At 31.9% G+C, this 72,089-nt stretch overlaps 6 protein-coding genes and 1 pseudogene across 9 annotated transcripts; 4 read left to right on the forward strand and 3 right to left on the reverse strand.

Moving 5' to 3' along the window:
* The first annotated feature begins 5,786 nt into the window (after positions 1–5,786).
* On the forward strand, positions 5,787–8,769 carry LOC114382023 (annotated as a pseudogene).
* Positions 8,770–11,366: 2,597 nt separating this feature from the next.
* Positions 11,367–16,736, forward strand: LOC114382733 ((DL)-glycerol-3-phosphatase 2-like). Of its 2 annotated transcripts, none has more exons than XM_028342320.1 (6): positions 11,367–11,769; positions 11,847–12,071; positions 14,750–14,810; positions 14,983–15,130; positions 15,314–15,393; positions 16,365–16,736. In XM_028342320.1, the coding sequence occupies exons 1-6, from the start codon at positions 11,691–11,693 to the stop codon at positions 16,495–16,497; spliced, it is 726 nt and encodes a 241-aa protein (XP_028198121.1). In that variant the 5' UTR covers positions 11,367–11,690; the 3' UTR covers positions 16,498–16,736. The 2 variants fall into 2 exon arrangements, with proteins under 2 accessions (XP_028198121.1, XP_028198122.1); XM_028342321.1 differs by having other exon boundaries at positions 15,354–15,393.
* Positions 16,737–18,398: 1,662 nt separating this feature from the next.
* On the reverse strand, positions 18,399–22,355 carry LOC114381699 (protein MAINTENANCE OF MERISTEMS-like). The gene is made up of 5 exons (XM_028340926.1): positions 21,512–22,355; positions 21,343–21,427; positions 20,853–21,257; positions 20,260–20,771; positions 18,399–18,474 (listed from the first exon to the last, which is right to left on the reverse strand). Exons 1-5 carry the CDS (start codon positions 21,649–21,651, stop codon positions 18,399–18,401), a joined length of 1,218 nt encoding a protein of 405 aa, XP_028196727.1. The 5' UTR covers positions 21,652–22,355.
* Positions 22,356–29,363: 7,008 nt separating this feature from the next.
* On the reverse strand, positions 29,364–34,914 carry LOC114381461 (NADPH--cytochrome P450 reductase-like). Its single transcript, XM_028340723.1, has 18 exons — positions 34,570–34,914; positions 34,408–34,467; positions 34,237–34,313; positions 34,083–34,140; positions 33,907–33,993; positions 33,777–33,813; positions 32,915–32,984; positions 32,623–32,814; positions 32,447–32,539; positions 32,127–32,352; positions 31,936–32,019; positions 31,690–31,841; positions 31,173–31,269; positions 30,766–30,915; positions 30,598–30,675; positions 30,361–30,483; positions 30,162–30,275; positions 29,364–29,812 (listed from the first exon to the last, which is right to left on the reverse strand). Exons 1-18 carry the CDS (start codon positions 34,912–34,914, stop codon positions 29,732–29,734), a joined length of 2,124 nt encoding a protein of 707 aa, XP_028196524.1. The 3' UTR covers positions 29,364–29,731.
* A 10,222-nt stretch (positions 34,915–45,136) lies between these two features.
* Positions 45,137–50,522, forward strand: LOC114380804 (afadin- and alpha-actinin-binding protein-like). Its single transcript, XM_028339856.1, has 16 exons — positions 45,137–45,290; positions 45,369–45,397; positions 45,482–45,593; positions 45,701–45,798; positions 45,889–45,985; positions 46,154–46,243; positions 46,353–46,415; positions 46,561–46,635; positions 46,720–46,785; positions 46,879–46,956; positions 47,544–47,654; positions 47,735–47,812; positions 47,921–48,040; positions 48,825–48,868; positions 48,952–48,979; positions 50,182–50,522. Exons 1-16 carry the CDS (start codon positions 45,258–45,260, stop codon positions 50,194–50,196), a joined length of 1,137 nt encoding a protein of 378 aa, XP_028195657.1. The 5' UTR covers positions 45,137–45,257; the 3' UTR covers positions 50,197–50,522.
* A 2,432-nt stretch (positions 50,523–52,954) lies between these two features.
* LOC114380723 lies at positions 52,955–53,789 on the reverse strand. The gene has a single exon (XM_028339735.1). The coding sequence runs from the start codon at positions 53,756–53,758 to the stop codon at positions 53,204–53,206; it is 555 nt and encodes a 184-aa protein (XP_028195536.1). The 5' UTR covers positions 53,759–53,789; the 3' UTR covers positions 52,955–53,203.
* Positions 53,790–62,904: 9,115 nt separating this feature from the next.
* On the forward strand, positions 62,905–69,715 carry LOC114381008 (replication protein A 32 kDa subunit B-like). 3 transcript variants are annotated; one of them, XM_028340170.1, is made up of 11 exons: positions 62,905–63,063; positions 63,501–63,617; positions 63,782–63,892; positions 63,971–64,068; positions 64,183–64,224; positions 64,881–64,958; positions 65,144–65,222; positions 65,340–65,423; positions 65,504–65,586; positions 69,140–69,208; positions 69,282–69,715. In XM_028340170.1, the coding sequence occupies exons 2-11, from the start codon at positions 63,510–63,512 to the stop codon at positions 69,361–69,363; spliced, it is 834 nt and encodes a 277-aa protein (XP_028195971.1). In that variant the 5' UTR covers positions 62,905–63,063; positions 63,501–63,509; the 3' UTR covers positions 69,364–69,715. The 3 variants fall into 3 exon arrangements, with proteins under 3 accessions (XP_028195971.1, XP_028195970.1, XP_028195972.1); XM_028340169.1 differs by having other exon boundaries at positions 63,506–63,617; XM_028340171.1 differs by lacking the exon at positions 62,905–63,063 and adding an exon at positions 63,110–63,301.
* The last annotated feature ends 2,374 nt before the right edge of the window (positions 69,716–72,089 follow it).

A 72,089-nucleotide genomic window follows, 5' to 3' on the forward strand; every position in this document is an offset into this window, starting at 1 on the left:
GAAAAATGAATAGCTACAGTTCTTGAGTTTATTTGGTGAGTAGTTTATACTTTATAAGTTTCATTAACTGGCTTTTAACTAGCTTAAAAGCTAGTTTGACGAAAATTCAAAGTAGTAATTAAAGGTCCACAAAAAGTAAATAAAGAACCCATTTGGAGTTCTACCACTGGAGATACTATTCTTATATAATAAAATAAATCTTTTTTCAAGTAACCTTAATAACTTATCTACATCATATAAGGAGTGTCGTTACTTATTACTCTAGTTAAATTTAAAAATAATACATCATTTTTAAAAATAAAAATATGTATTCACTTTGTTTTATTATAAATAAATATCTTATCAATAGTTAACAATCATTACTGAACATCTTGGAAACATTTTTACTATTTCTAGAACTGTGTTACTAACAACTAATTTTAAATAATATATTATTAATTTTAGGACTTTTAAAGAAGAAATAGAAAGTAAGTACTTATTTTATCAACTTTAGAATTCCACTCAAATTTTTTATTCATCGTCTAAAATCCCAAAGTTGATCATAATAATGTAGAGTTTTCTGTCAATAATTTGAAAATGAATTATAGCAGGAGATAAAGCTTTGAAAAACGCATTTACATCAAAGTGAATTATAATATAATGCGTATTCATTTTTAAGGAAAGATAAGTATAATTTTTAAAAAATAAAGAAAAAACAATAGCAAGCATTTCTCAGAAAAAAGCGGAAAATTTATTGTTTTCTTAATCAACACAAAGCTCTTGAGAAAACTTGGATTTCATGGGTTTAATTAAAAATAAACAACAATTTTCTCATATTCATCATTCGATTTATTTTATGAACAGATAGCTTAACACCAATTCTTTTTATATATACAAGTTTAATCACTATAAATGTATGCGTAATGCCTGTAAATATTATTTTAAAAATATACAAACGCAATTATTTTTATTAGGAAGAAGGAACCTTTCTAAACCATTGTCACAACTCACAAATCTATGGTGTATGTGGCAGCGAATTTTCTTCATCCTAACAACAACATACTATATTCTTCACTTAGCGGGCAAGAATAAATTGACTGATTAAATTTAAGGAGAAAAATTCCAAACTGTTGAATGCTCATATTTTACTTTCTTGTTCAATTTTCAAAGATGAAAAAGCTCAGTTGTCCAGATTCATTGTCAAAGATTGATACCTTATATATACTAATAATAAATTCTACTCTTATCTAATAATAAATTATTATATATGATGATATTATCATTTTTTATAATAATTATTTAAAAAGTAGTGTTTAGATTAATTCATAATTGGGTCACAAGCTAGCCAGGTAGAATTTTTTTTTATATTAATTAAAAGTGTATGAAAAAAATATTTTCATCCCCAAAAGACCTTAACCTCTTCTTGTTCCTCCTCTATTTCATTTTATTTTCCACATTTCAAAACAGAAAAAGTTGTGCCAAATATACAGAAATACACAAGGAAAAACAATGACATATATGCCTGTTTATGCAGCCTGAAATTTTCCCAGTAATTGGAATTAATTATTGAGTGCAACTGATCATTGGTTTTCGTTTGAAAACAAAATTACACTACTACAAAGTACTTTAAAAACAGCAATAACACGTGCAACACTTTTCACGTACGGTGAAGAAAACACGTTCACACGCATACAAGTAAAACACATATATTATATAGAGGTAGCACAATACTTTTGCCGCTGTCGATTGCTAATGAATGAAATAACATTACAAACAAAACAAGGACGCTGCGCTGCGCTGCGCTAACAAGTCCTTTTTGCTTTTACTCACTCTCTCTCTCTTTCTCAGCGTCTTTGTATCATTTTCTTGCTTGGAGATCAATGCAAAGATTTTTATTCTAATGGTTCCCCATTGAGCCATATAAGATGCCCCACCAAAACCAAGTAGAATGGATGTGATATGATTTTGGCTTTTTTTGCTAACCCAACAAAATTGTCCTACCATTTTGCCGTACCTTTCTTCCCTTCCATTCAATACAAAAAGTCCGAATAATTTCAACCGATCCAACTTATTTACATACAACAAGAATGTCAATGTTACTTTTTAGATAGGATTAAGATTAAGATTTTAGCTGAATCTTGGACCAAATAATGCAATCCGTGAATTTTGAATAATGTTACAATGTTGAATTATTTTGTTCTGTTTTCCTACGAGATTAATAAATGAGGGCCATTATTCTTCATCTAACTCGTTTAAACCGGTATATGCTACATTCTTCTTCTATTTATTTGGCTTAAAAGAAATGGTGGCCACTAACTCCATGTAGATCATCAAATTAAGTGACTAGAATCAAAATACTTGATTCCATCAAACTCCACAGAATCAGAACAAGTGAGGATCCTTACTTGCTTGTTTTACTATCGCTCACCGTACATGAGGGTGGAATTCATTTTTCATTGCAACCGTTGGATGGATTTATCGCTTTCGTTCCTAGTACAAAGAATCAGATACCCATAATCTACTCTTGGGAACCATGCATGAATTGAACGGTGAACATTAATTTTGTTCAATGATAAAAGTATAAATGAAATTTTGAATGGAAAAAGATACGGAAAATGAACGATGCATGGTTGGCATTTACAAATAATGGCAAGCTGCCAAAAGAAAGGATTCTTCAGCTAAAAGAACTGGAAGTTTTGGCGTGTATGTAGCTTGCCATATGACTTCTGGAAATAATCTATGATCCTGACTTTAATATAATAAAATTTATAGAAGGCATACTCAATAAATAAGCATTATCTCCTTCACATATAATAAAATTTATTGAATTTTCTTCAATTACTAACAAACTTTAGAACTTCTCAATTAGCGTATTCTCTCTCTCTCTCTCTTTTAAATTAGTGTATTCTCTTATGTGTAAAGTTTCTAAACGATTCTTATCTAAAATATTATATCCATTTTTTAGCCAAAAAGAAGCCCTCCTCCGCGTTCAGAAAGGGTCCCAGGATTTGGGAAAAGGGTGCCGTATATATGGATTCGACAATATATAGAACCTTTGAATTTGAAAGATGGAAACACAATTTTTATTTTTTTTTGAGGGAGAAACACAATTTCTTTTATTCCATGTCTACCTTGACCCGAGGGAAATAAAGACTAAGAATAAACTGCAACAGTATAACGAGTTTGGTTGCTTACGAAGCGTATTCCACATTCCATAATCCATATGCATGTTGTATAATTTTTGAAGTTGAATCCGATATTACTTCTCATTTGAATCCTATATACAGAGGCGTGTATATTTAAGCTTAAAACGAATTTCAAAGTGGGACTTTTTAAAATTAATACAAAATTATTACCATTATTTTCTTATTTTAAATTTATCTTTGTTTATAAATATATTTTTTTTATTAAATTCATGTAATTAATTTTTAAATATTTTTAACTGATGGTAAAAGAATTAATTTATTTTTCTTTATACATCATTATTGATCTTAGATATATGATTTTATTAATTTTATAGTTTTAAAAAACTTATTTTCACTAAAGAGTTGACAATATTTTTTGTTAAAATGAGAAGTCAGACAAAAATACTTTGTACTAAAGCAAAAATAGACCTTTTTAGTTAAGGGGAAAAAAAGCTACCACAAAAAGTAAAAATAGAGACGCTTTCTTTCTTCTATTTCAAACTTTTTATAACGCTATGATGTTGCCATTAGAATTACCATCGCCTTCCAATCTTTCTTAGACCACCATTTTAGGGTGGTCTAGTTTTGCATCATGAACGTCTCGACCATGAAACCGTTGCACTGAACACATGACACACGGTTCGAACACCTCCACCACTAGAATTAGTGAATTACCATCACCCCATGTAGAGAACAGCTCCACAAGCTTCACTAAGGTGGTGGTGTTGGGCCCAGAGAAAGGAGCATAGAGATGGTTGTTTTCATCGTACTTGATTCCTAGCTAGTACTAGTATTATATTAGTTCTAAATTGAAAACAACTTAAAATGGACAAAGGCAATAAAGTTCAAAGGCATAATGATGTTGCCATGTGTGGATCAGAAACAAAACTCTTAATAAAATTCTAAATCTTTGTTGGCACCTGAAATTCGCCATGAAATTAAAGTTATATAAGAATCACTTGCTGTTAGACTTATAATTATTCATTTTAAATTTTAATATTTAAAAGTTATATTAATTCAAATATTTATTAGAAAATTATATTATAAGTGTGAAATGTTTACTAAATTTGTTGATGATTAATATTTATTGGACAATATGAATTATGACATTTAGTGAGTCCCTCCTTAATTAAGTGAGGGAATCATTCTAACTACTTTTTTATCTATAATATTTAAATTTGGAATCTTATTTAAAAAAATTAAAATTAATTCCAGTTTGACTAATATAATGTTCATATATTACCTAGAATTACATTCATAATCTCATTATAAAACTACAAAATAACTTATTGAAATCCATTGAAATTGACAATCAACACCTTAACAATTATTAACTCCCTAAAAGAAAAAAAAAAATGTTTCTGTAAAACGATAGGGACACGTTCTAAAAGCAGGAGGGTTTGATCCGTATGAAAAAAAGACATGTCCCTACAGCTTCTTCAAAAGACATTTATCAGCTCATGTTGTAATCTGTCTCTTCATCTTTGTCATAAAAACGCTCATCTTAACTTGTCTCTAATTTTAATCCTCAGTTGTTCTATAGTAACCGATGCAATTTTCATCAAATAAGTACGAAAATCAATGATATAATTGCGTGTACTTATTTAATTATTGTCATTATTATAGTTATTTCTATCGTCACTTCCATAGCGGTGCAACAAAAATATAATAGTGCAAGAAGTGCCTCCTCAAAATGACCCAGCAAAAGATGGGCTACTAGACAGGCCCATCAGCCCGTGAACATAACGGATCAATGTTTGCTAAGATTATTGTTGAGGGGTTTTCTTCTGGTGCTGCGGCCCCATCTTAAACTACTGTGATCTGACTTATCCAACGATCAGTATTGAAAACGTATGATAGTATCTGCATAACCGTTGGATCAAAAAAATTTTGAAGACGCGAGGGTAAAGCTCCGAACTGGCTACATTTTGTGCTTCACTTGTCACTTGCTCTTGCTCTTTTTTTGCCGCTCAAATTCCCTCTTACTCTTTTTGTTGGGAAAACGACAAAGTGAGCCTCGCACTGTTCTCAGAAGCAACCTCAATTTCTTTTGGAGCCCGTGTTGTGGTAATTTCTAGCTCGGATTCTAATCTCAATTTGTGCTTGTTTCGTTGATGAGATTTTGCATGTGATCAAAGAAAATTCGCAGTGGTTGTATGGTACGGTTCGAACGATTGCATATGCAAAGATTGCTGAAAATTCATTTTTAACTTCACTTTTCGCAGATATGAATAATAATGTGATGTTTGATTCATTCCTTCTCATTCTATTGCCAGAAACACATAATCACTTTTCTTTCTTTTTTATTTTCTATTGCTTTTTTCTTTCCTATTTTTGTATTTCTTTTTCCTACATTATTTCAGCTAATCAAGCTTATATTAAAATGTTAATGAATCTAAAGTATATAGACGAGGAGAAAAGTAACCATACAAGAATATGTTGGATTGGAAATTAAGTAGAAAGTGTCAGTGACTAAGTTCTGGATTTCGTGTTCTAGCGTTTCGATGATAAACCAGTGACTGTCGATGAGGAACTTCTGGTTAGATTACCAATAATTAGTGCCATTATATTTTTGACTTGTGATTAGTGTTTGACTTCAAACTATTCACTGCAGCTGCGGTCATGGATACTGATGAGGAGTGTTCAATTGCTCTTGAATAATCTGAAAGAGATCCTTTCTTTGACAAAAAGAAGGTAAAAATAAGACAATCAAGTTCTTTAGTGTTATGTTTTTTACTTGTTTGTTTTTCGTTGAGGAGTTTCATATATGACAAAAATTAGGTGACAAGCTGCAGCAAACTACTCCTTTTTATGTTATCATATATGTAAAATTTAAAGTAATTGCACAATGATTAAGGTATGCTAATATCTGCCTGTGGTTTATCTTTTGAGTCCTAAGCCATTTCAACTTGCTGACTGATCTGCATTATTTTATCAGAAATTACTACAAAGTAAGGGCTTTAGTCCCAAAGAATGGATATACCTCAAGTGCTCTTCAAAACTTGGCTGGATGAATGCTACTGTGGAGGTCTTACTTCAGATTGCATGAATCATACAATTAAATGAGGTTACTTCCTTTTTACTCTCTGTATTCTGTAATATATACTGAGTTACTCATTATCAATCCGAGGACAGATTAGAGTTAAGGGATTGTCATAGTCTTGGGATTTCTCACACATCTTTACATAATCTGGTTATCTTCTAGATCTATTTAAAGAAAAAAACGGAAATGCATTGCACCGTGATTATTTTGTCTTTTTCTACTCCCCTTTTTCACTTTTGGGACACTAACGAGTCATGAATTAACTTATTTACTGAGCTGCAGCTGGAACTTTATTTTGCTGAAGGTGATGTATGCACGTCAATGGAGTCTTACAGTCCCAGGAATGAGTTGGAGGCTCTCAATTCAATTGTTTGGCTCACTGACGTATCACTTTCTACTTGTACACATCTCCATACGAATATTTTGCAAGGGTTACGCCTAACAATTCTTGATTTAATTTCTGATTTTGGGGACAAAAACGGGGTGAATGAAGTAGTTAAAAAAAACCACAGTTGTGACCAAGAAGAATGTCTGATAGAATCGGGTGAAAGCAATGGTGCAATGACACAATTAAAAATAGCTTGTAAGTTTCACCGTGACTTTCTTTGTGTTTTAGTTGCTTTCTGATTCAGTGGTTTCTATAGGATGATTTTCTTTCCTTTGCACAGGTATTAGCTTTTCTTTAACACACATAATACAAACTTCTTTCCCCCTTAATCTACACAGATATTGAAGGAGCCGATCAGGGTGCAATAGCAAGGAAAGATCTAAAAGTTGGAGACGTTGCTTTGGAAATTCCTGTGTCCATTATCATTTCCGAGGAGCTTTTGCATGAAACTGATATGGTATGTTTCCTAGTTGAAAAAGTGAAGATAGTTTATTTAAAACTTTTTTAACAAACCTACTATAATAAATTATCCTTTACCTCCTTTGCATTAAAAAATGGTGCCATATCATCTCAGAGTTGAATATAAATACATATTTTATACCTGCATTTCATCTCCTGCTTTGCAAAATAAGGTCATGTAGGATGTTAGTTATCGTGACCATCCTTAATGGAAGCACTCTCTCTCTCTGTGTTGGAAAGGCTTACAATATAGTTGTGCATCGACCCCTCTTATTTGATAAGGATAGGCACATCCATTGTAGGTGACATTATTTCTTAAAATAAGTATAAAGGGAGAAATGTCATATGTTCACCTGACCATTATGTTCTTCATAACTGATAATTGCCTTTATCCAATACAGTACGGTGTCTTAAAAGAGATTGATGGCATATCATCTGAGACAATATTGCTATTATGGAGTATGAAAGAAAAGTATAAGTGATTCAAAATTCAAAATACTACCAGAAAAATTTAATACAGGTAATCTTACTTTACTATGACATGCTTTATACACATACATAGATATAAATTTTGTACAGATCCCCTAAATCTCACTCAAGTTATTGTAATGCAACCTATTATGCTTAAAACGCTTGCAGGTGCTTTTCTATGGCTTTGAACAGTAGCTGCAAACAAGTAACTCTAATAATTCAATGGATGTCCGGTTATATAAGTTTTATAGAGTGTCTACTACTACTCAGTTTTTATCTTAAATTTCTTGATGGTCAGATATTGATAAGCATAAGCATAAGTCACACATCACCAAGGTGTACACCCGCAAATACCCAAGGGGTGCAAACCACCCAACAGTTACAACCCACCCAAAGGGTGTAAACCACCCAATAGTTACGATTCACCCAAAGGGTGCAAGGTCAGAAGATGTGAATCAAGGGGACATGACTCTTGCGACATTTTTTTAAAACATCAAGTGTATTCATTTTTTTATTTATAAAGTATAAAAGATTTGTAAAAGGATAAGGATAATAGTTAAAGAATGAAAAGTAGAAAGTTTATTAAGAAACATGCACCCCATACATTATTCTTCCTATAATATAGTTTACATATTGCGTTGTTAGTCAAATTTTACTGATTCACCTTCTTAATGTATATAGAATCTTTCTTTTACAGTTGCGGGGAAGCTTGGAAAATGAGTTGGAAGTTCTTGAAAATCTCAAAGATATCTTTGATGACATGATGGAAAATATGGGCGAGATCGATCTTGATAACGGGTGAAGGCCTTAATTAGTTACTAGTATTTGCAGAAAGAAATCATGAAGTTTCTTTTGGTGACATGGTATTTTTTGTCCTCAGAGAAAACTGCAGTTGGGATGAAAAATTGGCTATGGATTTTAAAGATCTACAAATACGAATTGCCTGTTCTGTTTCAACTTCGTGTCACACTGGCATGGACATGTTGAAGAACGAACTATGCAAGTGCATGGCTGAGGACATCCTAGGCTAATTTTGAGCATCTTGGATCATTGTACTTCTAAACCACTAGGAAGACGGACATTTGGACCTCATAGTAATGTAACGGTCATTTTGTACTACAAAATTACGTCAAGCTTTGCTGTCATTGTCCATGTGGACGAACTTGGTTGCACAGAATTTCTTTTTTAGGTGAAATGCACTTCCAGATTTTTTCAGGTATGAGAAAGCAGTTGCTTGCGTAACTTTTGGCACCGCGTGTTCTTCTGATAGTGCTAACTGCTAACTAATCCAAAACCTACCATCCAAAATGCTTTAGAGGAAGATTCTCCTAAATAGGGGTATGGTATAGCATTTGCATTCCCTTTAAAATATGCGGTCAAGAAAGTGCTGATAACTATTATAAATATTTAGTATAAATTCATTTTACATTGACTTTTATTGATGTTATGAGTTGACACATTGATATTTTTTATTTTTTATTAGTTATTAAATAATAAGGCCATAAGAAAATATATTAGATATGCATATGTTAATATAAAATATGTTATTCTAATAATTAATATTTAAATTCTTTAATGGCTAATATAATATAATAGAGTAAATTTTTAGGTATCATTTTTAGTGGTGGTCTGACCTTAAGCACTATCATTTATTATTATTTTTTCAGAAGCCCTATCAAAATTAGTGTTGAAAAGTTAAATGAAACTCAATTTACACCGTACTGACATTATAGTGTCCAACCAAAAGAACAATCAATCCAGCAAAAAGTAAAAAACCAACAGAACAATCACATTTTGAAAAATTAAATGAAACTCAATTTACGTTTGAAAATCGGCATTATCGTGTCCAACTTAAAAACAATATAACACTAATATTATAGCATCATTTATCTCCCTTTCAGAAAGTAATACGGAAAAAATAAATCATGCTCATGTCACTCATAATTTCACACAAATGCGTTGACTTTTTATCTGAATCATACCATGTGATTCATGCATTTCTATATAAGTTCTATTGGCTTCAACATCGGATGTCACCGACAAAGATTGGAGAAAATGTTATTTTAAGCATTAAAATATTACTTTAATATTTTTTTAACAACCAAAATGCATGTTTATATTATTTGTCTTGGAAAATATTTTTTTGTCATCGAGATACAGCAAAAAACTCTTGCTATATGACAAGTAAATGGTTACTTCTGATTTTGGCACATAGACAATACATATTATTTCTCTTAAGATTGAATTTTATGTGAAAGAAAATTCATTAACAGTTATTTCTATTATATAGTAAATATTTTCAATCAGAATTATTTTTGTATAAGGTACTTATATGAGTTTTTATTGGAATGCTTCAAAATAAAAGTTAAAAAATAGAAGAAAGAAAAAAACAAAGAAAATCATTGTTTTCTTTTTCTCCACCAAATCATTGAGTTATCCAACCACATGGTTGATTTGATTCTAAAAACTCCATCCTTTATTCTATTTTTCATCATGATAAATGTGTAGTATATTCATCAATAATCCCACTTAAAAAATCTGATTAATTGTTTTTATTGAGATCTTTTTTAACTATCTTTTTTTATCCATACTTAATTAAGGAATCAAAACTCTATGACCAATGTAATGTTAGTATATCCTTTACTTTTTGGTAATATGTAATACATTCAATAATCAATAAATAAGCTTTTTTTTAATGATAATCATAATTGAAATGTATTGATAACATCAAATATTATATTTTGAATAATTACATATTTTATTAATGATTTTGTAATTTTAATAATTTTTTACCACTAAAAAATATGTTAAAAGAAGTGTCTCAAAAAATATGTTACTAACACCTTTCTTTTTATTATTTTCATTTTATGTTGCTTGTAGTTTTCTCTATTTTAAATAGGATAGTTTCAAAAGTTCAAATACAGGTAATCTTTATTAAATGAGTTTAAATTTTCTTGTGGCTTGGGGACTTTTCAATCCTACACCCCCATTATTTAATAAAAATACAATAATATCCTTGATGGAATTTCACCTCCCATCTCTCAATCTTAACACCTCCCTTTTGTCAACTCTTGATGACATCTCTCTCAACGACACACCCTGCAATGATATTCTTTCTTTGATGGCATACCCACACCCACATTGATGACATCCTTCCCTCCCATGACAACTCTTCCTTCTCTTGATCCCTTCATTCTTGTGCTCCCTCATCCTCCTTTCTCCGTCCGTGAAGGTAAGTGGTTCCTTCTTCTTTCTCTTTTCTTTTCTTCTTCCTCCTTCTCCCTTTATCAAATTTAATTAACTACAAAAAATCTTTTAAAATGATCTTTCCGTAAGCAAAAATGCTTTTCGAATGGTTTTTCCATAAAGCAAAAAATGTTTATGGAATGGTTGTTCCGAAAACATTTTTGCTTATGGAAAGACCATTTTGAAAGCAGCTATTTTAAATTCGAAGCAGCATTTCTGTAAGTGTATTTTGTATATTCCAAAAAAAGGGTTTCAAAAATCATTAGTATGCTTACGAAAAGCCTATTTTGGAAGCAATAATTATAATTTGGAGTGAACTTTTTAGAAGTGTATTTTGTATGTTCGAGAAAAACGTTTCAGAAAACATTATTTTAACTTATGGAAGAATCATTATAAAAGTAAAAATTGCAATCAAGAATAGCCTTTTCAAAATTGCATTTTGTATATTCCATGTGGGTCATTTCAAAAGCACTATTTTTGTTTATGCAAAAGTGTTTCATAAGTTTTTTTCCTTTCAAAAACATCATTTCGTAAGAATGTTTATATTCATATCCTTACGAAACACATGTTCCGGAAACAATCTCAAAACTCAAAATAGGACATTTCTGAGAAGAAGAGTTAAGTTGAGTCGAGAAGAAGAAAAGAACAAGAAAGGGAGAGTATGGACTCGTGCTGAATGTGGGAGAAAGAAGAGGAAGAGGGGAAGGACAGAATCGACAGAAGGTAAAAGGGGTAGATTGGGGTTTTTAAAAAACTTGAGAGGTGCGGGATGCAATAAAAGGGTGCAGATTGCCCTTGGAAAAACATCCGAAGATCGCTTAAACGTCTCTCTCTCTTCGTCCCTTGCTCTGTAGCTTGGAATCTGCAGTTGTAGATCGGAGACTGGGCAAGAAGGTCGCATTAGCTTCTTCATCGCGCAATGGCCCATCCCTCTGCTGTCGTCTCCGTCAGAAGGCCAATCACCCACGTCGTTTTTGACATGGACGGTCTCTTGCTCGGTATATTATTGATCTATTATTCCATCTACCATCAACCACATTCTTGTTGTTTATCAAAAACCATGCTTCTGTTGCAGACACTGAGAGGTTCTATACTCAAGTCCAGGAAATCATACTCGCTAGGTACAACAAAACCTTTGATTGGTCCCTAAAGGCAAAGATGATGGGAAAAAAAGCAATAGAATCTGCTAGGATCTTTGTTGAAGAGACTGGAATTAGTGATTCTCTTAGTGCCGAGCAATTCCTGGTAGAAAGAGAGGATATGCTGGAGAAGTTGTTTCCTACTAGTGAGCCTATGCCAGGTATGTGAACTAATGGAGATTGGAATTGGATGCCCTTATCTAATTAACATAGGATTAAAGAATCACGTATGTAAGTTTAAACCATGCTCTGCTCAAAGGGAAGCTGAAAATGACATTCCAGACATGTGATTAGAGGACCTTTAGAGACAGGCACTAGAAATTTAAAGCTTTAACAGTAGTACTTGACGCAAAAGAGGCACATGAAATGATATACTATATTTTTATACATGTATCACATGCATATACCTAGTTTGTTCTAACTTCTAAACACGAATTCTTGACTGAGGTGGTGACCTGCTTATTTATCAAGTGTTGCTGAATTTTTTTTTTTTTTTTTTTATATATACTAGCATGGAAACAGCCTTGGTGACTTGTTGGTCATGGGTTCGAATCCGGAAACAGCCTCTTTGCATATGCAAGGGTAAGGCTGCGTACAATATCCCTCCCCCATACCTTCGCATAGCGAAGAGCCTCTGGGCAATGGGGTACGAAGTTTTTTTATATATACTAGCATGGATTACTAACCAGAAGTTTGAAAGTGCAGAAAATTGTCTTATCATCATCATCATCTTCTTCTTCATCATCATCTATTCAGGATTCCCAATGTGTTTGTGCTTAAGGGGGTGTTACTGTTTAGGAATTGGAAGAACTTCTATGGAGCTTATTTAGGCTTATAAAAATAGCTTATGACTACTATAAATAGTTTTTAGCTTATGACTCCTTTTCATCTCATTTCAGTAAGTTTCATAACTAAATATATGACATAAACTCTCATGAAAGCTTATTGAATAATTGCTTAATTAAGCTATTTACCCAAATACACCTTGAATGGATGACATTTGGATGTCTTAATGCCTTAATGGATGTATTATTATGTATATATGTAACAGAAAACTAGTTTACACCTAGGGGTTGGACGAATGCTGCGTCCTAAGAACTATCTGACATTGGACACACACTTAAAGGATAAGCAGTCTTTTAGAAAACAGGTTTGTTAAACTCAAAACTAAGTTCCTTTCTTATATAGGTTAGCAACAGTAAAATATATGCAGATAAAGAGAAGAAAGAGGGACACATAAAGTTTTGTCACTGGTTCGCCGAACTAAACGATATGTTTAGTTTTGCCTCACTACTACCAAGATTTTACTATCAACCATAGGTTACAAACATTGTTTCCTAACACCAAAGTATTCTTTATATTTATCTCTCTAGACACTTTTTCCAAGTATTTTCTTCTACAAGCCTCTTTAGATTTCACACACTTACGAAAAATGCCAGAAAGGATAACTCTTTTACTTCAGAGCAAGTAGGGCAATTGTTAGACTTGTTAAAATAGTCGTTGGAGGGAGTCTTTAGTTCTAGAGAAGAGACCTTTTAATTTGAATGTTTGAGCCCATGAAATGCAGGCATTAACTGTTATCTTCTCGCAACTGGATAACCAATCGCATAAATAGGTTGTCTTAGAGTACCTTTTGTACTTTGTCAATGTATTAGGTGAAGTTTCCATTCTGGTGAAAAGACATGCTAGCTTTCTATGAGAGGTTGTCTCGGCCGCAATGACTTTTGTCTTATCTAATTATTTTGGCTGTGTAACTTCTTTTATCAAAGTAAATATGTACAAATTATCAGTTCGTTCTTTCTTATTCATTTCACCCTCCCCATTTCATTATTTCTCTTATCTTGCAGTCCTTCTCCAGTCTTTGTTTAATTAAGCTGTTATGATGCATAAAGGTTCATAATTGGTTATCACCTTGTAAAGTTGAACCTTTGAACTTGTAATCATTCCTTGTCTAATATAATTGGGCATCTTCCATCCTTTTTGTAGATACACATGGTGAAAACTTGAAAAGATTCATCACAACATGGATCTTCTAGGGATGAGAAGAAATTATATTGACACATTCAGCATAGTGATATATGTTGAATATCAGAACTTGTACCTTGTTTAGTGTAGTTATGAACTTTGAATTCATAAAATTCTTATTGTATGTATTTCTACCATGATTTTGTAGCTGGATACTTCTGTATTATACACTGATATTGATGGCATCTTTGAACCCTCATGCTTCAACCTTCAAGTACATTTGTTTTGAGATGCTTGTATTGGTTTAATTAACTGCTATCGAAAAACTGATTTTTAAGGACGGGTAGAATTCCTTCTCTGTATGGATTCTTAGCAACATTATATTACTATATCTCAAGATATTCAGCAAGTAAATATTTTTTTCCTCATAAACTGCTCTTCATTTTCAATGGGAAATGTACATATTTGTTCATATAAAAGCTCCTAACTATTCAAGATTCAATCTTCTTGCAAGGCATGAGTTCTCTAAGGGGTTTCCCCCACCCCACCCATACACATGCTGCATAAGTTTTAAGTCATTGAACTGTAATCATAGATCCCAGACTGAAGCTTATACCTGACTGTGTTCAAAGACTGCTGTTAACTAAACTAGTCATTTTATTGTGAAAGCCTTAATCTGTACTTTTGTTATTGGTAATTAATATTTATTGGGAGTTGGACTAGTACTGAATAGTTCGTAGTGTATATCGTAAGCCTGTCAAACTCAATAGACTTAGTAGCTATAGAAATACTTAAATATACAAATTCTGTGTTATATGCACTATTATATTGTTTATATATTGATGTTCTTCTGTGCCATTTTCATTTATCATAGGTGCTAGCCGTTTAGTCAATCATCTACATGCAAAAGGAGTTCCAGTCTGTGTGGCAACTGGGTACACTTCAACCATCTTTTGTTTATTTGTTTTTTTTTTTGGTTATTTACATGTCTTTTGTTTGGGTGGGTGGATGGGTGGGGTAAAAACTAGAAAGAAGAGATTTATGTCCTGTCTCACATCTATTTTGAAGAATTTGTAATGCAAAGTTGTTTTGAAATTTTCCCCACAGTTCTCACAAGCGACATTTTGAATTGAAAACTCAAAGACATCATGAAATCTTCTCTTTGATGCATCATGTTGTTCTTGGTGATGACCCAGAAGTTAAACAAGGCAAACCTTCTCCGGATGGATTTCTTGCAGCAGCCAAGAGATTTGAGGTATAGCAATTTATGAATGTGGTGCACTTGTTGACAAAATTGTCCATAGATTAAAAGATTACAGATGCCTTTCTTTTCCTACTTTGAATTTGGCATTGGGTTCATTTTATTATTGTATTTCTGATTTTGTCAAGTCTGTAATCCATAGTGATGTTGTAGTTAATGATGAATTGATGTCAATAGGGTGGACCGGTAGATCCTTCTAACATTCTTGTTTTTGAAGATGCACCCGCAGGAGTTCTTGCAGCTAAGAATGCTGGAATGTAAGTGGATTGGAGCATTGAAAGATATTTTTTATTTTCATATCTTTAAATTTAAATGCAGCAGGCTATGGTTTCAATCTGTTCGCATTTGATAGAATGGGTAGATAATTTAGTGCTAGATCTAGCAGTTTCAGATCTTACAATATTACTAGCACAGTATGTAGTATACAAAATATCTGCATCAGCAATATATATCACTGATCTGGAATTGATGAAATCTATGCTTCTTGTACTCAACAAATTCCTCAACTTAACAATTATGATGGATTGCATCTTTCTAACGTTTATATGGTCAGTAGGCTCTTTCTATTTTTTCCCTCTCTCATATAAGGAGTACATGATGCTGATATAACGTTATTACATGTATGTTTAAGGTCTAAAAAACTGTGACATATGAATGAGTATATCCAAAACTGGGTAACAGATTCCACTATCTTGTTTGTTCTTGCAATAGTTAAGTTTGAATGTTAACCAATTTTAAGTGGCAGTTGATAATGTTTTACAAGCCAAATAATGATTAACCTCCAAGTTTTAAGGGTGATTGATTTTTCACCCTAAAAAAATTCTAATCACACCATTTAGTTAACTGATTGATTGAAATTAGCCCAGAGAACTGGAGCTAATTCACAAGTTAGTTGTGGATCTTATAACTTTCATCAATCATGGAGAGCTATCAGTTTGACTCTCATTGTTGAGCAAACAAATAGTATAGTTTGAAAAGAGTAAGGCATTAAGTGACCAAACTCTACAAGTAACTAAAAATGGATACAGTGATTTATCCGGTCTTGATGCCAAGCTAAGAAGACATTTATTGTGGTCTCTCATAACATCATGATGATGTCTACCCATTCCTATTTCTTATGACTCGTTTCTTACGAATTAGTTGCATGTTATTTTCTTGAACAAGAATACATTGTGCAATTGGAGTTTATCTTCAATTTGTTAATCTTTTATGGTTACATGTCATGCAGGTCTGTTGTTATGGTCCCTGATCCAAGGCTGGATAAGTCTTTTCTTGATACAGCAGATCAAGTTTTGAACTCACTGTTGGATTTCAACCCTAGTGAGTGGGGTTTACCTCCTTTTGATGATAATAGAGACTGAAATCGTACATTCTTATTGCAGACAGAAAGAGCTGATGAGTAGTTAATCCATTTCCGTAGATTATTTGACTTTTATATCATTGTTCTTGGTGAATTACTACAATTGATATTGACTTTTTAGATCTTAGAGAGTCAATGTATCGTTTACATATTTGGCCTTCAAACTTCGCTGATACATACAATGCTGTTTGGCACCGTTTAATGGTAATAATTCGTTAAATAGCAGCAATTCAACATAAATCTCATTTTTTTCCTTTGAAATTTCTGTAAGTTTCATAATTAACTCACTAGTGTCACATGTGGCATGTCCCAATGAAAAAAAAACATCTATGAAGGATGCTAAGCTTATATATATATATATATATATATTTTCCACACTCGAGTAATTTCATTTGACATTCAAAATTTGTTGCGGGGTTACACGATTTACATAGATCACAAGACCACCATTTACTTTGTTCGAAAACAAAGAGTGATAAGAATCTTACGGGGCGGATCGTTTGATACAGGCTACGAAGGTTTGGATGACGCCACTTTCGGTGAAGGAAGATAAGTCAGGGTAGACGCCACTTCCGGTGAAGGAAGATAAGTCAGGGTAGACGCCACTTCCAGTGAAGGAAGATAAGTCTGGGTAGACGCCACAAAGATTACCTTGATAAGTCTGATAATTGGTTCAGCAAGGAACCCGGAGAGAAACTCTCACCAAATTTTATGAAAATGTCAAAAGTCTTTTTTTATTCAAAACAAAAACCAATACTTATAGTGTAGCTGAACGAAAAGATAAAAATAGACATGAGCCTTCTAAACAGTTTGGGCCAAAATTACAATAAAAATAAATTATAACTAAAAACTTATTTAACTTGGGCCTTCAGCAACAATTAATAGTCTTGAAAGTGTCTCTGCCTCTGGGCCTTCATCCTTCTCCACTTGGGCCTTCATCCTTCTCCACTCGGGGGCTTTGTCCTTCTCCACTTGGGCTTTCGTCCTTCTCCACTTGGACCTTTAGCCTGTATTTGGCCAGTTTCATGATTCTCATCAAAGAGGCTTCAAATTGAAGTATGCACCACCAAAAACACAAAGTAGCCCAAGTTTAAATTTTTAGGTGACACTTGGCTTTATCAACAATACAAGTAACTTCTTGTGCTTGTAACTTGGGATCATAAATTCCTCACTTTACGATTTGATTTGTTAAGTGGAGTTTGTCATTTGTCTTTGCCAATACACTACAATATATTAGGGTTGTGTAAGACCCAAGTGTTCATACACAATCTCTACCGTTTTGCTAGTGGGAATACGGTTTGTAAATGCATTTTCTTATTGCAATTCTACAAAATACATAGGATTAATACATAATGTATTTTTTTATATTCTAAGGAATAGTTTTGGTGCATGAATTTTATACATAATTTGATCATATGAGTAGAAGACTGTTAAAATTCAGCTAAGAAAAATTGTTAACGTGAAAGATAATTTAATAAAATGTAGAGAAAAAAAAATTAAAGTTCATATATGAAGGATAGTTTGATAAAATTACAAAGTCTCTAGGATAAATTATTGAGATTAATCTTAATCTACATAGTCACACATTCAGGGAGTTACTCGTGCGATTATTATAAAAAATGAAAATAATAAATATAGAATATTAAATCTTATTTAAATGGTAAAAATAAATATAAATACATCTAATTATTAATTTTTTTAGTATCCAATGAATATATATATATATATATCATCAATTAAAAATCATGTTAAATATGTTTTTTAAATAATTATTATAAAATTTAATTAATTCATCATACATTTTAATATATGATTTGGAAGGTCATGGTAATTAAGTTGTCAAAGTTAATTTCTCTTACACTTTTATCTTAAAAAAAAACTCCCATACACTTTTATTTTAAGCTAGCCCTTATATACTGCAAGAGAAGGGAACATGGCAGGCTTGCAGCTGATTGACGGCAAATTTCCCAACGAGGCACTGTTTTACAAAATTATTCCCAGTTTAGGGCTGTTTGAAAAATATTTCCCAGGGGGTGCTGTTTTTGCACGTCCCCAGCATGGGATGCGCCATTTCTGATGGCGACTTCGTGCATGGCTGACACGTGGGGAGGAAAGCGCCATTATTGCTGGCGATTTGAGACCACGTGACGTCGGAAACGCCAGCACTGTTGGCGCCACAGTGAAAGCGCCACTGCTCTTGGCGATTCAGCCTAGGGTAGGGTCAGCTTTTCTGCAACAAAGGCAGCTTTGCAGCAGGAGGTAGGGTCAGCTTTGCAGAAGGAAACGCCACTTCCTTTGGCGTTTTAGGAGGAGGAAACGCCACTCCCTTTTGCGTTTTAGGCTATTTAAATATGTTACGTCTGGAAGTTTGGCTTCACTTTACGTCTGCTTTCCATTGTTGGTTTTGACAATCAAGCCTTCATTTTACGTCTGCAAGTTCTTTTTCATTGTTGGGTTTGGCAATAAAAAATATCTGGGGTATGAAATATTTCTTTAAAGTATGTTTTATATTTCATAGATTTGTTAGTGTGTATTTAAATGTATAAAATAAAATAAAAATTAAGTGTTTAATGTTATTTATTTGAAGAAAATTTTATGAGCGAAAATAAAATATTTTGAATATGAAATTTGTAATACTTTTTTAATTAGATTAAGTTGATATTGATGATTTATTATTGTGTTAATAATTGATGAACGTTTGATCTTTCATTTAAAAAAATTTGTAGATCATATTTATTTGAAGTATTTTGAGTACGAAATTAATTTTAATATGAAGGTGTAGTATTTTTTTAGTTAGATTAGGTCCATTTGTTGGTGTGTTAAAAATTTATAACCGTTCAAGTTGAAAGTATTATTTGATGATGCTTTGTTATTTCTAGTATCATATTTATTTTATTATATTTGTAGTAATTTTGTAATTAGCTATTGTCATTTTGAATTTATTATTGTTAAGATTAATTGTTTATACTACAAACTTCGTTCATGTATTATTTTATTTTGTCTTTAAAATTACTATCTTGAAATTATATTTTTTTTAAGTGTGTCCCATGAAATTAATTTGAAGTTAATTAAATTTTTTGAAAAGAAAAATTGAATGCCAAGTTTCAATAAAGAGACCTTTTGTGATTACATTTTATTAGTTTTGATTTGAAGTTAAATTTTATTTTAAAATAAAGTTTTATTTTGAAGTTCAAGTAATGACTTTTTATGATACCCATTTTATAATTTATTTGATGTGTTAAAATATTTTTGTAGGTACACGATGAATTCGGTTATAACAGTGTTGTATTTCAATGGAAGGGTATATGAAGACAATGATGGTGTAATATTTGAAGGCAGTAAAAAAGCGATTCAGATTAAACGTGGAATTAGTTTCAATGCTTTGAAGAAAAAAATTGGAGATAAGGTAAAGTTACAAAATAATGAAATTATTTCTGCCATCAGTTGTAGATTTTTAGTGTCAGGAAAATATATTGCCTTGCAAATTTGTGATGACGAAGACGTTGAAACGATGCTGGAAAGTTTTAAACAACAAGACCAAATGTCAGTTCTGGAATTGTACATAGAAAAGGATGTGGCTGGTGGTTCAATGTTTCATTCTGCAAATTCGCTTACATCATGTGGAAATTATTTATCTAATGATGACACACAACCGCCAAAAAATATGAGCAATTTAAATATTGACGAAGACGATGATGATGATGAGTATCTTGTGTCTAACTCATACGTTGAAGAGTCTTTAGACGAAGATGACAGTATTGACGGTATTGCTCCGGGTACATTCCATTGCGGAGCAAATGGGGCGTTAGGTGTTGCCATGGGGGCATCGTGCTGCTGTGAAGGAGTCATAGTGGGCCATGAAAAATGAGGTTGTGTTTCTGCAACACGACCGAATGAATGTGAGGTCTCAGAAGTATCAGTATGATGACCTGCAAAAGGATATTGATACATCTGTGAAGGATATTCGGAAAATGTTGCTGGCGTGTAATACATTCCATGACCACGCTCCATCATTTGTTGGGAATATTGTTCCGCTTCAACAGGCTCCCTTCGTCTGCCTATGCCCCGAGTTTCAACACTTGACTGAAGAATGGGAAACTCTTGGGCTGGGAATTCACGCTCTGATGCTGGACCATGTGACACTGGCTCAGTGATTCTCTCTTGCTCTTCAGATATAATCGCTAACTTATCCACGTAAGGCACGAGATCATCAACCGTCCACGTGTTCCTCCCTTGTGGTGACACCATATATTGCAAAGTCTCCACAACTTCACCCTACAATTAGTAGCGTCAACAAATTAATGCTCATGTTTAAGAAATTAATTACAAGTTAAACATTGAAAAACAGATAAATACCAATGCAGCTGTGTTTGCATTGTTTGGATCGACAAACATCTTTGTTTTACGCCTATACCACACCATGTAGTCCGAGTTATAACCCAGTAGGCCCTCCTGTTGAGGATAAACGTCGACCCTAAACTCTGCTCGATTGTTCCACTGACCAATGATTGGGGCCAACAGGTGGAACCAATTCTCATCTTGTTTGCCTTTGAGCGTTATGCCATGGAGATTCTGCGGTTGCGAAGGACACCCGGGAATGGGTTGTTGCAATCTAAATTGTCGTAAAACTCTATCGGGTTGGTGCCACTCAACAACATGAAAACAAATCAGTGGCACCACCGCAAACCAGGCTACACTTCCAACCACACAAATTGGAGGCAACGCTGCCATCACAGTTGCTGTGTATGGTTCCCAGACAAACTGCATATAACAACACACTTGTCAATTATCAGTCAAACATAACATATTAAAATCTCATTTAAGTACTACATTACGATGTTCTTACCTCATGTCGTTTCATTAGATCCAATTTGCGACGGAAAACTCTAAGATCATCATTGCCAATATGCTGATTTCCTCGTCGCAGCCACCTACGATAAAAATGAAATCATCATTGTCAACACGTTCCATCATTAAATATTTTTAATTTAAATGTAATTTTTTAAGCGACAAACCTGTGTCCGAGTGGTTTATTATCTATGACGGGAGGCGTCCTCTTTGGAGCTAAAGTCGTGCATCGTTCCCATGCCCACATTTGGATTAAGATGCACATACCTCCGATTGATTTAACTTTGTAATCGGTGGCGCTGCACATCTCTCTATATAAGTACGCAAGCACGGCAGGTCCCCACGCATACGTGCTGCACTGTTCAAAGTCACGTAAAAATTGTAGGTACCTTAAGGAAACTCTACTACTACTTTTGTTAACAAAGAGGACACCTCCTATGAATCGAAGGATTCACGCACGGGTAAACCTTTGTAATTGTTCAATGTTACCCTCATCAATATTTATGTGAGAAAAATGGTGAGCCAGCCAACTTAATTTGACAACACTGCCTTCAAGTTCGCCTTCCTGTGGTCTGACTCCTAATAATTCTTCACATAAGTCGGCCCAATCAAGATTTGTTGAACCAATTAGTGGTGTCCCGTCAGTACGAAGACCTAACAAAACTGACACATCTTGGAGAGTAATGGTAGCCTCTCCGCATCTCAGGTGAAACGTGTGGGTTTCGGGCCTCCATCTTTCAATGAACGCACTAATTAAGGCCGCATTTATCTTTAAATATCCCATCTTAATTATCCAATAAAACCCACATTGCCGAAGCAGAGGAACAATTTCCTCTGGTATTTGTTCTTCACCTTGATACGTCGGCACCGCTCGTCTTATGTGTAGTTTTCTGTCTGGTTCCCCATTCCAAACATGTTCTGAAACATGTTTGGGTTGCATCCACAAAACGTCACCCTCAATTGGACCAGACCTCGTTTGTATACTTGATGCGCATGACGACGAAGATGTCATTGATCCTGCACAATAAAATATAATATAATAAAATTTACACATACTCTCAAAATTTCAAATAAATAACAAATAATATTTTTAATATTTCAAATTTCAAATATTCCAATAACAAAATTTCATATATGTTCTACAAATAAATTAAATTACATACAAATATAAATTTTAATATATAACAATTTTTATATTTGCGGCTAAAAATTAAAACAATATATATATACAAAATTAATAACTTAAAATACTTACCACTAAAATAAATTAGCATACAAAATTAATTATTTCAAATACATTAAACTATTCTAATTTTAACATATTATATGAAACTCATAATAACTACAACCTACGTAATATAAAAAATTTTATTGTTATCTAATTTAAATTTTTTAATTTATAGTATGTATAACTATTCCTAATTTTTCATATAAAATATTTAAACTAAATGTAATGTATCATATAAAAAATTTAAACTAAACCTAATCCAAAATTAATAAGTTATGGAACCTAAAACTATTTTTAATCTATTATATAAATTTATTTAATTAAACCTAATCTACCATATAAAAATTAAAACTATTTCTAATTTATCATATTAAATATTTAAACTAAATGTAATGTACCATATAAAAAAATTTAAACCAATTCTAATCTAAAATTAATAACTTATGGAACCTAAAACTATTTTTAATGTATTATATAAATTTTTTTAACTAAACATAATCTATCATAAAAAAATTAAAACTATTCCAATTTTATCATATCAAATATTTAAACTAAATATAATGTAGCATATACAAAATTTAAATTAAACCTAATCTAAAATTAATAAGTTATGAAACACCAAACTATTCTTAATCTACTATATAAATTTTTTTATATAAACCTAACTTACCATATAAAAATTTAAAGTATTTCTAATCTATCATATAAAATTAATAACTTACATTTCCTAAAACTAAAACTAAAACTATTTCTAATCTACCATATAAAAAATTTAAAATAATTCTAATCTATCATATAAAATTAATAACTTATCTTTCCTAAAACTAAAACTATTTCTAATCTACCATATAAAAAATTTAAAATAATTCTAATCTAGTATATAAAAGTAAGAACTCAAACTAATAATATTAATAAATAAACTAAATCTAATGTTTCTTATAACACAAATAATAGCATACTAAAACTAATTTAACATAAAAAAAACTAATAACATATATTACTAATTATCAACAAAATATAAATAAAATAAAAAAGTTAATTAAACAAACTTACTTGAAAAAAATTACAAATGAAGCAAACTTTCCACAGCTCTTCTTCTTTCTCCCACACAGCAAGCTTCTTCTTCTTTTCTTTTCTGCATTCGCGTGAATGCTTTACGGGGGAGGGGGGGATTTAAGCAGCATTTTGCAATGAAGTCGCTGTTGGGGCTGGCGATTTGGGCCAACCAAATCGCCATTCAGCCTGGCGACACCCTGCACCTCCTCTGCACGTCGCAGGCTGCAAGCCTCCTGGGAAATGATCTCTGCAATCCCTTAGGCTGAATCGCCAAGAGCAGTGGCGCTTTCACTGTGGCGCCAACAGTGCTGGCGTTTCCGACGTCACGTGGTCTCAAATCGCCAGCAATAATGGCGCTTTCCTCCCCACGTGTCAGCCATGCACGAAGTCGCCATCAGAAATGGCGCATCCCATGCTGGGGACGTGCAAAAACAGCACCCCCTGGGAAATATTTTTCAAACAGCCCTAAACTGGGAATAATTTTGTAAAACAGTGCCTCGTTGGGAAATTTGCCGCTGATTGACTAACCAGTTGGGCCTGGACGGATCTATCTACTAGTTTCCAGTTTGGGGTTCACAAATTGTCTTTTGGGCTTGAAAGATTACTACATGAGACAAGGATAATGCTATTTCCACTTCATTTATCCTAATGCACTCCCTTTTATTATTTTTTTCCCAAACTAACCTCAGAAAATACACTCCCCTCAACTCTTTGTTCATCCTAGATGCTCCAATGGAAAAAAACAACCCCTCCACACGTCTCCAAATGACAATTACCAATGACATGATTAGCTATTCTTTAATCTCTTCCTTAATTCTTCCCAACCCCAAGAAACAAAAGAAAATCCCCACCCCTCAACAATCCATTAACACCAATCCACAAGGAAACCAAAGCTTCTGAATCTACAAGTGCCAATCCCAATGGTAAACCAAAATAGACCACCATCGAATGACTATCCATAGATGCATTAAAGTGCAATAAGTCTACAAATTTATGTCTTTCACATATCTACACATGATGTCCTATGCATCCTCAAACAGTAAAAAGGAACAACTAACCCAACCCTTAAAGCCAACCCGTGACCAAAATTGGTGAACAAACTCCATCAATCTCATACACATTATTGTCAGTGTGCTCACAGACACATCTTTGCGAGGTTGAGATGGGCACTTTCAGTTTAGAGAGATTTTGAAGGGGAGTGTGTTTTTTTGGAAGAGATTAAATAGGAGGGAGACAAAGATGGGAGGAGCGTGTTTAGCAGGGTAGTTTGGGGAACAAAATGAAAACGGGGAGTGTATTAGTACAATGGGGGAGTGGAAATAGTAACTACCTCAGACAACAATAGAAAAATTCTGGGCTTCTCAAAAGAGCCCGAATCATATCCCAATTTCCTTTGTCCCTCTAGGTCTTGCGGTACAAAACCCTAATTACCGCTTCTAGCTCTCGCAGCGTCCCAAGTTTTGCTAACGCATAGGAGGTTTTCAAATCCAATCCAAGCACTAAAATCCACATTTTTATAGTTCGAATCTGTTTTCATATTCCATTTTTTAAATTGAACTAAACCGTATCCCCTTGTACTATTATGATTATTGTCATATTTTTCTTGTTCCACCGCAAATAAAATCAAGTGACCATCCCGTATAGTTAATAGAAATGACCATAAGAATCAATGTCATTGTATCACTGCTTAAGATGATTGAAGCCTTTCTGTCTTTTAGGTACTAAAATATCAAATCACACCATTACTTAAGATAAGCAAACTCATGCTATTACAATCAATTGTTGTCATATATTTTAGTGACTTAGATATCAAACTATTTACTGAAGTAGCTAGTTCTTTAAAGAAAATATGCAAAACATTTTATTAAAGGGAAAAAAAATATAAAGTTAAATTGTGCTATTTGAAAAATGCTGGTGTGTTAAAGAAATATTTTAAATAGTATTAGTCAAGAAACTGAATCATCCAATGTAGTCCAATTTGCTTTTAATCGAATTGGATAGTAGTATATTCAATCTTTTTCAAACCATGTTGCAGTTTAAATTCTCATTGTAGTTTTCACTATGTTTTCACATTGTTGTGAACACTGGAAACTAGAATTTACAATCATTGTTTTCACTGTTTTGTAACATATTTTGGGAGGTAGAAGATAACATGGTGTATGGTTTCTGAATCGGGTTGTTTGAATTGAAAAAAGTGATATGAAGTTAGTTTATCTTGCTCAAAAGTCGAAAATACTTTTTACACCACCTAAATATTATTGCCAATGCTGATTCACGTCCTATCTGTCATCCTTGTATATTTTGTATATAAATTTTTTTTATATAATGCGGCAACATTTTGTTATTTTTGTACTTCTGAACATGATAAAAAATCCAATACAACAAGAAATAAAATATGTGCATTTCCTCCTTTGAGCCGACTTTGTATAATTTATTTCTTCTAAAATTTATTTCATTTTCACCTCCTTTGAGAGTGTCATGTCTTAAATACGTTAGTTAAGTCTTATTTCATTGTTTGTAACTTTGTATTTCTAGATGTAACAATGTTCTCTACCTTCGAGGAGTACTGGAGGATGAGGAAATCGAAGATGCTGCTGAAGAATAAAGAGTGATAAAAGCTGCTAATGGCTATGACATAAACAGAACTAGAATTTTCTATTGTTTTTGTATCTTAACTTAAATTTAGGTTTTTGTTATTATGTGTAGAGATTTGAATCAATGATGCACTCGCTTGTGAATAGGGTGCCTATGTTCAAGTTGTCTGTTATTTTATTTTTATGCTTCTGAACAGGTTATTTTTCAGTTTATGTAATCAAGAGTAATCCATATCATTTAAACACATCCATAAGTCGTCAAAATAATCATCATACTCCTATTATTTAAGCCTTTTCAGAAGAAATCAAGCCATGGTATGGAGCAAAATAATGATAGATGTTCACATTATATTCCTTCAGGTGATTCTACGTAAATCTCTTATTGCATTGTGGTTTTCATATATTTCAAATACAGGTGAGATTTGTACCAAAAAATTCAGGTGAGATTGAGACTAACTTTTCTACAATGTTATAACTTTTCATCTCTTTTTCATATATATCAAAAATCGCACTTTCATCTCTCATTTTACTTATATTTCACTTTATCTTTCTTCACTTCTCACTTACATCTCTTTTTCATATATATCAAAACACAATGTTAATGTTTTTCCTTTTAAGATCAGTATTCCTTGAAAACTAGGTAAAAGTACTTAATTACAAAATGACTTTAGACATTGTAAATTTAATACAAGGAACCGAAGGACAGTTGACATTTTCAAAAGATTAGGAATACATTACTCCATTCGTTTATTTTGTGCCTTTTACATAAAACTATAAAGCTAATACTTGTAAAAAAAAATGCCACTTTTTAGTGAAAATCTTATACTCAAATTGAAATGATTAAAAATTTGTTTTTTCTTAAATTGAAGTTACTTATTTTTATCATTGATTTAGATTAATTGTGTATATTTTTCTTATACATGTTTCTTAAATATTTTATTTTATTTTTAAAAAATTTACCTAAACGATGAAAACAAGTCCGTATATTATACTTAATATTTCTTGTGTAAATGTTTTGTGTGCAAAGTTATCAAGAACCGATAGAAAAGGAGGGAAGAATATTTCATGAAAGGGTCTTGCAATCAATATTCTTAAAATATTGATTAAAAAATTTTAAAAATATATTCATCATCAAAGAACATAAAAAAAAAACATGAACATTACAATTTTATACATTCTAATAAAAATTTCTTTTTTTTTTTAGTTTTTTAAGCAATTTCCTAAGAACACTATATATAATATTTTTCATCATGAAAACAACTAATAAATCATGATTAGGTAAAGATTAAGACCAATAGCAACTCTCTATTATGGATTTCACGTGTGCACAATGTTTTGGCCGAAAACTCCGTGTTTTGCTCAAACAAAGGAAAGGGCCCACATTTTTTTTGTGGCTGAAATTTATTGGCACGTGCACTCAAGTGGTGCGCGGTATTTAACTTGAATAATGTAGGTGGGAAAGTTTGGTGGCCTCATGCTTCATTTCTCTAGCAACTTCCACAGCTTTTGATTTCTACAAAATTTATGGTGCGAAGGCTCGAGGGAAATTAAATTGTAATATAGTTTGTAAAAATATATTGATTGAAAATATCATAGCTCAACGTTGGTTCTTTCAAGTTTGGACGAATTGATTTTGCTCATCTTAAGACATGAAAAATATAATTATTACAATGTTGATTCCTAAGTAAATTAGTCGGCAATTTAGGTGGTGGTGCCATGAAGTGTCTACCCCACCTTGGCCAGTCTGAAAAATGAAATAATACGCATTTGGGAAAGTTTACGAAGAACTTATATGAATTAATGAAAATGATTTGCATGGCTGATATTCACGCAGGTGTACAACTACTTTAAAAAAAATCATTAATTCAATTCAAGCAATCTCAATCTAATAATTTCTTGACTTACTTCTCGCTGACAGAAGGCGGCATCCGTCACAATTGAGAGATTCTTTATAAAAAAAATGATTGACTTTGTTCATTAAATATTTCGTATCATGATGTAATAAGGGTTGAAAAATTTATCAAATTGTTCAACTAAATTTAATATGGTTGATTGCGGATGCTCCACCGCGGCATCAACAGTAAGATTAATAATTGCCATCATTACAGGTGGAGAATAATATGATTAATATACTCCATCTTATAGGATTTAGCTAACAATTACAACGATTTATAGTTTAATCTACTTTTTTTTTGGTGAATTATAGTTTATTCTACTAATATTACATTAGGTTGATACCCATCTCATATTTATGTAGAACTGCAACATTAAATGAAAATGAATTAACTGAGGTATAACTATTGAAAATATGAAAAGGGGGTAGTTGTAGGCGAACAGCTATAAACCACAAACCCCCTTCAAAAAAACAAACTATAAACCACTAATTGCTTAAAAAAAAAGCTAGACCACTAATATAGTAAATATGGCATTGGCGTGTTATTGTTTTTAAAAAGAATAAAATTTCGAGTATTAAAGAATTTTTTTATAGTAGTAGTATTCTTTAAAAACATTCTTTAACTTTTAATGAGTTATTAAAGTGAAAATTTAATTTTTATTAGAGAATATTACTAAAAATATTTATAACCTATTCAAATTTGATTTTATATAGTAACAGATGATGTATCCAAAACTAAAACACAGTAAAGAAAATAATCAGAAATAAATTTTATTTTGCCAAGATTATCAACAGAATAAGTTGGGATTTTTGTTGACATTTTATCTCCTTAATTTATATATCAAATACCTCAATTCCCTTACATCTGGATCAATTATAACTAAACTATTATTTTTAAATATGCTTCATTATTAAAAAAAATAATGACATGCCAGAAAAAAAAATATTGTTTCTTTCTAAATTAATACAGATAAAAAAATATTGTTTCTTTCTAATTATGTTAATAATACTAATATTAAGAAAAGCAAAAGCATTGAATTTAACTGATCACAAATCTATACGTAATTTATATACTATAATTGAAGTTATCAAAATTTGATCCAATATTAAATATATGCATCCTCAAATCGGTATGAATGAAAATTGGAAAAGGCAATTGCTTAAGAAATTGGGATGTGAAAATTACAACGGATCCAATAGTAATTTGCATGGGATTATTGCATTTTTTGGGATATTAAATTTAAATCTAGTAATAACACTTGCACAAAATAGTTTCTTTACCTCCAAACATTCTTTTATAGTTCATACAGTACAAGGAATTGTCTGCGTCTCTGAACCTTTCTTTGAGGTTCATCATACATTACATGAAAGCTAAAGTAAATCGTTCATAGTCTAGGTATAAACAGTATATAAATTACACGAACCAAAAAGAATTCTTTAGAAAATATAGTGAAAAAGAATGGTAGGAAATGTTGTCGGGATGGCAACAAGAACCCCCATCAATTTTGAGGGCACTATGAAAGGTGGCGCAAATAAGGCCCTTTCAATATCTTATAGCCATAACTCTAGGTTTTATTAATATCTTCGTCACCCCGAGGCTTGCATTCAGATATCATCACCATACATCGCGCAAATATCTGCCAGTAGTTTGTAGATTCTTTACCATGCTCTCAGCCTTGGAACTATCGAGAGCACCCTGATATGATTGATATTCACAAAGGAACTTGATTAGCCACATACTCAATTTTTAAAAATTCATCAAATCAGCAAAAGGTTTGGTGGAAAAGGAAAATTCATAGTGAACAATATCACGGAAGACAAAAACCCTTGAGCCTTCCCAGAAGAGACAACCTCTACAAAATAGGCATGATGTCTACGCAGCAAAGATATTTTGTTTGGAATTTATATGTTAACAACAAATCTAGAATAAAAAAAATTGCTGCAGGTAGTAGCAGCCACTAATATAAGGTGCCAAATTCGCAATCACCCTCACCCATGCCATCAATTTAAGGCAATTCAAGATTTTATTATTTAAAAATATATACCTGCTCTTGCAAAATTGTGTGCAGGGCACGGTGTACATCCCTGGCCATGCCCTTGGCATCACCACACACATAAATGTAAGCTCCTTGAGATATCATGCTCCAAATTTCTGAAGCCTGCAGGCACATGAACCGTCAATTAAGGCATGGCATACCGCGTTGATTGGTAATAAATAAATCGTATCTGGGAAAAAGTAAGTACCTTCTCCATCATTTTATGTTGTACATACTCCTTGGTGGGTCCCTCTCGAGAGAAGGCAAGAATGAGCTCAGAAAGTGCACCAGTATTAACGAAGTGATTCAACTCGTCTTCATAGATGTAGTCCTTTAATAAAAATTATTAAAATAATATTGGTAAGCCGACCTAAATTATAATTAACTCATAAATCTCTTTTCAGAAAAAGAACTCATAAACCTTCATGGAGGATAGATAACTCACCATTTGACGGTTCCTGCATCCAAAGAATAAAACTGAAGGGCCAAGTTCAGCTCCCCCTCCTTTCAGAGCTAATCTTTCCTGAAGTGCAAATAAAAAACAAAATAAATAATTAGCATAGTAGATGGATGAGAAAGAATTAGGAGATCAAATATCAAGTTGATTATAAACCTGCAAGAAACCCCTGAAAGGAGCTAATCCAGTGCCTGGACCAATCATGATTATAGGCACTTTATTATCAGCAGGGAGTCTAAAGTTGGACGTCCTAACAAAAATAGGAGCCCAACTGCAGTCCTGGCTTTTCTCCAATGGCACAGAATTCTGGACATCAAACCAAATGGTAAGTTTTGTTTTAAAATGGAGAAAAATAAACTCAGAAGATTATGGATATCTAAAAGAACCAGGTATTGTCATCAAAAGTGGCCAGGCATTGATAATAAAAATACTATTCAACCATGGCATAGATTTCCTTTGTCAAATTCAAGCTGATACTTGTACTTAAAGACAATCTTTTTAGTAGATTATACTTTGCCGATCTTAAATAGTTTAACCATAATATAGGAAACAAATATAAGTACCTTCATCCATGTTGAACACACTCCCTTGTGAATCCTTCCAGTGGGCATTTTATCATGTACTAATGCACAGGTAACATGAATTCTGTTTGGCACCATTCTGTTAACAATTACAGCAAACAGCCAAATTGTAAGTACAAGAACATAAACTTATGATATGCAGACTTAGGAAGAAGTAAACAAATCACAATGCCACATTTCAAGTTTTGAGAACATTGAGAACAGGCTCAGACTTAAGAATGTAAAGGAAGTTCAAGATTAAATGGGTTGGCTAAAAAATATGTCGGTACGACTTCGGAAATCAGAACATCTTAGATATTGCACAGTCAGTTGCCAAATTTGCTGACAGGTATGAACTAATTATTACTTTTTATTGCTACAAGGCTAAAGACAAGCAAGAACGTTCAATAAGGCTTCTCCAACTTGGTCTTCGTTTTTACTAGTCTCTTCCCAGTCACTACATGCCAACCAAATACCACATGTACAAACAGTAATGCAAAAGCAATAAAAAGAAATTAACCTTGGAGATGAGGAGATTGAATAAAATCTAGGCTGCAGGCGAGGAGCAACTGCTGCAAAAAAGACACCAATTGGAGGTTTGGCTGATGGAAATTCAGCCATGACCTCAAGGAGACTTCTCTGAGAGGTAATCACCCATTCTGAATATTCATCCTACAAAGGCACACAAGAGTAGCATACGAATGAGAAAAATAAGTAGAAAAAGTTACTTAAAATTCCCTTGATATAAAATAATAAAATATTAAACCTTTCCAGCAGGTGAGGCAAGATGTCTTAGTCGATCAGCTTCAGATGGATCAGATGCATGAGCAGCTAAGGCAAGCAAGGCAGACTGGAAAATATGTTCAAAGTATTATTAATTGTGACATAAAGTAAATCTCTTGAGCAGATAAAGGGATATGTTTGAAATTAAGGGTGCATCAAGCTCAAAACAAGCACCTTTTTGGGTGAACTCAAAACATCCGCATATTGTGCAAGTGCTTTTCTTAGAGTACAGGGTGGGAATGTAGGTGGCAAGGAGCTTCCACCAAGTGGTTTTCCATCCTCATCATCAGTATGGATTGAGAAATAGGTATCTGGTGACAAACCTATTAACCTTATCGCCTCTTCCACAGTTTCAGACAAATTCTCACAGTAAACACCAACATGGTCCCCGGTTTCATATCTGTGAAAAAAACAGCATAAGAACAAGGAAAATGTAAGAACATTATATAAACAAATGTATTTCTACAGTTATATTTCCACAAGCAGATACTTACGTAACTCCCGTGCCTGAAATGTCAAATTCCAAATGAGTGCAAGATCGATCAGATGCAGGAGTATGAAGCTCCTTTCTCACAGCCACATTTGCCCTGCATGAGTAGTATTCATGTCAGATTATACTTTACATATGGCATAACTGATTTGCAACTGAATAACTACTATTCTAACATACCTAACTGGATGTTGAGCATCCACAATGGCATGACCATTTACATTATGCCACTTCTTTTCGTCGACAGAAGCTTCCAATGGATCATGAATAACAACCCGGTACTCCAAAACAGCAGCAGTATATGGTGTAGACACAGTTGTATCGTCCTCATCTCTAAGCAAGTCATCCAATGCTGGCCAGAGTTCTTCTTTCCTGCAATAACAGTCATAGTTAGGGAAGGAGGGAAATAAAGCATAAAAAAAAGATTCCTGCTCCAGTATATTCATGTCAACTTAATTAATTATTTCAATACCATGCAGTAAAGTCATCCTCAATGCATTGATCATCATCTCCTAGGCCCACTGGCACAAGACGCTTCCCCCCTGCAATTGCAGAGGACAGGTCAGATCAGATTCAAGGTAAGAAGTAGAACTATCAAAGTGTGAAAGATTAAATAGAATAACATAAATTTTACAACTATAATATATAATTAAGCTTTGTAATACATGAACTTAGCTGCCTACAGCATTAATATGAATCATGTTAAATGACAACCCTGGCAGAAATCAAATTCATTAAAAAATTGCCCACTTATGTTACAACATTTCATTTAGTGTGTTAATTTAATTATCTATCATAGAATCTGGAGAATCAGCAAAAGGTTACTTTTCAACCAACATAGTTTAATTACTGGCAGAATTCTTATGAAGTAAAAATATTTGGGATCACGGTCCCCTCTCATGTGAGGGTCATGTGAAGAGAAAAAGAAATAGAAAGAATAAAGTTGTGTTAGGATTGTGGGTCCTATGCAAGGATTCTAATTTTGAAAAAACCTTTAGCGTCTGATTCTCTTTAAAAATAACCCATCAGTGAGATCCAGATCCAAAGAATTGAAGTAATATTCACCTAAAAGACTAGCGTAAGGCAAGGAGATAGACTGCCCAATGCCCATGCATTTACAGTGCTTAACTACTAAGAGTTTCAACCTTTGGAAAACGATTGCATAGAAGTGAAAGATATGAGTTGTTTTTATTACAAAAACTTTTTTTCTATTATTTATAGCATTGGTTGCCTTCAATTGTGATTGTAAAGCTGTACAAATCAAATTTAAATCTGCCAATTCAAGTGGGAATTAATTAAGTACCGAAAGGGATCAAAAGGAATGAATAGAATACCTTGCTCAGCAAGCATGTCATCCACTACCTTCGCCACCTGCATTAATTGCCAAAGCAACAAGCAACTCCATGATTAAAATCAAATTAAAACCTTTAGAAAGCCAGAAGATTGTTGGAACTCAATGCAAACCTTGTTAAAATGCTCATATTGCCTGTTTCCAAGGCCAAACACACCATAGTGAAGATTCTCAAGCCATCCTTCTCCTTTCTCACCCCCCTAAAACAACAAAAAGAGCACAAAGTCAACACATAACCCAATCATTTCACTCTCAACATTAATGCCACCGGAGCCCGTCTCAAACTCACCTCCGTAAACCATTTATAAAATCTCGCTGCATTATCAGTTGGCTCACCATCACCATATCTACACCCACACCACAACAGATTAAATAATAACAAGCACAGAAATATTAATAGAAACAAACCAAAAGGAAATAAATAAATGATGAAAGACACTCACGTAGCTAAAAAGAAAAGAGCGTGAGTCTCCTTTTTGAACCTTTCCTCGTATTCATCGTCATCGGCAGCATAATCATCCTGCTCGAAAAATCCCGAAGCATAAGCATAAAATCGGGGTAATAATTAACAGATAAAAACGGAAACACAAGAATAGATACAGTAATAACAATACCATATCGACTACTCTGAACGTGGCCTTATCGTATCGCGCCTTGGCCTCTTCCGCTATGGCCTGTTGAAACGAAAAATTCAATTAAAACGAGGTTCAGAAGAAACAGAGAGAGAGAGAGAGAGAGAGAGAGAAAATGTAACTATTGAGTTTTAATAATTATACCTTGGCGAAGCCTTCGGCGGTGCCGGTTTGAGTGCCGAAGAAGATGGTGACCTTCTTGGTGCCGTCGTCGACCTCGATTTCGGGAAGCTTCTCGATAACGCGCTTTGGTGGTTCGAGAGGCTTGGCCTTGGGGGAGGAGGATCTCCGCCAGATGAAGACGACGACGCAGCCGACGAGGACGGCGACGGAGGTGGTGAGGAGCATGAGGAACTGGCGGTTCTCGAGGAGGACGGCAGCTGCGGCGTTGGAGGAGGAGGAGGAGACGTTGGAGGGGTCGAGCTTGCCCTTGATGATGGCGGACATGAGATCCAGAGGGGAGATCTTCATGGAGCCGGAGTCTTGCATGCTGGTGGTGGTTGAAGAAATTGAAGGAAGGAAGAGTCTCTTCTCTCTCTCTCACTCTCTGGTTGGTGCGTGTAATGCAACAAAGTAGTTGGGAGTTGAGAGAGAGACTCTGAAGAAAGAAAAGGGTGGGAGAGAGGAGGTTATATTGTTGGGAGGGAAACAACACAACACTGAACCAACAACGCCCACCAACCCAGACCGGTCAAATCCACCTAACACACCTCCCTTAACCCTGGTTAATGCTCACCATAAATCAAGTCTCAAGTTTAACAAACGTTTATAGATTTATACAAATATATTTTTGAATATTTACGAGTCAAATTTTAAGTTGAGGATGAGAATGATGTGAGTATGTTTGTTATCAACTCGATTAAATTTTGTTAGTCTTATACTTTTTTTCTATATTAATTTAATAAATTAATTAAAATATTTAATATACATTTTCTAACACTTAAAATTTATTAGGAAATTGTAAAACTTAAAGAGAAAATAATTAAATGAAACATGAAGTTCATTTTTTATAATTTATAATAAAAGTTAATTAATAAAAAATATATTCTTAAGATTTCTTCTAATAATATAAAAAAGTGTGCTTCTAAAAATTTCTTTTGATAATATTGGAGGTATCTTTATATTCTACCACTTTTAATAAAAAAAACAATAATTTATTTTTTTATTTTTATAATAACTATGTTGAAAGTTTGTTAATGGATATGAAGATCATTATTTAGTTAAAGTAAATTATTATCGGTTATATGCGTAATACGTTATATTGATAGTGAATAGAAATAACATTCAATGTATATTACCTCTTTTCCTAATCTCTATCGAAAATTTCAACGTTGGTTTTATGAAATTTGGTCTTACCTAATAGGCTAATACGACCTAGATCAGTTCAGATTTCTGTCATCTGCCGCTTACTGATTGCTTTTTCCTTTTTTTGAGAGTTTATGATTGTCTTTTCTTGTTGTTTCGTCTTTTCCATTTTTTTCACTCTTGAAAGAAAGATTAACGTTCGAGTTTCGGAACTCATAAATTAATACAACTATCATCGACTACGGTAGGCTCCATATTATATATATTGATTAATTAATATTAATACTAATATATATCACACGGAATATTTTAATGATAACGTCTTAAAAATTAAATTGCGTAATTCATAACAAAAATTGTTGTTTAATTAAATTTAAAAAATTAAAATTGAATTGTTTGATAAGAATATGTTTACTAGTAATTTGCAAGTGTCTTATTATGACTTATATTCTTTGAGAATGACCTAATAAAATTAAACAAAGTTTATATATATATATATATATATATTGAATGTGAAGAAATGTTAATTTAATTTAATATGAAAATTCACAATACATGCGTTGTAAAATAAAACAAAAAATAATGATACATGGCTTCTTAAAAATGAAACTATATGTAATTTTATGTACTTATGTTAGTATATATGAAACTAAAAAAATCTTAAATAAATTATTTTTATATATTAATTTTGTAAATATATAAAATATCTTCCCATGATGCCATCTTCATTTTCATTTTCATTCATTTGTTTATTGCTTTGGTGTAAAGCCTTGCTCTGTTTCATTCATCCGGTGGCAACGTGAACACGCGGGATTTCAAATACAGGTCAAGATGCGAACACGTGTACAACCAAAGACTCAGCAGACAAAGAAATGCAGAGGAGAATGTTAAGCTCAATCCGTACAATTTATTTTAACAAATTAAAATGATGAATTTCATTACTATTATTAAAATGAAAAGAGTTTTTATATTATTAATTCATTATAAATTATTACTATATTATTATTATTATTTATGATGATGAGTTGTTGATTTTATAATAATTGTATTAAAGTCATTTTAGTATTATTTGGAAATAATTGACAGTGAATTGTCTTTATATTTACGATATATAGAATTTCAACTCTAATTTTATTTTAAAAAATATTATCAAATCTGAAAAAAAATAGAAAAATTAATATTTTAATATAAGGTACATAAATTTTTATATTATTGATAATTGTAAATAGACAATGTTCACAATGGTGAGGAAGTCACATGTGGTTTATGGTGGGAAAATCAATATATAATAACCATTAGATTTATCGATTAAATATTGAATTGTGAAGATTCATGTAATTTGTATTATTATTTTGTATTTATTAAAACTCTTTTTTTACCCTTATGTTGAATAATTAATGAAGCTAGTGTTTTGTACCCAAATCCTTCGTTCCATTTAAACCTCTCCTACAAAATCACACTTAAACCCCTTGTTCTTCAAATTTTTTTACCTGTTTCAAAGCTTTTGGAACCTCGCAAGAAACATCACTAAAATATTTGAGAATCTGACCCGGCTATTCATCATGAATCTTCATTCGAACACTTTGACGGGGTTTTTCCTTTCAAATTTGTCCTCGCGTGTGAACCTCTGCAACCTTTACCTACAAAAGCTAGAACTTGTTGAGCAAGGAAATCAAAACGTTCCTATTTGAGTTATCGAACTTCGTACAGCTAAACATGGGCTTCAACAATTTCTCAGGTGAAACCTGATCCAGCTGAAACCCTTATTTTTGGAAAACAACCAACTACCAAGCCCAAATCCCAAGTTGAATTAACTCAATCTTAACTAGTTCAACATCTCCAACAAATTATTCTCTCTTAAGCTTCAAACTTCTCTCAAGATTCCTTCCTCAACAACTCTCGTATAGGCAACCTTCTTTCTGCCCTGGAAATGTAGTTAATCCCCTATCTATTAACAACAACGGTAAGAATAACAATAATAACAAGAAGAAAAACAAGTTGTTGGTTGCGACGCCATCACACGAATAGATGTTGGATCAATGGTGATGAATCATCACTATTCAATATTTAATCAACGAATCTAACAATCATTATTGCTTTGTTCACCATAAACCACACAAGCGACTTACCCACCACAGCCATTGTTTTATAAACCGGACGAGATTTTTTGTCAAACTTATTACTAAATTATAAATATTCATTAGGGATTTTTTGGTCTCTATAAAATAAAGGATTTTATTTTAATTCTTTAAAGATTTTTATTTTGAATTTAGTATCCGATTTTTTTTGAACCAATTGTCAAGTAACAACGTTAACTAGTAATGAAATAACCACGTTGACAACTTATTAGTTTGTCATATCATCAAAGAGTCTAATAATATTACATGTATAACTTTTTTAATAAATTATATTTTAAAATTCATATTCGTTCAAAACATATGATGACATCAAACTAGTCATCCATTAATATTGTTACTTGACAACTAATACTATAATCATAAATTTTAAAATTTACAAGGATTGAAACCCAAAAAATATAGAGGATTACTAATTGTCACCTTTACTTGCTTTTTGCAATAGTTTTGGTGCAATTATTATATACCTTATGATTTTGGACCTTGTTTGAATCTAATTTGGTTGATTATTGAATAAACTCATTTGATGCTTGAGAATTGTCACTTTTTATATGTGATTTTGCTTGTTTTATCTATCCTATATGAACTACATTCATGAGCTCTTTGGAAATATGTTTAAAGATGTTATTGAAAGAAAACTTTGAAAGTTGTCAAGCTAGCTTAAGCCTGTCCATATTTGAGCTAGCTAGCTATTTGAGATTGTCAATTCTTTGGACTCATTTAAGCAAGCCCATTTTTGGACAGACTTAAATGAGCTAAGAAGATAAACCCACGTATGAAAAAGTCAAGTTTCAATTACTGTTTTAAGAAGCCTTTAACATATGTTTTTAGACATCCCATTCTTGCATCTTGAAGGCAATGAGATTAGAGAAGGAGTTCGACACGACGTATATGCTTGGGGTTCCCTCTTTGTCATCAATTATTGCTTCCTCCCTAGTTATGTGTGGCTAATTTCTTCATACGTCGATGTTTAAGGTAATTGGACTAACTTCATGTAATTACCACGTTTGTTTTGATCCAATCAAGTATTGTTATTGCTCTTGTTGTATGCTTAATGTTTGTTTTTAGCTTCATCAACTAATTACACGATTCTATAATTTTAGTTGTAATTGGAATTTTTTTTTTGGATTGTGAACTGAAGAAGGCAATCAGCCATTGTTATGCCTAGGAATAAAGTAAAAAAAATTGGTCATCGTTAAAATTCATTTTCTGAATGGAAACACCTCAATTACACTAATTCAATAAATTGACAATAGAATCAAGGGACTTAAGTTCTTTCACTCAAGGGATTAAGACTTGGATGAATTTGTGGGTTGATGATAACTAAGCTTAATTGAATAGGAATAAAAATTAATTACATGTTAGAAAGTCCAATAAAATTAAACTCCAACGATTTCAATCATATGATTTAACTCAAACTTTTCATGCGCAAATGTTTGTCAAAATTCCAAAATCGATTTTCTCTTACTTTACTTTTTTTTTCTTTTTAGGTAATTATCTTTTAATTTTGGTTAACTTAACTAGATTCTCAATATTTGTATTCTATTAAATTGATTATTAATTATCCAATTATCACATAAGTTCTTGTGAAAACGTTACTTTATTTTAATGACTTAATACTCTTTCCAAAAAAAATCGATGGAAATAATCCTTGTTCCCAGGATTCGATAATAAAATTCTTACCGATTATCATTTCCCTGTTTAGTGTACCGAAATATCACAAACGTTCATTTATCTAAGTTGTTGTTTTTTTGTGAATTTTATTTAAGTTGTTTGGTACATGAAACACAAAAAACAAACCAAAAAACAAGGCTAGTCCTAGACTCCTAATTGGTCCGAGAGCAACAACAGGTAGACCCCTGAGTTGGACTCGGAGGAGAATGCTGAGTGCAAAAAGCATCAAACTGTGATATGCTTAAATGGGCCAGAGATAGAATTAAGTCCACAAATTTGTTGGTGTAAGTAGCTGAGGTTATTGGAAATAAGTAGGCAGCTAGCACACCTACCTTGAATCACGTGGGAACCATCTAACTCACAAACAAGGTTAGTTACACCCATGGCATAGCATCTTGTTGCAGACCACGAAGATCTCTGCCACTGTAGTTCAGTTTTAAGTGCATCATAGACCAGAAAGTGGAGAGCCATGCAACTCCATTTTCTGACATTCACCACTCATAATTCAAGTCAACAACAAAATTGTGGTGATTACTTCTGGTTCATGATACATTAATTTCACAAGACTTCACTGTGTCAATTTATATAGGGATTAATATTGCAATCATTTTCTTTTTGGATAGCATCCAAATACTTGGGCATCAACGTTGATTCTCTATATAGTTATTATAGGCAAATCTATGTGCGCCAGACTCGGAGGGAAAGGTTATGAGGTGCACGGTTCAAACATCAGAGGCATGGAGGAAGTTTTGTTATTAATAGAACAAAATTACAACATTAATTATATACAATCTTTTTAAATGTAAATGTCACTATTAAGTTCTTTATTTAATATTTAATAAAAAAAAATGCATACATCAAATCATAATATAATAAATTTGTTGAATTTTAAAATAATTCAAATAATAATTTATAATTTAATGTTAGATTCTTAATACATAAGTATTAAACTCTTTATTTATTGGTTCAAATTTAAGCATATTGTTGGCTATTTAATAAGAGTTGTTTAACGATTCTATTAAACACGTGGAAGCAAAGGTCTAAGTTATTTCTAATTGTAATTTTCAGCCATCTTATTCTCAAACTTCCTTTCTCTCTTTGAAAATTATCCAAAGTAGGGCTCCTTTTCACAATTTCAAGATAGAAAATGGACGAGAGTCAAGAGGAGACTATAATATATTCAGGATTTTGAATATGGATTGCTCAAAGCAATTGCAATTTTTTTTTATTGAACTGAATAAAAAGTCATAAAGAAGAAAAAACAAAAATGCATATTACAAAGTCAGTTTAACGGCAGCGCGTGCGGGCCACCGCTATCACGGTCTACCCTGGTTGCCATTTCCTAAAATTTAAAATAGTCACCTTGTTCTTCAACATGTCAAAGCTCAATAGAAAAGTTCAGATGGTTTTATTTTGACTTTCGGTATTTTTCTAGAGAATATTTTTAGTAAAATATTTATTTTTCTAAAAAATTCATGTTATTGACGCTGCAGAGACAAATTTAATTGATAATTTATATTTAATTATTTTATTACATGTCACAGTTTTTGTTGTCTGGGTATAATACAACGCATTCAAAATTTCAACTCGTATAAACATAAAATGTCTCATACGTGCTTTCGGTACGTGATGTACTTTGTTCTATGTTTAATTATCGAAAAATACAGTTAAATATTCTTTTTCTTTCGCCGACTTAAGAAATTTACGGGATTCCAAATAAAATAAAAAAATTATGAGGACTTATAATAATATTGTGAATTACATAATACATATATATATAACGAGAATCAAGCTGATACATCATTGTTTGATGTTTGATCAAACATTTTCAGTTCTCCGTAGTACTAGTAATACTAACTTGTAAAAATTATAATTAGTTAAAATTTGTAAAACAAACATTGTCTAATTTGTAAGATGAGATAGCCCTTATAGATAATAATTATTGAACTTTGTTTACTTATATTCAGCAGCCTTGAGTCTACATTTATAAAAGTTCAAACATTTGAATTCAGAAGAAGCAATATAAAATGAAAAGAATGACATTTCCAGCAGCAAATAATAAATAAATAGATGGAATATATATGAAATCCAACGAAATCAAGAGTCAAAATTTGTTGGAACAGAATCTTCCGTTTCGTTCAAAACTTCAAATAGATTGAGCTCTTTAAACTTTTATGTATCACGTATGATTTTCATTAAAAAAATAGATAATTTGAGTAGGTAAGATTCTATAGATAATAAAACTTTCTCTAAATATTTAATATAACACTCAAAATTTAAATACAATATTATTAATTAAGTTAAAACAATTTTATGTTAGATAATTCACGCACAAAATATTATTAATAACTTTAGAGATTAAGTTGATGTACCTACAATTTCAAATAAGGATAAACATGAGACAAGTTTATCTTTATCTCAAATTAACTTGAATTTTTTACAAGTCATCTATCTAAATCTAATCTGACTCAATCAAGAGCCGACAATACAGGATAAAATAGGTCACTAATTTATATACACGATGTATGAATTTTAATGTTCTGTATAGTTAAATTATATAATAAAACAAGTATAAAAATTAAGTTAAGTTATAATATATATTACATAATTCCAAATAAATAATATGAATATAAATATAATATGATGCTTTACAGGTATATTATCTATTAAATAGAAAACATTTTATTATTAATACATAATTATTAAAAAAACTTAAATTTTTAAAAATAATATATGACATTAAACTGAGTTGATATGACTCAAAGCATAACATGAACCTTTCTTCAAAATACATTGAACTTAATTTATAAAACTTAAACCCATCAAAACTAATTTTGGGTCGAGATATGCATATCCTTAATTTCAGGGATTAAAAGAGTAATATTACGTGATATACCATGCATGGGTCAACATGGGCCTCATTAATTAAGGGATTTATAACATGCTATAGAAGTGTATTTTTTTATTTTTTATATTCAAATGGTATATGAGTGTATGAAATGTTGTTAGCTAAATGTGAATGACATCTAAACTAATTTGACTAGTGATTTTCAATTTGAATGACTATTTTAAATTCTTAATAATTGTAGAGATTTAATAGACAAACCTAATTGGTGCCTATAAATAAATCATTATTTGAAGGGACAACCAACAGATTTCTTGGAGGTATTTAAAAATCTTGATGATCGATCGAGATACCTCTATATATGTCATCATATTTGTAAAAAAAAAAAAAAAGAAGACAATATCTCACAATTTTAAAGTCTAGCATGGTAATCTATTTATTTTCTTATAATTTTTTACAGTAACAATATGATTTTACTAACTAGTTTTTATATAAGAAACGTGTGGGTACATTTTTGTCTTAATTAATTATAAAAAAATTCCATTTTTAAATATATTAATTACTTATTTTCTTTTATATCCTTAATTTATTGTAAAATTTATTAATGAGACGCTCATTTATTATTTATATAAGTGGATGCATTTATTTTCTTATCAACAATTTAAGCCACATATCATATATACTTATTTTATAATCTACTCTTTAAAAATAAGTACTTATTTCTTAAAGTATTTTTATTTTACAAGTGTCAGACCAAACTTTTTCTTATAAGAAGTTAAACTTAAAATAAGTTGAGTCCAACACACCCTAAATATAACCTCAACTTAAATATTTTGTATTTTTTATATAACTACTTTTAAAAAAAATCTGAAATAACTTATATCTTTTGCATTTTTGAAATTAAATTTAAATTTACGACACTATAAATTCAAATTAACTAACTCTCAATTATTTGTATAAATGAATTACTTATTCATTGACTTAAAAATGTTTTTGGCCCTTAATAATTTTTTTATCCCTAATAAAAACTTTTTCAATCTCTAAAACACCATTTAAATCAATTTATTTTAATTTCTATCTAAATAAATTTAGAAAAAAATAAATAGAAATTTTTTAGGATTAAAAACTTATTTTTTTTCTATACTAGGAACCAAAAAAAAATTATCAAGAACTAAAAGTATATTTAATCTTGATTTATTTCTTATATAAAATAGCCAAAGTAGTATTACATTTATTTCTATGAGATGATGAAAATGAAGTTAATCCGGACATTTTTGAAGGAGACAATCGGTCTAAAAGAAGACTAAATTAATTATTATTTTTGATCTTTTTGAAATTAAAATATTTTTTGATCTTTTTAAAGAATTAATGTGATCAAATTAAATTCTCTACAAAGAAAATGATGTTTCATTCGAAAGAAAACATAAAAAAAAACATTAGAATAAATATATAATTATAACCAATTCGTACGCAATCTGCATCCTGGCGTTGCTTAATTTTGGCAAGGATTCTTGAATGCCCCACTTATTCGAGGATGTGTTGTTTTTTTGTCCTTATTGACATGTTATGTGTCCCATACCGTATTATCATGTTCATATCTATCTATTTATCTATATATATTTATATAAAAGCAGTATTTTTCATTAACTGATATGATGAGTTTGTATCACAAAAAAAAGATATGATAAGTCTGATATCAATGATTTATATTATGAGGATAAAAAAAGAAAAAACGAGACACCATATCCCTTTTTCACAAGAGAATTTAGTTTTGCATGTCAATTTTTTTTTTCCTTTCAATGGATTTTAAATATAGTTTATTTTAATTCAATGAGTTTTTAAACAATTGTATTTTTTTTTCAAAATTAACTATAAATCAATTCTAGAGAACAGATACATTAAAAAAAGTTCAAACACCATTCAATTGAAAATAATACTGCTTAATAGGCATCATCTTATATTAAAATGATGAGTTGATGTAATTACCATAATAACTAGAAAAGAGGTGAGATTAGTTTTAGTTAGATAGATAATAAAAATAGAAAAAAAAAATATATACAGAAAAACTCATAAAAATATATATAAAAATATCATCTGTGAGTATATGTAACATCATTAATCATTTAATCGAATACGAAAATAAACTAAGTGTCTAAACAGTCAATATGTCCATAAAGTAACCTGATCAATCAAAGCCAGCGCGATTTCTTATATCAACAAAATGTCTGTAAGACTGTAACAAAACAGTTGGTATTAGGATAAAAAAAAAAGCAATTACTCCCTTTAATACATGCAAAGGATTAATAACAAAGGACCTAACATCATAAATTTCTAGGGTCTGGTGGCTAGTATAAAGTTATAATGAACCCATTTTTCTGTAGATTATTGCTGTAAATCGATTTTACAGAAATTTGAGGGATGAATGAATAACAAAATGAAGACAAGTAAGTAGCTGGAGGAGTTAAGTGCGTTGGGACATGAAAAAACAATCCACATTGATTAGGAAATGAGAAGTGCGTTATAACCCGAAAGATTGATTAGGAAATGAGAAGTGGCATCCCAACCAAAAAGAAATAGAAAACCCTGCACGTCTAATTCAACCAAAGGATTCTCATAATCACAACTAAAATATAGCTCTATTTGGCACTCAAAGAAAAGTCCATCTGAAGCCAGCTGTAGGTTTGCAATTGGAGGGTGCAAAAACAAACATCCAGATCTGACCGCAGAGTATTATTAACCAGAGCACCCGTTTCATTTATTCCTCTTTCAAATTTGGATCTAAGAACTAACACTGCTACTACTATTACTACTACTCATAGTCACACGCAGAGCCCATAAAAGAAGCTCCCTCTCTTGCTCTCTTTTTAACAACTATGCCTCCCACTGATGGAGACTTGGATCTTAGGGTAAAACTCTTCGAGAATCCCTATTTACGTTATTCTCCCTCTCCATTTCTCTAACTCTCTTCTTTCTTTTCTTTGCAGCCACCTTCTCAATCTTCCTTCACAGCCGGGTTAGTTTATTCCTCTTCAATTCTTCCCTTCCTTGTGCATTTTTACCAATTCGTAGGGGTTTCCCTTTCTCTTGTTTGTTTCAGCGACTACACGTTCGCCGATGTTGAGAATTTGGAGCATTGCGCTAAGTATCTCAACCAATCGCTCGTCACGTTTGGTTTCCCGGCTTCGCTCGATCTCTTCGCCAATGACCCCGTGAGAATTGAACTGATCCCGTTCTGTCTTTCATTTACATTGTTTTGTTTTTCGCCAATGTGTGAGCGTGTGTTATGTGAATGATGTTGTTCTGGAAAATGTGGTAGGTTTCAATTGCGAGGACTTGCAATTGCATTTACTTCTTGCTCCAGCAGAGACAGCGCGACGTTGAATTTAGAGAGTCTGCTAATGATCAAAGACAACGGTAGTTGCTAAATATAAGACCTTCGATTGATGTTAGTCTCGCAATGTGTTATGCGTGTGAGTTCAATGTGTTTTACTTTTGATGTTGTAGACTGTTGTCTGACATATCGAGATTGGAGGCCAAAGTGGAGAGGCTGGAAGGTCTACTACAAGTCAAGGACAGGGAGATAGCGACTATTACTAGAACGGTAAGGAGTGCTTGTATTTCTGGTTTTGGCAAACCTAAAGCATGTTATTGTCTTGCTTAGATGAAAAGATTAGAAGTGTGTCTGTTAGTCAAGATGTAACGATTTCCTTATTTATGCAGTGATGCTACTAGATTTTTGTTTAATTTGGGTAGAATTCCTTTTATATAGGAGGCTAAAAACACTGCAGCTCTGAAGGCTCAAATTGAGAAGCTGCAACAGGAGAGGGATGAATTTCAGAGAATGGTTATTGGTAATCAGGTTAGAAGTTTGATCTCTTTGCTTATTGTGGCGTCTTGTTTGGATGACCCTACTTCAAAATGGATAAGCCTCTGACTCTTGTGAATTTGACTATTGAATGGTGTTAAAGCAAGTAAAGACTCAACAAATGCATGAGATGAAGAAGAAGGAAAAGGAATACATAAAGTTGCAGGTGTGACATCTTTGATTTTTTATTTTTTTTATTCTGATGAGAACCATATTTGGTGATTAGTGCTCTTACATGATAGGAACTTACACAAGTCCACATATTATTAGATTTGGAAATGAATAAGGGCTGGTATTTTTTGTATTTGCAGGAGAGGCTAAACCAAGTGTTGATGGAGAAGAAGAAAGAGTCTAGGTCAGGCATGGAGATAATGAATTTGCTTCAGGTACCAGCTATCCATGTAGTTTGGACTTTGCTTGGAAGATATTTTATTTCATGATAATTTGGTATTTATGATGTGTGTAAACAGAAGGAAGGGAGGCAACGTGGAACATGGAATGGGAAGAAAGCTGACAATGATTTTTATAAAAAGATTGTATGCATATTGAAAAACTTTCACTCTGTCATTATAGTTCTTTGTATTCGGGACACACCCTCATCTCATACAATTTATTTTTAATGTTGAAAGGTGGATGCTTATGAGTCAAAGAATCAAGAACTGATGGCAGAGAATGCTGATTTAAGAGCATTATTGAGATCAATGCAGGTAGGTTCCTGATAGGTAATTATTGTTATTTGCTGAAATTTCTACTTGCAGATAAGACTATGAATGCAATGCATGTTTATTCTATTCACATTTCATTGATTCTACTTGATGTAATTTTGAACTTTCATCGACTTTTGCTTTGTTATCATTCAGTTACTGTATGTTGCTTTTTTAAATTTTTGTTATGCCTGCAGTTTTAAAAGACTCCTCTCTCCCTGATATTCCCTTTCTTCTCTCATGTGAATATCTTTCTTCCCTGATATTTTATGTTTTTTGGTTTGGACATGAAGTCAACAATATAATTTTTTGGTATGTGTTCTGGGAATCGATTATTTTGTGATGCAAAGTGCAAAATGATGGATGGCCATAGTAATTAAATGGGTGCTGGAAGAACATTAACATGGGAGTCAATTTTTGGTATTGGTGGCTTTCAGCATATTTCTTTTTTGATTTCATCCTATTTTCTATTTTATGTCACCTACAGTCTGTACTTCCCTCTATATGAAGACCTTTATTCTGCGATGCCCCTCCCTCTAAAGCAGGTTCCTTGTCCTTGATTATGAGATTTGTGAGTGTACTGATTACAGGTGGATATGCGTGATTTCTTAAATGCTCCTAATGGACTACCAAAGCAATCTCTCACTGGCAATGAAAGAGTTGAAAGTGATCCTTCACAATCTCCATTGGTTGGGAAAATGGTATGGAAGATTATTAAATTTTCATACTTTATTCCCTATGTCAAACTGCCTTCTGAAATTAATGAGTTTGGTACTTGCAGGACGTATTTGACCTTCCTTTTCACATGGCCAGAGATCAAATAGAAGAAAGTCTTCGTAACAAAATGGCTTCTATAAAGGTAATTACTTATTAGTATCACTTTCCAATTTTTATCTTTTAAGTATTTGCATATATGAATGAATTGATTGTCTTTGGTTGTTAACTGCTTGAAAATTGAAATATGAAGGAGCGCATGGTTCAATTGCAAGATGCTCAAAAGGAAGCAGAAGTTACTTCTGAGGCTACTGAGAGGGAACTTGAGCTTGAAGCTCAACTTGTCGAAGCAAGGAGCATCATACAGGAGCAGGTAATGTGTTTTGTTCATGCAATTGAAATCACAAGTTAGGTCCAAGGCATTTAGAGCCTGTTTGATGCTTTAATTGTCATGTGAAATCAACAAAAGTTGCTTTTTAGTTAGAGAAGCTCTTTTTTTGATGTTTCATAGTGTTTGGTCAAAGTACAAAGCTCTTTATAATGAAAGCTGAAAAAAACTGCTGTTATGAGTAGCAAGAATTGTTGGTCTTTTAGGAAAGCAAAAGCAAATTTTTCTCGGCAAGGTAAAGCTGGTACTTCACCAGAAAATGGAGTGAAATAGGAAAAATGGCAGTGCTGCTTTCTTGAGTCTTTCTATCTATCTATTTTAGATTCATTAAAATTTTCATTTACTCTTAATTTTCAATTGTTATATGACTAAATGTTGCAGTGTTGCTTTTGTTTTGTTTGTTTGCTCAAGCAAGTCTGTACTTGTTACAATCACCATATGACTATTAATTTAAATCTGTATTAACTTTTTAATCTGTGTGGCTTCTATTCTTCATTAATTGAAGTTTGAAAAGCATGTGGGTCATTATATATGTGGACTCTTTTTTTTTATTAGTTTTCTTTTTCTTTGGGGGGGGGGGGGGGGAGGTTGTATCACTCAAACGAGTATCTCAATTCAAACAGTTCTCTCTTTCAATAAATCCAATGAGTTTTTCTTAATCACTCTTTTCAATCTAATTGCCTGACAGTATTTTTTAATGTTAATTTTTATTTAATAATGCATTTTAAATTTAAGGTAGAGAACCATGTGATGATGTGTTGTATTGCAGGCATCAATAATGTCTAAACATCTTGCAAAATCTGACAGGCCAAGGTACTCAGTGTACTTTTGATTTGTTAAGAACCATTTAATTATGTATAGATGCAGTAAGTTGAATTGCTTTTCAAACTTTACAGGGAATCTATCATCCCAGCACCGGCTGAGGTATGTATATATATATATATGTTTTGTTTGCCTGTTTCTTGTTTCCGACAAGTATTTTGTTATGTAAATTTAGCGACCAACCTTATTTAATATAATTAAGATTCTGAAGGTTTTTCATAGTGTGAATACTTTGTTTTGTGGTGGTTGGTTGATAACTGATAAGTAGCTTTGGAAAATTATTTGTAGTGAGGTATACTTTATTTTGTAAATTGATTATGGCCTCAAACTATCTTGTGGGATTTCTCTTTGGAAGTTTGCAGGGATATCCAATCTGAGTCTGTGTTTCTTGAGTTTCCATTTGTGATAGATTATAGTTTTTATGTGGGATATGGCATCTGACATTTTTGTATATCCTGTCTTTTGATTTGGTGTATGCAACTTGAAAGTTAGGAATTGTCCAGTGGGTCCCAATCTTGAATAAAATTTCCTATCTTAAGTATGTCTATTGAGGTCAGAAATAAGCAATTTGGTTTGTAAGGGTACAACTTACTAAGGAAGAACATTTGTCAATAGCTTGCAAGTTCATACAATTTAATTGACAGGGTAGGACCAGATGAAACTTGCCTGTTTTTCTCTATTTTTAGGTTTAGTTGATTACTTTCTTTTTGTCTCTGTGTGTGTGATGAACTCTTGATGTTTTACAATTCTGAAAATATCTTGAAAGTTCAAAATGGGAATAACTCATTCAGCACCTTCGAAGACACCTGGTCTTGAAGATAAGACTGATCCGTTACCTGAAATTCTGAAGCTAAGTTGTTAGTACTGAGAATTGTTGAAATATAGAGGATAGTAGAAAGGGATTTCCATCATACTTATTCCTCTACTGGCTGCAGAAGGGATCAAAATATTGATGTTTGGATGGTCTGTGTGCCTTTGTTGGTGGTAGCAAGTATTGGTGTAGAAAGGGAAGGTGGTGATGATGACATTTAGCATTAACCATTTGTGTGGCCTCTGATGCTGATTCTTTTATTTGATATTTTCATTCTTTGCTTGAAATGTTGATTAACATATGATTTTGGGATTCAATCATAAAGTTGAAATCATTATCGTGTATAATCATAATGTTAATTGGCAGCTTCCTAATGAGGTAAAATTATAGTTGTCATTATGTCACATTTAGCTGTAGATTTATTGTTACTTGCTTCTCCATCAGTCACATTGATGGTGCCAGCGTTGTGATATCGTTGTTTCTTGGTTTACAGGCAGTATGTAATTAACAAAGCTGAGGATACTCACATTTGATGCTTGGCATGATTAATTGAGTTGGCTCTCCAGTGTAACAGGAATGGACAGCATGCTTTTAGCCTGTTTTTCTAATCTTGCTTGTTCATCGTGCACTGCCCTAGTTTATATTAACAGGCCCGAGTATGGTCGAATATCATTGTAATTATTAGCATGATGTTGTAATTAGTGTTATTGTACCCGTGGAACTGCTAGAAGAAAAAATAGATCATATTTATGTCACAAGAACCATTCAAACTACATAACATTTAAGATTGACAGCTAGAAATATTTTATACTACCACTTTTGGCTCTTCTAAAATTCATGTCTCATTTTTTCGGTGGGAAATATACAGGTCACACATTTATAGAAGAAATGGTTGTTTTCAAAAATGAATGCAGAAGGATTACTTGGGACCTAGTGTTCTACAAAGCCACCAACTACTACAAAATGTTTCCATCTTAGGATCTTTAGTGATGTGAACCCCCCAAACCATTAAAAGCTATTTAAATGTGATGTAATTTTGTATTTGTAGATAACGAGAATCGATTTTGGGTCTTTTAAAAACCTCCTTACAGGTTGTTGCAGATAGGCTATTCTATACAGCTTATTAAAATAAGCATGGAAGATCTTTTAGATTATCCGTGAGATACTTTTACAAGTTTTTTCAAACACTCTCATAAGGACTTGTAAATTATAATATAAGTCTGAATAAGCTGTTTATAAGTTCTTCCAAATGGGACCGTATGTTTTAACGCTTGATTATATATATGAATGTTGGACTTTAAAGAAGAGAAAAATGTGACTAGCAGAAATGAGATAAGATGGAAGTGTGACCAATTAAAATATGAAATAATTGCTCATCAAGAGATAACAAAAAATGGGTTAAGGTTATTTGAATATGTAAAAAAAAAGAAACTAGAAACAATAGTGAGGAAAGTAAATTATATGATTTTTTTAGTCCCGTGGAAAGGGAGAGGAGACTAGGAAGTAGGAAGGACATTGAGAGAAGTTGTGAAGAAAGATTTCGTTTAAAATAACTTGATGTTAATTGTTTATGCATGTAACTAACCTTACTGGTGGAATTTATTTATTCTAATGGATTTCGATGAATGACTAAGCTGCTTGTGTGCCTTTCAGAAAAAAAACTTCGCTGTTTGTGTGGATATGTGAATGACTAAGCTGCTTACCCAAAATGCTTTAAATGCGTAGTATCGTAAGGCATGGACTGTCATTGAAACCACTAATTAGGGAGTTGTCATTGGGTTTGTCCCTACCGAATAATTCTTTTTTTTTTTCTTCAGAAAGTATCATTTTCACATAATGCTTTCGATGTTTATGGAGGAAGTGTGAAAAAAAAAAAATAGAAGCACAATTTTATTATACAAATTATACAATAAAATTATATTTCTGTTATTTATTTATTTTGACATCCCTATATGTTAGCCTCTGCACAATGCACATCGTCATCGTCAACCATAATCATCATCAAACACCACCAAGACCTACACGACCCAAACACCAAGATCACCACCTTCCATCACGTCATCATTGCCACCGCCATACCTACAACATCATCGTGCGACCCAAATGGCACCTCACACCAACAGATTTACGTGTCATAGCACCACCGCACCGTTGTGCGAACACCACCCCACGACGCAACAGGGAAGACGCCCGCTGCGGCACAGACGGAGGTTCAAATTTGGGTGCGGAGATGGTGTGGTGGTGATGGGTTGGTGTCGTGGGGAAGGGGAAGGGGAAGAGGAAGAGGGAGGGAGAGGGTAAGAGGGTCTTTTCTCAAGTGGTAGGGACCAATAGCAAATGTGATAGGGATCAGTATCAACTCCAACAAGTTACTTGTTTTTAAAGAGTTATGATGATGCTGATAGGTTGCAGGTTATAGTTTCAACTAACTGGACCTACTAGTGCTTACCAAGGCACATTGTCCATCTCATCGATCATGTATGTGATAGCCTTTGTTTTTTGGTTCAGGGGAGGGGAATGTGGAAAAAGTTTGGTGATACTGCCTCATCTTATGAATGTGTACTGGTTCACAAAATATGGGCCTCAAGGAATGTTTCGGAAGTACTTACTGTCCTCAAGCTCCAGTCATTTAACAAAAATAAGAATGTGTCACTCTAGTTTCTTGTGATTAAGATTAATTGTTCTTAAAAGCTACATATTACTAAAAATATAAAATAGAGCCTTTGTATTAAGAATTTTATATTACAAATAATGAATTTCAAATAAAGAGATGATAACTTTTAAATTAAATTATATCATTACAAATTCAATTCTAGCCAAATTAGTTTTAGAGAATGAAATCAAGATCTGTCAAATTAAGTTAGAACAATTTCCCCTAAATTAAGATGTACTCCATGTTGTGGGCAGCTTAGCTAAGCATAGCAGCTTATATGATGTTGTTTTATTGAATTGACATGCTTCTATATTTATACGCTTATGGACAACTCGGCCTTACAAATGGTCATAACGCATAACTTCTAAATTAATATCCTCTCTTGGATTTAGAACTGCTCGTATTTAGCATCATATATATATATATATATATATATATATATATATATATATATATATATATATAATATGTAACTGTTATGTTACGTTTTTCATGATAGCACACTATATATCTAAGCTAAATTATAACATGATTGACAGGTGAAGCCTGTTAGGAGTTGGATCCTAAGTTTGTGCTATGAAGAACATTATTAAGAAAGGTTAGTCCCTTAATCAAATTTTTACAAGAATGTCACGATATAAAGAATAATAAATGTTACACATTAGTTGTAATCTAATATCTTCACAGCAGATGAAGTGACAGCGTTAGACTTGGCAGAGAGAGGCTCTGATCAGATAAACTATTATTACATGATGAAATTTTTACAAATGAAAAATATTGTGTTTGAGTGTGTGCGAATATCACTCTAATGTACGTAAATGTAAAGGCAGAACTAACTGCTTACTATAAATATAATGTTGCTTCAATCACGCCTTGCAATAGAAACGAAAACTCTGGTAACATGCATGGGGAAGCAACCTAAGGTCGAAGGCCTTCTATATACCTTTCTGATAGTAGTAGTAGGACTTTTCATGAATGACATAGACGACCAAGAAGAGAAACTAGAACCACGAGGTGATGCCATTGAGTTAGACTCAGAATCAGAGTTGCAATCTAATATGTCCAAACCAATAACATCATCATCTTCATGAAAACAATCATGGGATGAAGAGGATGACTTTTTGCTTTTTCCCCGTTTTACCCTTTTCTTCCAAAACCTTAGCCTTGACCTTGTTGAAGGTTTGGTGTCTGGAATACATGGCTTGGGTAGCCCCAGGCTGAGAAGTGCTGGTGGAGGACTCAGTGGAGGAAGATCTTCTCTTGGTTGTTGTTCCTTTGCAATCCCTGGTTGCATTTCCCATTTGAATGGAACCCCTTCCCCACTACTCCTATAATAAGAAATGCGAGAGGAGCACCCCATAGAGGATCTCCTTGAGAGAATTTTGCTCATTGACATGTTCTGATACTCAAAATCCATCGTAGCTTTTCCAATATAAAAGAATGTTGGACCAAGTTGTGTTTATATAGGATGGAATATTGGGTATACAATTATTTATATATATACCGTTTTGACCATTAGAGAGTCATGGAAACACTCTACTTTTTTGTTAATTAGATTGATTGGTCGTAGCCTGTTACTTCTAGATTGAGTGACTCAAAGTCTTTTTGTATTGACAAGGAAACGAATAGTAAAGCAAGATGGGTATGTGATGTCGTTGTTTCTAAGGCTGTGATGAAACCGATTATTAATTAATTAGCCAAACAAATGTCTAAAATTGGTAAGACATAGACTTATTTTACAAGTGGATTTGATTTTTTGTTATTGATGTAAAAAAATAAATTTGTTGGTAAGTAATTTATATATACTTTTTTCTTACATTTATTGAGTTGAAGGTTTATTTGATAACGTCTCTAGATTAATCTATCTAAACCTTTTTTTTTTACATAAAAATATAAATTATTATGAAAGTTGGCCGGCCTCTGTTGCATGTGCCATGACATGACCAAACCCGTAAGACTTGGTCCCCCATCTTAGCTTCTCAGACAACATAGTTGCTGCATTATTTTAATATTATTATATGAATTAAGGGCTTGGGATCATTGAGATGACCGAATTGGTCTTGTGTTATATGTGAGCTGAGGCACATGTTATGCCAAGGCATTTCTGCTTGAATTAATTGATATATTATTATATGACAACTAAGGCCCATCTACTTATCTTCACAGCTTTGATTGGAACATCGATAACTTTTCTCAAATGCTAAAAAAGCAAAGTCCATTACTTGGCAATTACCTAAGGTTGCATTCATTGAATTTGAACGAATACAAATGCTACTAGCCAGCTACTATTTCATAATTGTGAGAATGAAGAGGACTTTTGACAATTAGTTATTTTTAATTATCTGCCATGCATATACCTTGTAGACTAGAGTTTTATTATAGGATAAATATTATTTTGCTCCTTAAAATCATTAGACAGTGATAAATTAATCTTTAAAAGAAAAAATTTAAATTTAATTATCAAATGTACAAAAAAGTATGACATATTGATCTTAGAAAGTTATTTTGTTATTAAATTATAATGTTTAAAGACTAATTTCATAATAAATTATATCTTTTGAGAATTAATTTGACATTAAATTATAAAGTTTAGGTATCAATTTGTTATTAAATTATTTATAAGATTAAGTTTATTGTACTTTTTAAGCATTTAAAATTTTTTTAAATTTGAATTTTTTATTTTTCTCATATATCACTTTCTCACTGCCTAAATGTATTTACCCTTTATTATAACTTCTTAATAAGTATGACTTGGGAACGATTAACCTGACTGTGGAAGATTTGGCCCGGTAGTTCTTCTATGGAAGACTTAAGAGACAAGGCCACTTTTTGTTCAGACCGACTTCAGGAAAATTCTTTGTTACGATTAAGCTTCAGTGATGGCGTCCAATGAGTTGTATTTTACAGCGAAAGTGTAATTGTAATTTTAAAATTATGATTTTACTCATTTTATTTTTAAATCAAGAAATTTATTTAATCTTCTTATTTTAAAAAATTTTGATCCTTTCATCAATTACCATTCAAAATCAAATACTTACTTTATATATGACCTATAGATACTAACATGATGCTTATGTGACAAACCATTGAATAAAGTGAAAAATAAAAAGAACTTTGTAGGAATTAAAATATTTAATATTTAATTTTACATGTATTTATTTTTATTATAGAATTTTATTTTAATATAAATAAAAAAAATTATTATAAACAAAAAATATTCTTATTTTATTATAATTTATAAAATTTATAAAAATGAATATATAGGTTATTTTAAAAGATTTATTTTATATAATTTACACAAATTACGTAAATTTAAAATATTATTTAAATAACCTAAAAAATTTTAAAAAAAATTGTTTCTGTTTATATTTAAAAGAAAAAATTGTATTATTTATATTAAAAATTACAAAATTTATTACTGTTTATAATCAAATAAAAATTTTATTATTTATATGTAAGAATAAATTTACACAATTTTTATAAATTACATAAAATAAATTTTATAAATAACTTACATATTTAATTTTCTTGATTTATATAATTGATTTTGAAAAAATTATTTACTAAAAAAATTTTATAATTAAAACAAAATTATTAACATGTAAGTTTCCTAAAAAAATAAATATTAAAATTTCATTAGTTTATATAATTAAAATAAAAAATTACATATAAAATAAAATTACGTAATTTTGTATAATTTATATATTAATTGGTGCAATTATATTAATTTATATAATTAGAGTGAAAATAATGTATATTATAAATCAATTTAAAAAATAATTTATGTAAATAATTTGTACATTAATTTATGAAATTTAATTATAAATTGGTAAAATTAAAAAAAAATGTAAACTATTCAAAATAAATATATATAAAATGATAAAATATAAAAATAAAAAATATTTATATAATTTTTTATAGGTACAAAATTTTAATAAGTATTGACTAATGATAAATATAAAATAATGTTTATAAAGTTAATTAAACAAAATAAATATCAATTAATTGTTAATTTATGGAAGGACCAAAATTATTTATTATAAAAAATAAGATGATCAAATGTTTTTATTAGAAATAAGGAGACTGAAATCATAAATTTAAAATTATAGAAAATCAAAATTACAATTTATTGTATTGTAGCTTATCCATTATGCACAACGACCACATCCTTTTATGGGTTGAGGGTCCAATGAATAGTAAAATCTCCTCATTTATCCAAACATGAGGAGAGATTTTTATCCCAATAATACAAAAAAAAAATAAAAAAATTACATAAATAATACAACCCAAAAATCATTATCTAAATGATATATTTTACTGCGCAAGGTATGAAATCAGTATCGGTTATCCTAGAATCGATTTCACATCATGGTTTTTTTATTATTTAATAAATTAGTTCTTGGGAAATTGATTACTTAACTCATTTAAAAAATGATATTTTTTTGTTTTTTGTAATTATTTTTTATGTCTTTTATTAGTTATTCCTTTGTATTTTTTATGTCTTTCTAAAAAAAATTAATTTATTGTTAATAAAATGTGTATTTACCCCAAAAATTTACTTGAATTAAAAAATTATTTAAGTTAACATGAATTAGAATATAATTACAAACAATACAATACTGTGTTTTTAATTGTTTTTATTTTTGTTTTGTAATTACTTTTTATGTCTTTATTAGTTATTTTATTGTATTTTTTATGTCTTTCTAAAAAAAGAAAAATTAATTTGTCAATAAAATTTGTATTTAACCCACAAATTTATTTCAACTAAAAAATGATTAAAGTTAGCATGAATTAGAATAGAATTTACAAACAATACAACAATTTATTTTTAATGTTGTTGACTTGAGTTTCCAACATGATGAGGACATTTGTTTTTTGAGTGACCTAGATTGTGACATATGGAATATCTTTTTGGTTGATTCGATTCTCTCATATCCATTTTGATGTGTATACAAGAGGATACTGGACGACCTATAGAATTTCTTAACATTTTTTGGTCAGGCCATATTGGTGGTTTATGACACTGTGGCCAATACGCTTCATTGCACAATTCGCTTTGTACATATTTGAGACACTTTCCAATGTGTAAATAGGATCTATGTAAGCCCTATAATCATGGTGAATGTGCTTACAAGCAGCAATGACATGCGAACAAGGCATGTGTACCTTTTGGAATTTACCACATCACATCACCTTTGATCTAACCTAATCATGAAATTTCCAGCCGGTCGCACTTCTCTTGGGTTAATTGTCTCTTGGACTAAGAACCGTGTATCACATCGATCAAACTCAAGAACATGATGAAAGTTAACCTTCCTTTACATGTCTTCCCTAGCCTTGTTTAGTATTTCTATATAAACATGGTTAAATCTAATCATAGCTTCGACTTTATCCCTCTTTTGTGGAACAGGTTATTACACCTTTGATAAGTCGATTTGACCAACACACTTATTGAAAGATTTATTGTTTTCTTAAGTACCGAGTTGATTGACTTAGTTAGATTGGTGGTCATGTCTCCCCTTCATTAGCCTTCATCCCAAACAAGAGTTCATTTTTCTTGCGAAATCTGGTTAAGTCAATTAATGGCTTGTTCACTATCTGCTCCTGCCTCAAATTGTTGTAGCAATAGTTGAAAGCAGGCTTCGTCCTTGCATATGCTAAGTAGTTAAAAACATATAATTTAAATATTGTGAATAATATAAAATTAAGTGATATTTATTATGAAGAGAAAAAAGTTTAATATTCACCCATACTAATAATCAATATTTTTATGTCATTATTTTTGTACTTCCTCGTGTAATTTTATACAATGTGTCAAATGTAGACCACATGCACAAAATTCTCTAACATTCACCCACTATCTCGTCTTAGGTAGGCACTTTTGGATGACTCGTCCCTATCTAAAATCAAACAAAGACCATTTTTGTGGTGTGACATGTCTTTTCAAATTATAGAGGAAAAAGAATCAGGCTTCCGCTGATTCACCCTCGACAACGATGAAGGCTATTAACAATATTTTTTTGTTCTCATCTTGTGCAACTGCCACAATGAGATTTTCTTTTGTACTTTCCATACAACCAAGTTCCATTAACCTGAACAACGGGATTGCAATATTGAAACTCATCGATACATGGTCTGAAACTCCAAAAAAGATGATGAAATTTAATGACACCCTCTACTATTTGACCTTGTTTGATTAGCATTAACAATGTTTCCTTCTCTACAACCATACTTGGAAGATATGTCTACATAGCTTGCAACAATCTTGGTAAATTATGGTATGATTTTTCCCAGATGTCATAGATGTTTTCAATGGTTTTTTGCTTTGTCAACCACGCTTTCTTGTACGCCGTAGTGTATCTTTCAGTGCTTTTGACAAGTGTTACCAAGGCTGACACTGAAGTTAATGGATCGTTGTTGATCAACGCGTGGATACTTTTATTAATGAGCATATAAGATAACTTTGCATGATCTTGTGATATGGCAAGATTTGAACATGTATGGGTTCATGGAGCTTTTTGATTTCCCATTTCTTACTTGCAAGGATGTATACTGCTCTGCACCTCCAAGCACATCCATCGCCATTACATTTAATAATTAACATTGTTGGATTTGACAATTTGGTATTGTAAGTAGCTTCTTTGTTCACATGATACTACTGCAAAGCATGTTGTACTTCTTCTTTGGTTTCAAAACAAATTCTTTCAAAGAGGGTTCCCATCGAATGTTGGACTTCTTTGCGATCCAACGCATGACCAATTCAAAATCTTGAAAATTAGATTCAAGGTCAACATTTTGCATGTGTACTGCCATGTAGTATGCTAGTATGGTTGTTGATGGGGGTGTAGGATCAGCCTCTTCATCATGTTCTTGATGGGGTTGGTTGCATAAAATTTTGTCTTCATCACCACTAAAGGGACCGAGTTCTTTGTTAGGTAAGCCAAACTCAGCAAATTCAGGCTCATTTGGTTGAGTTGATGGGATAGGCTTTGCTTTAAGAGTACTCCAGTATGCATGAGGTTGATCCTCAGTAAGACCAAATGATTGTGAGGCTAACAAATTAGTGAAAAATGGTGTAGGAAGAAGTTGTGTAAAAGAAAATGTGGTTGGTTGCCATTCATGTACTTGTGGTTGGGTTAAATCTAATGTCGATGAGTAAAAATTGGCATGAGTATATGATGGGGTTGCATCTGATACATGTGCAAAATTGGATTGAGGATATGAATAATAATGGGATTCGTGAGGTATTTGGCTAAGGAATCGGAGTGGGAAGTGTATTTAGCTCAATGCTTGCATACAATTTAATAGATTAAAGAATCTCATGTTGGCGAATAACATCAATTATACCTTTGACATTTTCGTCTTCAACAATTTTCAATGTTGTAAACTTGAGCATTCCATATCCAACTAGTTAAGGGTATCAAAAAGAGATATCACCGACTCGGTCATGTGGTTGAAGTCTAATTTTTTGGTGGATTCTCCTTTTTGAGACTTCACGTGTGATGTCTTGTTTTGATGTAAAGAACACTGGTTGGGGCGTTCAAATGTATCCCTTCATCTGAATTGATTATTTAACCATTGTATTGCATTAACCAATGGACAAATGAGGAAGACATGTCGTGTATTGTGTTTACAAAGTTGAAAGTAATTAATTAAGAAAATGACAAACTTGACACAACTTTATACAAACACATAGTAATACAACAATGAACAACACATATGAAGACTATAAATCATGAAATAATAAACATAACAATCAAATAATTTGGGATTTTTTTTCTTCAAAACTCGATTTAAGGTTTATTGCTTCATCAAGGTATTCATTTAAACCCTCCAAATTCCAAAAGCTTGTAGAAATTGGTAGTAATTGTGCATATGTTTGTGTGCGTGTGTCCTTAGTGGTAACATATAACTCAACACATGTGGATTGTGGAGTTTCCCGAATAAAGAAAACATAGTTATCATGTCATCATCATCTTGCAGCTTGCATGTCTTATATTGAAAACAATCACCAGCAAATGATTTAGGTGTCGTTAATGGATGTGCTTCACCACTTTACCATATGGTAGGCTAATCTTGCTTTGAATAACTTGCTTCAAGGCATCAAATGACATGTTCTTGTTAAGTTGAACTATCTTTGGTTCACTACTTACGAATGTTGACCCATGTTAAGTTGCTGTAACGACACCATTGTAGTACACAATCGCAATAACTAGTGATGAAGTCATGATTTAGGTAATAATAAGGTTGAGATCAAGTATTTGTGATTGAGGTGATGCTTCAAACTGCCTTAGTGGAAATTATATTTATAATGAGCAGTGACTTGTCACATGCACTTTACAAAGCTATGGTCAAGATCCCACCAACAAAATGAACGCCTGTGATAACACCAATTGAAGCACACTAATAAAGAACGATTGAGATTAAACTAACAAAATTAAACAATTATGATCATTTTGATATAAATTGTGTTATTATTCATGAATTATTTTTTTCCTATAAATAAAACACATGTAACGACCCTACATACATACACAAACTCGGTTAAATTTGTTGTCATATATCCCTCTTTAATATCTTCTTTAAGTTAGTAACAAACCCTAAACCATGGAATCTACATATGCTCATTTTCTTTGGAAACAATACCTTCGTAGATATGGAAAAATATGTAATACGTTAAAAATTATTGAATGGTAATTATGTTACAACTTTAAAATATTCATACCTTAATATTAGTGTATATATTGTTGTTATTTTCATTTCTACAAGCAACAAATGATGTTATCCAGTCATATGCTCAAAGTATGTTGCTTAGATCCTAGAATTCAATCTTTGTTGGTTCAAGCTGGTTTTACTAATGTTGCAAAGCTTGAACATTTTAAAATCGATGACACTTTGGTAAATACTTTGGTGGAAAGGTGGAGACCTGAGTCACATGTTTCATCTTCCAATTGGTGAATGCACAATAACTTTGGAAGATGTTACTCTTCAACTGGTTTACGAGTTGATGGAAATGTAGTTACTAGCTTAACTTATTTTGATTGATTAAGAACAAATGTTTGCAAAATATCTAGGCAGTGCTCCCCCTTATAGTTATTCCTGAAATCGAATTTATACCATTGTTGAATTAATTATCGATAAAAGATTACATATAATCATAGATGTTGTTATAATTGGAATGGAGAATTTTTTTCAATAAAAAATTAACATTGATTGGTTGTGTATCAATTTTATATTCCCATCTCATTAAGAAAACAAACCATTTTCGATTCAAATATTCAAAAATAATTCATAAATTAATAGTTAACAGTTGCGAATTGTTTTGATAAAAAGTAGGATAATAATTATGTATTATAAAATAATAATAAAGATTTAGTAATTTTACTCATATAATTTTGTTTTGAATCAAAATTTTCCTTTTTTTGAAAAAATTAGAATAAAATTAAATAAACTTATATGGTTTAAAATCAATTTTCGAACATTTAATTTTTTTTAATAATATTATTTGAAAATAAAAAAATAAAAATATTTTTATTTATAATTTTTTGTTTTTATCATTTTTTTCTTTAGTGAACAAATATTTTAAGTAAAAATAAAAATAAATAATGTATTAATTCATTAAAATAAATAGTTTAACGTTAAAAAATATTAATATAATTCCTAGTTTAATAATAATTAAGAAAATAAGTATCTAATCGGATGTTTGTAAGAATGTTAAAATAAGTAAAATTATTTTTAAACTAAATAAAATGATAAAAAGGAATTTTAAATAATTTTGTGAAAATAAAATTGAAAAAAAGAGTTTCAAATAATTTGTTTTGAGAATCAATTTACAAGTTGTAAAATCATCACTCTTTTTACGCATTCTAATGCTAAATTGTGACATGTTTACTATCCAAAATGTTTATTAATCAAGCAATGCACTAACTTGTGTTAGTAGGGTGTATTTGATTTGATAAAAAACAAGAGATTGAATAACATAAAAATATTTGATGAATGTTTGATTTAAAAAATGACTAAAGGATAATAAAAAATAATAGACCGAACAAATACAAAAAAATTTATAATTCATTAAACTTTTACAACTTTTTATCCAATATCTTACAAAAGAAAAAATATAATATTAGTCATATTTTCTTATTTTTCATTATCTTACACTTTTTTCTTTTCCTTTTATTTTTCATTATTCTTTCTTGTTTCTGTTGGTTTGTTTCACTTCATTTTGTTGATGGGTACCTTGGTCGCAAGTGAGAGCACTATGAATTATAGTTTTTTTTTTCTTAATCATTATTTTTTATTTATTTTCATTATTAATTTATTTAAATGTTTTCATCGTCATTTTTTTTTTTCTTATTATGTTTTTTTTCTTTTGAGACATTGACCCTACCCCGCCATGCCCCGCGCTCGACAGGGTTTTTCAACCCATTCTTTTACTTGCGGATTGGACTGCATCACTTTGATTCGGTCCCAACCATAATAAAAAAAAATAAAAGAATAATTGGAATGAGTTGTGATGTATTAAAAAGTCTTTTTTTTTAAATACATATACAAATCAAATAAGATCCAAAACAAAAATTCTTGTAAAATTCTTGTAATGTGACTCACTATTTTTTTAGCACATGAAACGCACCTTTCAGCACGGTTCATTTGAAAATTCTGCTGGCGCTCTCGCGCTCACGTTTGTTTGTTTCTCGTTTTCGCAATCTCGATCTTTTCTCTCTGGTTTGTCTATACTCCTTCCTAGGGTTTGGTTCTTAGGGTTTGATTCTTTTGTGTTTGTGTTATATCCTTTTCTGTTTATGCACTGAATTGTTAGTTCTGTGTTGGACTGCTTGGTGTATTGATTTGTTGGGTGATTGTGTGATTGAGTATTTGCCCTTCAAAGTGATTTGCTCCGGAGATCAGAGGATTAGAAGAAAATTAGGAAAAAAGTGTATCTTGTATTTGGGCACATATATAGGTATCATTGAGTATATTTGATTCCTGAATACGCAAATCTCACAATTAACTTGGCTGCAAAACTAAAATTTAATGACGTACTCTTAAAGATTGGGAAATTACAATAAGAAAGGGTTTTGTTTGTATATCTATGTTTCAATTACAGTAAGCGCACCAAATTGTGAAATTAAAAATTTGTGTATGCATTTTGATTCTGCAAGTGAAGAAACATGTATTCGAGTGCAAGCCAGTTTGACGGCAATGCAGCCTTCTCCGGTGGTGGATTCATGCCTTCTCAGACCACCCAGGGCCCTGACTCTTCATTCGTTCCCTCCAAGGTCCCTTCTCCCTCTTTTTCCTTTTCATAATAATCACAACAACATTCAACACTAATTAACCCCCATTGTTTTGCTCGTCTTTCAATTGCAAGTGTTTTGAGAAAATAAGATGGAACCAGTGTGTGTGGTTTTAAGTTCTATTTAATTTTTTTTTTGTTTTGTAGAATCGTGACGCTCAGTCCTTGCTTCCTCTGACGGTGAAGCAGATATACGATGCGTCTCAGTCAAGTGATGATAAAATCAATTTGATCATTGACGGTGTGGACGTTACCAATGTGTGTTCTCCTTGCATCTTGGTTTTTAAATTTGGGTAGGGTTTTGTGGGTTCTCTTGTCCTAACAATTTGAGTCCAGGTCACTCTTGTAGGAAGGGTGTCCAACAAAGCTGGACGAATTACTGATGTTACTTTTGTGCTTGATGATGGTACGGGAAGGATTGAGTGTAATAAATGGTAATTGTTGTTAAATTTCTCTTATCTTTTCTGCATTATTATTTTGTTTTAATTTTTTGTTTTATACCATGTGCTGTTGGCAGTTATGTCTGATGACTTCTTGTTTACGTGCAGGCTTCATGAAGCTGTTGATACAAATGAAGCAGAGGCTATCTTGTATGCTATATTGCATTTCCTGCATAGATTTCCATTTTTTATTTAGGCTAGTTTGAATAATTTTCTCAATAAATACTCATAGGAAAAGAAATTAAGAAGGTAAAATGAACTAAGCTTCTTGCTTAAGTTAAAATTAGCTCATGCATAAGTTAATGTATTGAAGTTCTTTTATTTAACTTTTCCAAAAACAAATTTTAATGCACACACAAGTTAATTTTAACTTATAAAAGAAGCTAAATTCATTTTACTTTCTTATTTTATTCTCTTATAGGTGTTTATTGAAAAGTTTATTCAGACAGAACCTTAATACTATATTTACTTGACTAATAAAGGTTTTAATCCCTTTCCCTGTTTTTTCAACCGATTCTTCTTCTAAATACTATATGTTTTTATTTGATTAATTCAGAAAGGAAATGAATTGTTTTGAAATGCATGTTACTGTTGAAATAATTTTTTTCTCATAAAATAAAAAGATACATACATATATATGATCATTTTATTTATTTTTCTGCAGGAAAATAAGCAGATACACACCCAACTTATCATTTTGCTCATGTTTTGTAGTGTTGTTGTTTGTTGCCACATCTGTATTTTCTTCTTTTTTTCAGACAATTTATTTCATATACTATGTACTAATATTCTAGTTTCATTATTAGGGAAGGAATGTATGCGAGGCTCCATGGACAATTGAAACATTTTCAGGGTAAAAGGACCTTAAATGTTTTCTCATTTAGGTATGATATAAATACCTTTTCCTTTTGTTTTTATTATTATTTTAGCTGTTCAATGTTTTAAATTGTCACAACTATTACCAAGGCCAGTTATCTTCTTGTCCCAGTGATTAGTGAATGGTGGGGCAAACCTATTTTTTTTTTCATACAGTTCAATATTTTACCTCACCCTGTTGTTTCATTTTCAGGCCTGTGACTGACTTTAATGAGATTGCTAGTCATTTCACCGACTGCATATATGTGCATCTCTACAATTCCAAATTAAGGGTATTAAAAACTGTAAACTGTGTTTGAATTATTTGATGTGATATGATGCACATATATGGTTATAAATTTTAATAAGTCTGTACCATACTCTAATGCTTCATGTGGTAACATCTTCAGACTAGTGTCCCTAATCAGCAGCATTCCTCACCAATTCCTCCCACAATAGGTTATCAAGCTCAAGTTGTTCCGCCAACAAATCAGGTAAGAAAGTGAACCATGCTTTTCTGTTTTGTTTCGTTTTTATTTAATGTTCTCATTGGTTTGCTACTTGTTATTTGCAGTTCTCTGATCAGCATGTCAATGGTCAGAAGGGTGTTACTGTTGAAGCCATGGTCTTAGATTTTTTGCATCATCCCGCAAACAGGTATTTTTTTAAGTTATTTTATTTAATGTTGCCTATTTGGCTCTTGTTGAACATGTAACTAACTGCATTCTTGGTGCCTTTGTTTTTTTTTTTTTTTGAATATTGGTTTATCCATGTTATTTTATTATATGGATGCCTGTCCACAAATACCTTTCTTGAATATTGCAAAACTTTTGCATTGTTTGCTGTAGAAGTGGAATAAAGAATTTTCTAGTAGTTCAATTATATGGAGTATGGTTGTACACAGATTTTTTAAAAGCTAAAATACTCTTGATTCTTTTAGTTTTTAATTTGTTCAGCTTGGGTCTCTATGTGTGACCGTGTGTTTGGTAAACAGTTGATATCAACTGAAACAGGCATTCTCTAGATGACACACAAGAGTTCCTTCTTCATTTTGTGCCTGAGAATGTGTGGATGTTTTTTGGATTTCAAATGGAAATCCAAACACTAAAATGTTCAATGTGGTCCTCTAATTGTCAAAATATATGCAATGTGGTCCTTTCCATCTGTTTTCACTATCAACCTTAGCTTGGCTGTGATGCGTCCATTTTTTCACTAGATCAGGTTAATGTCGTCAATGAGAACAAATGAAAAGGACCATGCTGCATATATTTTGGTAATTAGGGGACTATATTGAACATTTTAATAATGGAAGTACCAAGTTGATCAAATTAAAATAATAGAAGGATCAAAATAATAATTTAGCCTATTTTTTTATTACTAATCTAGGCCCTGTTCGGGGTGGTTTTGAGTTTTCCGTTTTTGGTTTTGAAATGTAATTTCAAAAACAAGACGTGTTCGGATAAAATGGAGCTGAGTTGGTTTTGTGATTATTGTTTTTAGTTTTACCCTAACCCCTCACACTTCTCCCATCACTGTCATCTCTATCTTGTACCCTCACTCTCCTACCATCTTCTCACCTGCTTGTGGGTGGAACCTGTGCCTGTGGCTTCACCATCTCTGTTCTGCTTGTGGCTGAAATTATTTGGTGTTTCTGGTATGTTTTTTTTTTTTTTTTATGAATTGTATTTTCAGTGCTTGTCCTATTTTCGTTTGGCTTTACCATCTCTATTCTCTGTTTACCTTGTTTTCCTATTTCCCTTTTCATTTTTATTTTCATGCTTTCAATCAGAGCTTTAAATCTTGGTCGGTGGTTGTGATTTTAACTCCCGTTTAATTTCGTGACAAATAAAACGACACCTTTTTCTTTTCAATTTTGACGCTACCATGGTAATTCTCGAATGCATTCCAGGTGGCCCCTTTTCCTTAATAAAACAGCACTTATATTACTATAAACTAAAATAATTAATTCTCAATTAGCCCACCGTGTTCCCTTTTGGCCAAAGGTGTGTCTGTAAAATTTTGAGAAAGCCAATTAGGATAATACAGGGAAATTTTCAGTTTTTTCTTTTTCTCGGAATGGGGGTTGCTTTGAGGGTCTGGGTATGAGCTAATGCACAGGGGAATATCCTATCTATTTTATTATATGTCTTTGTGGTGTGTGATTTAATGTAGGAAAATTGGAATTTACCTATGCAATTTGGTGCCTATTTTTCTATGGGTTACAGAGGTTGCAATATACACGTTGCAAGATATGTCTTCATAGTTTATGTTAAAAGATATGTTTCTAGTTTAGAAGTAAGGTGCAACATAGTTAGCATTTGTTGGTCTTTGGGATACTGGCTGTTTCGGGTTTGATAGGAAAAAGTATGTTAAAATTCAGTTCAGTTTGATGTTTTTTCTTCTTGGGGTGACATTTGTGACAGCCCCTAGCACTTTTTGGCTTAGAGTAGTGCTATGCCAATTGAGATGGTCCGCATATTGTTTAGCTTTTGTGCTGAAAAATTGCTTGAAAGTCCTTGCATACGTCCTCAAGTTGTCTTTGAGTTCAAAGTTGAATGTATGCTTGTTAATCTTTGTGTACAATGCATGATACGAACAAATATTATGTACTCCTATGTGCTCTACATGCTATCCACTTGAGTTTTTTGTTGGTTGAAAGCCACATGCATGATAGGAACAAATAAAAATAGTGTTTGCCTTTTGAAATCATTAATTCTAATTCTGTCTTTTTTCAATCCTTTAACCTTATTTTTAATCCTTATGAAATCACATGAAGCAATCTTTTTTTGATATTTCTTTTTATTGTGTATATGCTTATATATTGAAGTATCTACTAAATTTCTGATATTTTTTCCTTAAATCCTTAACATTATTTCTAATTCTTTTTTTTATCAGGTTTAATTAATTTTTATTTTTAATTATTTTTGTGTCTATTTTTTTATATTGCATGATTTCATAATGGAGCAAGATAAGATAGAATATTTGACTTATTTTATCTATTTTTAATTTGCAACCGTTTTGAAAAAACTAAACCAAAATAAATTGAAATTGAAAACTCAACAAAATCTGGTTTTGATTTTTAAAAATTTCAAAACTAAAAACGAAAAACCACCCCGAACGGGGCCCTACTGATTGAAAATGCATGTTAAAGAACGGTCTGTTTCTACTTTCTAGTGATTATACACGGCACAAGTTGGTAAACTGCCATCTTGAGCCTATGTGAATGAGCAGGTTTCGTGGCATGTTTTTTGTTGGTTTCAATGAGTTTCAACTGGGGCCGGATGATGTATCCTTATATATGCTTTCTCATGTTATGACAAAAAATAAAAATCCAATAATGTCGGATGTTCTATGTTAATTTCCTCTGTTTTTGAAATTAGATAGAGGGTTATTTGTGATTGTAATGTCCCTACCTAATTCAAAGTCGAAAGCTTTTGTTTTCCAATTCCAGCTGTTTTTTCCCTCCCTTTTATCAAAAAGTTGGATGTTTGGGGATCCCTGCCTAAATTTAGAAAAAGCTTTTTTTTTTTCCTTCTAAAAATAAGTTATCTTTATGAAGCTGGAAATTTGTTGCTTACGATTATTTCCTAACAGTTTTTTTTTTCCTTTCAGCTGTTTTTATATTCTTTTACTATGTAAAAAGACTTATTTTTTCTTGTGTCCAACAAAATTAATTATCTTCAAACCACTTTTCAGCAAACTTACTAATCAAAAATTGATTCTTGACAATGTTCGATTATAACAATAATTGATTATACATACAATCAATTATTGAAATAATCTAATTTTCTCAGTTTATACTTTACGGTAGTAGATGTTGGGCTTAAAAGGGTCAACGAGAGAAAAAGGTGGAAGTAGCAAAATGAAAATGTTAATAGAGATTGTTGACCGCGTTAAAAAGGACATACAAAATGATTGTGTATGACAGAATGAGGAGATATTGTTGTGGCATCAGATAAGATATCATAGAAAATCGATAAGGTGGCTTAGATTAAATACAAAAAATGTCATTGAAAGCACTAGTGATGAAGAGTAAATTGCATGAATTCTAGTCTTATAAAAAGAAAGGAAGAACGAAGACCACAGATTATCATTGGAGAGGGAGTTGTAAAAAACCATTACACGAGTTTAATTATAATAAAGTTTGTACTTATTTGTTTTTTTAGATGCATGTGTTTCATAACTTAACATTATGAAATTGATGTTTCAGCTCAAGGAATGAGGGGGTCCATCGTGATCATATTGCACAACATCTTGGAATTTCTTTGGATAAGCTCATGTCTCTCTCTTCTCTCTCTTTATAACATACTATCCAAATTTTGTTGACTCTGATTGAATTCCAACTCTTGCAGGCTGGCTGTTAAAAATCTTATTGATGAAGGTGCCATTTATGAAACCATAGGTGATCACTATAAGTCAATCATCAATGGTTGATACCTTGTTGGATAAGGACAACGATTTTGTTAGAGTATGCTAACTCTGCGTATGCATTCTAGTGCTGTTACACAAGCAAAACAACAGTTCTACTAGATTTTGATCGACTTGTTTTTCTACTATATGTTAATATTATGAACCGGTAATATGTAACAAAATATATATAACATCATATGGAATGTATCTGTTGTGCGAAGCGTTTTTGTCTTATTGATGAACCAGTTTCAATGGGTTGTCGATACTATAGTCAGTAGTGGTACGTATCTGTAATTTGTAATGAGCAAGGATGCTTTACATAATGTTTGGTGGAGGGAAATAGACAAAAAGGAATGAGAGGAATTTTCTTAAACTACTATTGTTTGTTTTAAATTTTAGCTGGAGTAAAATGTAGGAGAGAAAAATCTCTATCTCTTAGTTAAATTTTGTTCCTTTCCACTCCTCCATTAAAATCTCTTTTTTTCCTTTCCTCTTTTAAACCAAATAGTTCATTAGAGTTTAGGGTGAGTAGTTAATGGGCTTCATTGCAAAATGATACTTAAGAATGTTTTGTTAAGATCCGTATATGGGCCGAGTATTGGGCCCTTCTTGACACAACTATGGTTTTCAGTATAGGATGTGTTTAGCCTTTTAGCTAAGCCTTGAAACATTCACATTGGTATGAAAACATAGATAGTTATTACTTAAGGTCATACCCGGGAGACGTAACTATTTCAACTCATTTCATAAAAATATACTTTTGAAGTGTATAAAAGAAGAGTAAACACAAAAGGCACAGGACACTTGTCCTGGGGGAGTGGTATCTGTGATGTTCAAAGACATTATCGAGGAGAAAAGTAATAAAGTAGAATATTAAGCTGAGAATCCGAAGAAAGTTAGAAACTGCAGAAGTTGTGAATGTAAATCATTATTATAGAAGGATATATAAATTAGAAAGTGGAAGTGGCAGATGAAAATGGCACTAGCATCACGTGTGTTTCACTCCAGCACAAATTCCACCGTCCTCTTCATATTGTGCCTGAAATGGCACGTGGAGACAGAGCTCTTGTTGTCAAGTCACGTGCTGTGATGGTGGATCATTTTTTTCATAGACGGTAGATCTCTCAAGAAGCCACGTGCAATATCATCTTGTATGTTTGAGCCTCATGTGGATGCACCGTTTTCACTACTCTACCTCCTTAATTATTGCTTTTAGTTTTTTTAGTATTGTCTAAATACGGATAATACTCATGCTGAATCCGAGTATATGTGTAAAATTAGAAAAAACGCCAAAAGAAAATGTTTTGTTGGTTAAAAAAAATGGGGGAGCTAACTAACAACCCTCTTGAAATATAATCACATTCAACCACACGTATTATGAATCCTTAGTTGGACCCACATTTATGCCTCAAATTATGTAGGATCAGTCAGAGGACCTTTCTTCAAATCGAGAATGTAAGAAGAATAATTTAAGGAACACAACTAAAATCAAATAGAATTTGGAGACTAGAATACAAAGAAGAGGAAGAGAAGATGATGATGAAGTAATAATAATAGTAATAAAATACAAATTAAGATATAGCAGCGAACGTGAGGAATGATTCGTTTCTCTGACCCCAAACTACACTCTGCAATGGCTTTCTACAACAAAGTTTGACTGTTTTGGCAAAGTATTCGGCCTTGAATTAAAGAAATTGGCTTTTAGTAGCCAGCTGCCCCCATTTCTTACTTTATGTTACAAAATCTGTATGTTAGTGGGTGTTTTATTTTAAGTCCACAATTATTAGTTTAAGTTTTGAACTCGTCCTTTTTTTTTTCTTTTTACTACAGATTTGAAAGGAATAATAATCAAGCCTCAAATGCGAACACACTCCCACTCCCGCCGAACTCTCTGCCAATGTAAAACACCCTTTACTCTTTCTTTATCCTTACACAAGTAACTTCAGCACTATGTAACCTTTTTGTGTTTGTTTTTTTAGTCTTTTTTTTTTTTTCCTTTCTTCATTCTGATTGCTTAATGTAAAAGCATTTTTAACTCTTATATCCGTGTTTTGAGGACTTGCCTGTCTGCTGCCCACATTTTTAGCAAATACAATTGTATTTCACCACCTAATCTCTACTCCAATGTTTCTCACCATCTCTTTTGTCTTTTTGCTCACATGTGCAATGTGAATGTGAGCTTTGCTTGGCTTGCAATCTGGATTGGTGATTGGTGCTGTAGTTGAGTCACTATTATAAGACATTTTTTTGTTATCAAAATTGAGACAAGTGTCCCCATGCTCCGGGGTCAAAGTGTCCTTTCGGGAGCGAGTCACCGTATTTCTTGCCTACTCCTGCTTCACTTATTTTATAATTGCGATCAATCCATATCATCTTATACACTAATGTGACAAATATCAACAACACTATCTTAACTTCAATTTTCATTACTCGCTCCACCCCTTGGCTTGTCCAAGTGACATTTATGATGGAGAAATAGACAAACATAATAACAAATTCTCGCCAACTTGTAAGAACATGTGAAGAGTACTAATAAAATATAAAGTGCAAAATAGAAATTAAGGAAAAATAGATACACAATTTGTTTAACATGGGAAATCCTTTTATCCAAAGATAAAAATCATGGGTCGTCCAAACCAAAGAAATAACTCTATTATAATCAATGAAGATACAAGAGAACTTCTAACAAGTGCATTAAAACTTGTTACAAACAGTCAAATCAAAACAAACTCCTAATTGGTACAATAGAG

This window comes from Glycine soja, chromosome 13 (genome assembly GCF_004193775.1).
Source record: "Glycine soja cultivar W05 chromosome 13, ASM419377v2, whole genome shotgun sequence".
NCBI lineage: Eukaryota > Viridiplantae > Streptophyta > Magnoliopsida > Fabales > Fabaceae > Glycine > Glycine soja.

Bases quoted from the DNA above. Each gene is read 5' to 3' on its own strand.
- LOC114382733 (XM_028342320.1), top strand. From the start codon at position 11,691: ATGGCCCATCCCTCTGCTGTCGTCTCCGTCAGAAGGCCAATCACCCAC. The intron at 12,072-14,749 runs GTATGTGAACTA...CATTTATCATAG, and splicing joins TACTAGTGAGCCTATGCCAG to GTGCTAGCCGTTTAGTCAAT. The intron at 14,811-14,982 runs GTACACTTCAAC...TTTTCCCCACAG, and splicing joins CCAGTCTGTGTGGCAACTGG to TTCTCACAAGCGACATTTTG.
- LOC114381699 (XM_028340926.1), bottom strand. From the start codon at position 21,651: ATGTGCAGCGCCACCGATTACAAAGTTAAATCAATCGGAGGTATGTGC. The intron at 20,772-20,852 runs GTATTTATCTGT...TACTAATTGTAG, and splicing joins ATGCAAACACAGCTGCATTG to GGTGAAGTTGTGGAGACTTT. The intron at 18,475-20,259 runs GTCAATACTGTC...TTTGTAAAACAG, and splicing joins AATGTACCCGGAGCAATACC to TGCCTCGTTGGGAAATTTGC.
- LOC114381461 (XM_028340723.1), bottom strand. From the start codon at position 34,914: ATGCAAGACTCCGGCTCCATGAAGATCTCCCCTCTGGATCTCATGTCC. The intron at 32,540-32,622 runs GTATGTTAGAAT...CTACTCATGCAG, and splicing joins GATGCTCAACATCCAGTTAG to GGCAAATGTGGCTGTGAGAA. The intron at 31,270-31,689 runs GTTAATTTCTTT...AATTGTTAACAG, and splicing joins TCAATCTCCTCATCTCCAAG to AATGGTGCCAAACAGAATTC.
- LOC114380804 (XM_028339856.1), top strand. From the start codon at position 45,258: ATGCCTCCCACTGATGGAGACTTGGATCTTAGG. The intron at 45,398-45,481 runs GTTAGTTTATTC...TGTTTGTTTCAG, and splicing joins CAATCTTCCTTCACAGCCGG to CGACTACACGTTCGCCGATG. The intron at 47,655-47,734 runs GTATGGAAGATT...TGGTACTTGCAG, and splicing joins CTCCATTGGTTGGGAAAATG to GACGTATTTGACCTTCCTTT.
- LOC114380723 (XM_028339735.1), bottom strand. From the start codon at position 53,758: ATGGATTTTGAGTATCAGAACATGTCAATGAGCAAAATTCTCTCAAGG.
- LOC114381008 (XM_028340170.1), top strand. From the start codon at position 63,510: ATGTATTCGAGTGCAAGCCAGTTTGACGGCAATGCAGCCTTCTCCGGT. The intron at 64,225-64,880 runs GTATGCTATATT...TTTCATTATTAG, and splicing joins AATGAAGCAGAGGCTATCTT to GGAAGGAATGTATGCGAGGC. The intron at 65,424-65,503 runs GTAAGAAAGTGA...TGTTATTTGCAG, and splicing joins TTGTTCCGCCAACAAATCAG to TTCTCTGATCAGCATGTCAA.